General features: G+C 37.7%; 2 protein-coding genes and 1 long non-coding RNA gene across 3 annotated transcripts; all 3 read left to right on the top strand.

Annotated features, from left to right (window-relative positions):
• Positions 1-24,045: 24,045 nt before the first annotated feature.
• On the top strand, positions 24,046-25,707 carry LOC110913622. The gene is made up of 2 exons (XM_022158444.1): positions 24,046-25,084; positions 25,172-25,707. Exons 1-2 carry the CDS (start codon positions 24,046-24,048, stop codon positions 25,705-25,707), a joined length of 1,575 nt encoding a protein of 524 aa, XP_022014136.1.
• A 2,414-nt stretch (positions 25,708-28,121) lies between these two features.
• Positions 28,122-28,505, top strand: LOC110913623. Its single transcript, XM_022158445.1, has one exon. The coding sequence runs from the start codon at positions 28,122-28,124 to the stop codon at positions 28,503-28,505; it is 384 nt and encodes a 127-aa protein (XP_022014137.1).
• A 38,554-nt stretch (positions 28,506-67,059) lies between these two features.
• On the top strand, positions 67,060-69,319 carry LOC110911447. Its single transcript, XR_004881931.1, has 3 exons — positions 67,060-68,682; positions 68,751-68,912; positions 68,999-69,319. It is a non-coding gene; the product is annotated as an uncharacterized LOC110911447 (long non-coding RNA).
• Positions 69,320-72,089: the final 2,770 nt, after the last annotated feature.

The following is a 72,089-nucleotide window of genomic DNA, read 5'->3' as shown; positions in this document are numbered from 1 at the left end:
GATATAAAATCATGAAAAACACGAAAGTAACAAGTAGGCACATGTGTTTCACCCCAAAACAGTTTGAAAACAGTAAAAGAGGGGACTATGTACTCACTTGAGGATGCTTAGAAGTCTTGACTAACAACCAAGCAAAGCTAGAGGGATCACGGAAATCAAACGACACCTAATATAGGTAACTATGTTAAATAACGGACCTAACTCGGAGGATCGGATAGAATGAGGTTTCATAAACCAAGTGAGTATAGGAACTCATGTAACATGGTTTAACAAAGCCTACATACTAAATCGAAACCTAGCCTAAGTGCTTACGACCCATTACAACCCTTTTAAGTAGCTTACGCTACTTTAACGCATCGTTCGCGTAAAACGCGTTCGGACCGTCTAACTAGTCCTATGACAAGTATTATATGCCTTAACATGTCTAATAATGTTACCTAATCAATTTAGATGTCAAAATTTAGGTTACATATGTTTAAAATGAATTTATGCGTAAAAAGGGCATTTTAGTCATTTTCCTAAGGCATATAAACTACCTATCATACAACTAACTAAACGAAGTGACCATAAGGTTTAACCTCAGAAGGTTATTCCCTATACAACTATGGTCACAATAAATTCTTGGTCGGATCCTAATGATCGACCAAACAGGTCGGGTTCGAAAGTCTAAGCGGTTGTTTAGACCGCTTATCTTACGACCCTATATAAGCACTAAACTAAAAGTGACAAGTTAAACATGTTAAAACATGTTTAACGAAGTTAGAAAACAAGTTTGATATCAAAACAAAAGGTTTTGATACCTAAGAATAGTTTGGTTGCAAAATATGCATGAATACGCATTTTGACCGAAACTATGACTCGTCACTACACCTAATCAACGTGGTAATCAGTAGATATAGTTACAAGGGACTATAACCATCGTGATTACGCTCACGTTTCAAAGTTCAAACGAACTTTGTGTTAACCATAACCTGGTCAATGCAGAAAGTCAAACACAGTTTGACTTCCGTGCTTAAAAACGTATAAAAGCATGAAAGAAACTTACAAAGGGTCCAAGCTAGGAAGAACTTGATCTAAATACTCAGGTATGAAGAATAAAGCTTCAACTTAGAGCATAAAATCAGATCAAGGTGTGAGGAAAATGGAATGAGAGCTTAGGTATTTATAGATTTCGGAGAACCGTTAGGATCGTTTCTCGCATTTCGTGCCTTGATCTTGACCCTCAATGTGGGCACATGGTATTGCAATACAAGGGGACATGAAATACCATCAAACTTTAGCCCATAGATTGCAAAACTAGGGGTTAAAAACCATCAAAACATCAAAGTTGGACTAGATACAATGAATCTGGTCATTTGGGCACTTTTTGACGCTTTTAGTCCCTGTTGATCAATAATTTTATTTTTGCGCACCAAAACACCTCAAAGCCTATTTCTAAGCTATGTAAAGTATATTTAGGGCATGTTTAACTTATGATCAAGTTCCGGAACGTTCGTTACTATACAAATCGGTATAGTTTGGCAGTTTGATGCAAATTGTCCCTGCGATCGAACAAACTTGATTTCGACACACCAATCCATCCAAAACTTATTTCTAAGTCATGTAAAGGTTATTTAAGGTATGTTGAGCCTATGTCACTATCCCGGAGTGTTTGTCGCATTAAACTGGTTATATTTACGCATCAGTTCGCGTATAACCTTCCAGAAAGCGATTTAAAGCTCGAAATTGAACATGAATTGATATGTGCACATGATACACATAATTATACAAATCCCAAGTATGAAACACAATATTTCATTAATTTGGTATTTGTTTGATGGTCGCAGTGACACAGGTGTCACAGTCTCCCCTACTTTAGGAAATTTCGTCCCGAAATTTATTCGTAGGAGTCTGTCTGTGACTTTGTGTTAAATAACCATCAAAGATATGTAAGGCATGATCCTGTCATTTCCCTCAACGGACATTCTTTAGAAACGAAAAATGAACAGACATATTCATTTTCAACAGGTGCTTCATCAGAAACGGAAATGAAGGAATACTCAAAAGGATATTCATTTCCTCAACGGACATTCTTCAGAGACAAAAACGAACGGACGGAGTCATTTTAAACTGGTGCTTCATCAGAAATGGAAATGAATAGAATAATCAAAAGGATATTCGTTTCCTCAACGGACATTCTTCAGAAACGAAAATGAACGGACGGAGTCATTTTCAACAGGTGCTTCATCAGAAATGGAAATGAATAGAATTAACTCAAAAGGATATTCATTTCCCTCAACGGACATTCTTCAGAAACAAAAATGAACGGACGGACTCATTTTCAACAGGTGCTTCATCAGAAATGGAAACGAATAGAGTTAACTCTAGACACATGACAAATCTTGCTGTGGATTCTGTGCACTAAATTCCATAATTATGTATGCATCCATAATTACGTAATTTCTTGCACAGTCCGGACAGTGCATTTCATAATGTGTAGGGAAGAAAAATCAAACCTGTGATGAGTGTGACTAGACTACCATAGGGTCCTTTTAATTAGATCGACACATGATCTCTTTACATAGACCACCAAAGAGTCTTTTTTGCTATATCATCACATGACATTCCTAACTAGATTTTTTTGGATCATTCTGTTTAACTAGACCACTCAAGGGGTCTAATTATGGAATAGTACCTTATAATCCAAGGGCCTTAACTATTACGTAGAAGCCCATTAAGGATTTGAGGTAGTACCTTTGGATATCCTACTATGAATCCCTTATACGAAGATATAGAAGATTCTACGAGGATTCGGATAACGAAAAAAATTTGGATCACACAAAAACATAAAAGAGAACATATAAGCACATAATCACATAATTGTTTAACTTGACCTTTAATTTGTTATCTTTGGATACGGATATTTCAAGCACACTAGGAATCCAATCCGTGGATTTCATTTGGCACTTTAATCATTTTCAAGAATCTATCTATGAAGATAGGATGATCTTCCAAAAATTTGATTTTTGATTACAAGGAATCATAACATTCGAATTAAGGTACACAACAATTAAGGACTTATGGAAATACCCTTAGGTACCCTATCAAGGATTGGGTATTCGTCCAGAGTTGTAACTTGCGCCTTGTACTTCGTTTCCTTAGAAGAAACGGGTACTTAGGATTTTCATGGAAAACGCAAGAGATCATAAAATGGAAGAATTTTGGGAGTAGTCTGTTTTTCAAGGAATACGGTTCCTTGATTGTCGGTATTGTAGGGGATATGTTGTTTATACATGCAACCACATAAATACATTGCAATGTAAATAAAAGATTTATTTATAAACAACATTAACAACTGTTTCTTAGACCTTGATAACAAAAGAAAATAATACATAAAGCTTGATTATTTCTAAACAGCGTTGTCTTCCAATCGGTCAGATGCTCATCCCTGCGCTAGATTTGCATTAGCAAGCTTTGGGCAATCCCTTCGAAAATGGCCCATCTCGCCACAGTTGAAGCAAGAACCTGGTAGAAAACGAGCTTGAGCCGGATTGTTGCCAGCTTGATGTGGTGCGGCTACAGTTGGGCAAACTCTTGCTGTATGACCAATAAGTCCACAAATTTGGCATTTGCGGCACTTCACACTAGCATGATGATGAAGGCTACATTGGTTGCACAAGGGTGCAGTTCCGTTGTATGGCTTCCTAGCAGGGGGTTAAGCTGGTTGGTTGGGGACAGCTTGATCATTGTGAGTGACCACGGCGAAGTTCTGTGAAGCCTTTCGCTTCTTTGACTTCTTGGAGGATTCAGTCTGCTCATCCTTCGGTTTCGATTCCTCGATCGGTTTCTTGTCACCCTTTCAGAAAAGCTTACCTTTCCTGATCTGAGATTCAGTCAAGGTAGCGGATAGCTCAATGGCCTGTCTAACTGTAGTGGGATTACTACCAGTAACAATATCTTGAACTGAGTCAGGGAGGCCATCAATGTACTTTTCGATTGCCTTATCCAAAGGTGTGACCATGTTTAGGCATAACAGGCTTAACTCCTCATAACGGTCCGTGTAAGCTCGATGCTCACCGCTATCTTGCTTAAGATTGTCGAATTCCCTTTCCAATGCCCTAATCTCATGACGAGAACATAATTCCCTCATCACTAGAGCTCGAAGCTCTTCACATGTTTGAGCCAGTGCCACATCGGCACCCCTATCTCTCATCACACCATTCCACCATGTCAAAGCTCCTTTCTCAAAGATGCTGGATGCGAACTCTACCTTTCGCTTGTTCGGACACTGAACATGTTTGAAGGTGCTCTCTAGACTCTCGAACCATTGCAGAAGTGCAGTTGCTCCTTGGGACCCAGAAAACTTTGATGGCTTAGCAGAGTTGAGTGTCTTGAAGTTGCATGGGGCATTATTGTTGTTGAGGGCTTGGTTACATTGAACAATGATGTTTGGGATTGCAGCAGCCATTTGCTGCGTAATAATAGCTGCCAGTTCTTCATTAGGTATCTGATTGTCACGTCGTGGAGGCATTCTAAAAGGGGAAACAAGAGAGAAAACAAGTGAAATGGCATTGGATAAGGATGGGATGTTACAGTTACCGACCAAAAAGCATGGGTGATGGTCGATTGTTCGAACCACGAAGCAAAAAAACGACACACAAAAGCTGAATCAAAGTAAACAGGTCCCCATAATGTATCGCGAAGACATGCTCGCCTATAAGTGGACACTCACCCCAAGAGTTATGATGTGCACAAAATGCAACATATAAATTACATCAAATGTGGCATAAAACTAACCCTTTTTTAGTACTAATGTTGGAAAAAGTTTGTTTTTGTCTTTCTTTTGTATTTTCAGGATTAAATGAGCTCAAATAAACAAACGAAGCAAAAAGGCAGCTAAATCTAACATAAATACAAGAAAAGGAACAAATGTGGCATGCCAGACCTCCCGACATCATCTTCCCAAGAAAAACAAGAGAACAGAAGACTGAACATGCCCTGTGCTCAATGAGCACGGGGGCGTGCCCAAGTGTCAGCAGAAAAGATAAAGCTGTAGAAGCGTCTATCACCCACCACGGGGGCGTGCCCAGCGGAAACGGGGTCGTGGTCAATTCTAAGATTCGCAGGATCTAGGGAAATCTTGATAGTACAGATATGCTTCTGCACACGGGGTCGTGCCCAGCGGACACGGGGGCATGGTCAACTAATGCAGACAAACTGCAATTAATAAGAAAGAGAAGGAGGATGGACACGGGGCCGTGCCCAATGGACACGGGGCCGTGCCCGAGCTTCTATTCAGCCTATAAATAGGAGTGCTTGGATCACTTGCAACTCATCCCTTGGCACACCACCTCTCTCACACTTCACCCACCACCCACCACCATCACAACACCATCATCCACCACCATCATCCATTGTCTATCATAGAGTGTGTGAGTCGTCTCAGGATCCAAGATTGACCGTAAGAGTTCTTGACAATCAAAGGCCATGTTTGCCTAAGTCTCTTACATCACTTGGTGAAGACAAGTGTTTAGTGTAATACTTTTTATTTTTTATCTTTTTGCACTTTTTATTTGGTTATGTATTAATGACTTTAGTAACTAGTTTCTTATGTTGAAGGTGATACTTCCTTATCGTTTGTCCGTGGTGTCTTGGCATTATTTCTCTGTCTATATAAAATAAAAGATTTCCACCATTCATATCTCCACGGTCTATATGGAGATATGTTGGCTACCTGGTCGGGGGTTAAGGGAACGGTTTGGGAAGAGTCTTGCCATTGTTCAGTGTATAGATCCTGCAAAGGACCTGGGTCAAATTTAGTAGGACCTCCTTCAATACCCACCGGTATTGGATGGCGGGGGTCCAAACTCTTTGATCCCCTCATAAGTTAAACTACTATTAAAACTTTAACCCGGCTACTGAGGACTGTATCCCTGCTGACTCAGACTACTTAGCGAGGGTAACGCCACCTTCAAAAGAGGGGCCTACCACATTATGCATTAATAACTTAATTAATTATCTTTCAATAATCCGACCCTTTAGGATTGTATCCTTGTTGACTCAAACCACTGGGTTGAGGGTAACGTCAGCTTCAAAAGAGGGGCCTACTACAATAACTAAGATAATCTCTTAAAAAGTGCAAGAGTGCAGAAATAATCAAAGGTTACACTACACATGAGTCGGATCCAAGTGATTCATCTTGTCTATCTGTTTTTACTTTTATTTTTATTTTCAGCATTTTAGTTAGTTTTATTTTTCTAGTTTCAAACCTTTTTCTAACTTCTGATTTGATTAGACGTTGAGGATAAACCAGTACTAAAAGCTCTTGTGTCCTTGGACGACCTCGGTATCTTACCAATACTATACTACGTCCACGATGGGTGCACTTTCCCATATGTGTGTTTAGTGTTAGTAAATATCGTGTTTTATAAATTTAAAACCTGGCTAAAAAGTGTAAAAGGGCTTAAAATATACACCTAAAATATATTACACTACACGCACATCAAGTTTTTGGCGCTGTTATCGGGGACACAAGGATTTTAAGAAAGTTAGGAATCAACGGCCTAATCGTTTTTTCTAAATTTTCTGTTTTTTTAGGATTTTTCTTAATTTTTCAGCTTCTGCAGAACTCAGCACGGGCCGTGCCTGCTGAACACGCCCCGTGCCCAATCTTTGGAACTGGCAATCCTGTTTTAAGTCAGACAGTAAGCTGAACACGTGGCCGTGCCCACTCAACATGCCACGTGCCCAAGATTCAGTTACTGAAAACAGAACCGTAAGATCCTGACGGTTGGTAATCTCTGACACAAACATGAGTGATACTGATACTTTTTACTTTTGGTACCCTTATGGTACGTGGTGTCAAATATGTGGGGGCTCTCACAAAGAATTAAAATGCTATTTTCTAAATTATAAGCCCCATTATATAGACCCATTGTTTTCCTATAGCCTTAAGAGGGGCGAAAGTAAAAATAATCCCTATCTCTCCCTCGAATGCTCTCAACCGGGCTTCCTAGGAGAAATGCTTCTTGATGAACGATTCAATTAGAAGATCTAATTCTTAATTGGTTAAAAGAACTTAAGATGGATTTCATTGATTCATCTCAAGACGATACCCAAGAAGAATTGTTGGGATTGCATTCGAATAAAAACAACTTCGTTGTTCCCGATAATACCTTCGACTCTAGCGAGGACTTGGGCGATAGTCGTCCCTGTGCCGATTGTGCCGTGAAGGACTCTCCATCGACTTCGTTCGGTGCATACATAGACCTGAGCGATTCGGCATACACCTTCTTTAACGAGAGCCCGGGAAAGGGTTGGACTTGTCCACCTACATTTAGCATAGGAATCACCCTCACCGACAACCTCTTGCGTTCTCGTCTTAATCTAGAACAATTAAGGTATCTTAGGCACTTTGGGGTTATTCCATCCAGTAAGGAGCCGCCCGATCTGGATAAATTCCCTAGAAATAGGGAAAACTCCTTAAGACAGCTTCTAGACACGGGGCCGTGTCTAGGTCAACACGCCCCCGTGTCCACCAAAAGATTCCTTTCTAATTTTTATCAGAATACGGACAAAATATGTCAGGATTCTGTCTGCACACGGGGCCGTGTACAGCTGACACGGGGCCGTGTGGAGCATGCTGTCGTTTTCTATAAATGCAGCAACATTCCTGCTCATTTGGACCACTCCAAAGACAAAGATCTGCTGAAATCTTCACTCATACCATCCTAGGTATATTCTAAAGAAGGTTCTCAAAAACCATCTTATCTTTTCCACTTTTGTTCATTTCCTTCTTCTTCAATTTTCACTCAACCTCCATTAAAGCTTGAAATCTCCATGATTTCAAGCTTTATTGTAATGTTTGTAAGGTTATTATTCAAGGAATCTTGTTTAAAATGAGTTATACAACTTTGTTTTAAATTATTTATGCTTAAAAGTACCTTATAAGTTGGAAAAATAATTTAAAACTTCAAGATTCCTTGCTCTAAAAACCTACAGACAACTGAACACGGGGACGTGTCCGAGGTACTGTTCCAACTCTTTTCGGTCTGTTTTCTTAGAATGGCGAGCAGAACTAGCAGAACATCTTCATCGCAATCAAGGAACAACCGACAGAGGAGGAGGTCATCGACGGTAGAGGACTCTCTTGTAAACTATGTTTACGCTTTAAGAGAGGCTATTGATGAAATGACGGGGGTGGAAGAAGCATTGGTCGACCGTATCAATCACTTAACGGTGGGACTAGAAGGGTGTCTCCGAGAGGTCAACCTTTTGCACTAACGGTTGAACATTCTCGCCTCTCCTCCTTTGGTACCGGTCATTACCCAAAGGGCCTGGAACGTGGTGCCTGAAGTCATCATACCAGCCGAATGGTACACCATACACCCGGGACCTCCTCGTGATATACTACAAGGAGTTCTGGTTGGTGTTACTTCCCCTCCACATGATATTGAGGAGAATGAAGCCGCCTTCTTCCTCCCGACAGAGCTAGAGGAATGGTTTTAACAACATCTAGGGAACACCCCTCGGCCCGGAGTTCTACCAAGCTTTTAGATATCGGAAAAATTATTTCCCGAATTTTGGTTCTTAATGTAAAACTAGAGCTCTTTAGAATGATTTTATGCATCACTTGACCTATCTAGTTTAACTCTTATTTTTCTTTTTCTTCTTTATTTTTAATTTTCTAGGAATGTTATGTAATTCTCTCTATGACTTAAATGGAATGACGGTTTTAGTAATTTGGTGTTTGGATGATGTTGTAATGAATAAAACACACTCGGATGGTGAAGGATAACAAGGGAAACTTGCACAAGCACCCCATGCACGAAAACAGGCCATCCGACAAAAAATTTCTTCATTACAGCAAGTTCAGCATGGACCGTGCTCGCCCAACACGGCCCCGTGTTGCACAGTCTGCAAAAAATGCCCAATTCAGGTAACTGGACATGGGGCGTGCTCACTGAACATGCCCCCATGCCCAGGCTTCTGTTTCTTTTTACAAACTTTTGTTACTGGCGATCTGAACACGGGGCCGTGTCCAGATGCCCAGTAACATAAAATTTTGCTTTTTCACACCTTTTTACACATTTAATCAACCTAAAAACTTATTTTTGGGACACATTGAGGACAATGTGTAATTTAAGTGGGGGGGGGGGGATGCTAAAACCTTGAATCTTGCAAGTCCTAATTAACAAGCCTTACACAAAACTCTATTGGAACCGCTAATCACCCCAAATTTTTTCAAAAATTTTCATTTTTTTACTTGTCTAAGTTTAAGTTGGGAAATTCAAGTTCTAAAAAGGTTATATTTTGACAAATTTACAACCAATAGCGTCGTGATAAAAAGAACCAACATAAGAAAATTATGAAACAACATGACAAGTTTAGTTAAAATTTGATTACATATACTTGATCACATAAAAACCCGTTCCCACAAAAGTGAGTTTTGAGCCTTTATTGAGCATACAAATACATATCTTTAAACTAAATGCTCATTTTTCGTTTCTTGTGTGAATAGCCGCTTGGTTCGTACGACTCTAGAACTTGCCACGATGATACATTCCCGGTCCTTACCAACTTAAACCCGAGTAAGTAAATGATGGAGGCATTAGGACTAACCCTTTTTATTTCTACACCATTATTTTTCTTTTACCACCTACCCAAAATCCCCTAGTTAACCCCTTTGAGCCTAAACCTTTTCATTTCTTCACCCAAACCAAAAACCCTTTTTACCCACCAAAACCCTTTTTCATTTTAAAACCTTTGTTTTAGTAACAAAGCTCGGTTTTTCTTATGACTTAAAATATATATATATATATATATATATATATATATATATATATACTACTTTATAAAGCATATTAGAAGGATAGAATGGTCTTTTGCCACTTTACAAGTCTTTAAAGCCCAATGTACACACCTGTTAAGCACAAGTGTTGAAAACTTGTTTTCCATGTTGAAAACTTGTTTTCCACCTGGTACCCACGCGGATCATATAATGGCTACCTTGACCCGTTTTTAGTTTATGGATCCTATATAAAGTTTCATTCAATCTATCTATCCACATATTTCGTTTCATCCATCCAGACACTCACGTTTCTCTACAAACCCTAACCCTAACCTTCATTTCCTCCACCGCTCCTCCACCGCTCCTCCACAACTCCTCCATCGTTGACGACATCAGATCCGACACCAGATCCGACACAACATCGATTTCTATGGCTTCTTTCCCGGTGGCTTTACAAGATCCAACACTATCCCAAGAGATCCGACACTATTTCAGGGTAATGTTTCAGATCTTTCTTTATTGTTACCATATCTTATTTATTTTTTTTGTTATTTGAATCTTCAATGGGTAATGTTTCAGATCTTTCTTTTGGTTGTGGGTTCGTCAACGATGGTGCTTGTGGTAGATCTGTTATTTGTAGTAGATCTGTTCTTTGTAGTAGATCTGTTCTTTGTAGTAGATCTGTTCTCGGTTAACGAATTTGACTGTGGTTAACGAGGTTTAACGAGGGTTATTTGTAGTAGATCTGTTCTTTGTAGTAGATCTGTTCTTTGTAGTAGATCTGTTATTTGTAGTAGATCTGTTATTTGTAGTAGATCTGTTTTTTGTGGTAGATCTGTTCTTTGTAGTAGATCTGTTCTTTGTAGTAGATCTGTTCTTTGTAGGTAGATCTGTTCTTGATTTTTTGTTTAAATTTATAGAATTTGACTGTGGTTAACGAGGGTTTATTTTTTTGTTTAATTGTTTAAATTTTTTGTAGTAGATCTGTTCTTTGTAGTAGATCTGTTGTTTGTAGTAGATCTGTTCTTTGTAAGTAGATCTGTTCTTGATTTTTTGTTTAAATTTATAGAATTTGACTGTGGTTAACGAGGGTTTATTTTTTTTGTTTAAATTTTTTGTTTATTAACCAGGTTTATTTTTTTTGTTTAAATTTTTTGTTTATTTACTAGGGTTTATTTGACTGTGGTTTAATTTTTTTGGTTACTGGTTTGGATATTTTGTCTGTGATTATTAGGGAGTTCACTAAAAATGTTTTTTAGTTGGATAAGTCCAAACTAGGGTTACTGGTTTAGTTGTTGAAAAAATTATTTGAATGTTATTTAAATTTTTTATTAATATTTATATTTATTTGAATGTTGTCTATGAGGGACATGGTGGACCGGAGACGTCAAGATTCGTTAACGAGAATCTGTTTGCTAATCTCAAGAGTAAGTTCGGTTAAACGGTTTCAAGAATTCGATTCGATTGTGCAAGTGTGAAACTTTATAAAGTATTTGTTTATTTTGGTTCCGGATTTGCGTGTGAGGATCAAGATATGTCTGCGAATGTTATCAAGATATAGCGTAACCGGTCTGACATTCAAGAGGTAGGGTTTAAATGCACTTATAATATTAGTTCACTTGAATGTGTTTTGATGATAATTTTTAATTGGATTTCCAGGTGTATTACAGTGAAGAGACACATAAGTTTTCAGTGTCAGCAATAGAGGAAAGTGTGAAGTTAGAAGGAAGAATGACCTTTCCTCTTTGGACAGCACTTACATAGTTGATCATGTGTTTTTCTGTGAACGGTTTTATGATCCCGATAAGGGATCTCTCAAGCAGGTAGTTTCACCTGTCCATTCTATGTCCATTCTGAAAGTGTTTGAGGCTGTGATGCAAAAGCTGAGCTTGTGTTCTTAATCTGTCTGAACTGAAAGTGTCGACTCTATGATGCATAAGCTGAGCTTGTGTTCTTAATATGTCTGAACTGAAACTGTTAAGGCTATGATGCATAAGCTGAGCCTGTGAGGTTACATATGTGTTTCTTGTGCTTAAAACACTTTTACATCATGCTTTAAAGGTTGTTTAAGTTTAGTGGAAAATTACTCTTGTACATCATGCTTTAAAGCGGGGTTACATAACACAATAGACTGTGATGATGATGTATTTTGATGGTACATAGAAGATCCGAGTAGCATCTTGGCGGGGCAATATCCAGGTTGCATAGTTCTCACTATGCAACCGTGTGTTGCAGCCATGGCTTTACCCGTAGTTGTGTTCATCTCTCAATTACATGTCTGAGTCTTCCAGTTGTAAAAGTATTATCACAGATTCACAGATCTAAAAGTATTCTTCCAGATCTATCTATACTTACTACTTTATAAAGCAGATCTACTACAAATAACAGATCTACTTGTTTTCCACCTGGTACCCACGCGGATCTTGTAATGGTTAACTTGACCCGTTTTTAGTTTAATGGATCCTATATAAAGTTTCATTCAATCTATCTATCCACAATTTCGTTTCATCCATCCAGACACTCCACGTTTCTCTACAAACCCTAACCCTAACCTTCATTTCATCCACCGCTCCTCCACCGCTCCTCCACGACTCCTCCATCGTTGACGACATCAGATCCGACACCAGATCCGACACAACATCGATTTCTTTGGCTTCTTTCCCGGTGGCTTTACAAGATCCAACACTATCTCAAGAGATCCGACACTATTTCAGGGTAATGTTTCAGATCTTTCTTTATTGTCACCATATCTTATTTATTTTTTTGTTATTTGAATCTTCAATGGGTAATGTTTCAGATCTTTCTTTTGGTTGTGGGTTCGTCAACGATGGTGCTTGTGGTAGATCTGTTATTTGTAGTAGATCTGTTCTTTGTAGTAGATCTGTTCTTTGTAGTAGATCTGTTCTCGGTTAACGAATTTGACTGTGGTTAACGAGGGTTAACGAGGGTTATTTGTAGTAGATCTGTTCTTTGTAGTAGATCTGTTCTTTGTAGTAGATCTGTTCTTTGTAGTAGATCTGTTCTCGGTTAACGAATTTGACTGTGGTTAACGATTGTTAACGAGGGTTTATTTTTTTTGTTTAAATTTTTTGTAGTAGATCTGTTCTTATTTGTAGATCTGTTCTTTGTAGTAGATCTGTTCTTTGTAAGTAGATCTGTTCTTGATTTTTTGTTTAAATTTATAGAATTTGACTGTGGTTAACGAGGGTTTATTTTTTTTGTTTAAATTTTTTGTTTATTAACCAGTGTTTATTTTTTTTGTTTAAATTTTTTGTTTATTTACTAGGGTTTATTTGACTGTGGTTTAATTTTTTTGGTTACTGGTTTGGATATTTTGTCTGTGATTGTTAGGGAGTTCATTAAAAATGTTTTTTAGTTGGATAAGTCCAAAATAGGGTTACTGGTTTAGTTGTTGAAAAAATTATTTGAATGTTATTTAAATTTTTTATTAATATTTATATTTATTTGAATGTTGTCTATGAGGGACATGGTGGACCGGAGACGTCAAGATTCGTTAACGAGAATCTTTTTGCTAATCTCAAGAGTAAGTTCGGTTAAACGGTTTCAAGAATTCGATTCGATTGTGCAAGTGTGAAACTTTATAAAGTATTTGTTTATTTTGGTTCAGGATTTGCGTCTGAGGATCAAGATATGTCTGCAGAATGTTATCAAGATATAGCGTCTGTGGGCTTTTTAAAAGGTCTGTTTATCATATAAAAGTTATATGTTGTGTTGGTTAAGAAAATAAAAAGAACTGTGTTTATATGAATTAAAAAGAACTGTGTTTATATGAATTGAATTCCAAAGACTTTTTTGACAAAAGTAAACACTGTTCTTTTAGTATAGAAGTATACATAATATCTTTTAGAATATATCAACTTTTTCAGAAACCAAGTAATGTCAGGTTATTTTGTTTGACTTTTGTCCTTTTTTATTTTGTTTACTTCTTACCGTGTACTTTACATCTACAGCTGTAAAAGAACAGTGTTTACTTTTGTCTCTTGCTTGCTTCAGTGTCTATAAGTACTTCATGAAGCTCAACACTCTACAAACCCTCAACTACACTCAACTGTCTGAACTGAAAGTGTTTGAGGCTGTGATGCAAAAGCTGAGCTTGTGTTCTTAATCTGTCTGAACTGAAAGTGTCGACTCTATGATGCATAAGCTGAGCTTGTGTTCTTAATATGTCTGAACTGAAACTGTTAAGGCTATGATGCATAAGCTGAGCCTGTGAGGTTACATATGTGTTTCTTGTGCTTAAAACACTTTTACATCATGCTTTAAAGGTTGTTTAAGTTTAGTGGAAAATTACTCTTGTACATCATGCTTTAAAGCGGGGTTACATAACACAATAGACTGTGATGATGATTGTATTTTGAGGGTACATAGAAGATCCGAGTAGCATCTTGGCGGGGCAATATCCAGGTTGCATAGTTCTCACTTTGCAACCGTGTGTTGCAGCCATGGCTTTACCCGTAGTTGTGTTCACACTTTCCTCAATTACATGTCTGAGTCTTCAGGTGTTGATAGATAGATTGAATGAAACTTTATATAGGATCCATTAAACTAAAAACGGGCCAAGTTAACCATTATATGATCCGCGTGGGTACCAGGTGGAAAACAAGTTTTCAACATGGAAAACAAGTTTTCAACACTTGTGCTTAACAGGTTTGTACAATGGGCTTTAAAGACTTGTAAGTTTATCTCTTTTGAGCTTGTGTTCTTAATATGTCTGAACTGAAAGTGTTTGAGGCTATGATGCATAAGCTGAGCCTGTCAGGTTACATATTTGTTTCTTGTGCTTAAAACACGTGTACATCATGCTTTAAAGGTTGTTTAGTTTTAGTGGCAAATTACTCTTGTTGTGTACTCCGGATTTTGTGTTCTTAATCTGTCTGAACTGAAAGTGTTTGAGGCTGTGATGCGAAAGCTGAGCTTGTGTTCTTAATCTGTCTGAACTAAAAGTGTTGAGTCTATGATGCATAAGCTGACCTTGTGTTCTTAATCTGTCTGAACTAAAAGTGTTTTGAGGCTGTGATGCAAAAACTGAGCCTGTGTAGTCTATCTGAACTGAATGTGTTTGAGGCTGTGATGCAAAAACTGAGCCTGTGTAATCTATCCAACAACTCAAGCAAATGTTTTCTTTGCATTTTAGGGGGAACATGGGTGCTTCTCTCCCAGGGCATACAAAACATAGGTTATTGGCGGCAGCTCGCCATATTTAACATATAAAAAAACTTTATATGTTAAATTTGGCGGGCTTCCGCCAATGACCTGTGTCTTGTATGCCCTGTGGAGAGATCCACCCATTTTCCCCCTAAAAAACATAGAAAACATTTGCTTGAGTTGTTGGACCGAGCGAACCTTGCATAATGCGTCAAGGGAAACTATTGGTCGAGCGAGACATTTGTTCAGGTATCCTTATTTCATGATAAAATGATTATGAATAGCTGTGCATAAACTAATCGCAAGTTTGTTTGGTATATGCAGGGTAATAGGGAACAAAGGTTGAACCTGTGGTTTGACGCAACAAAGAACTTCCGATACATAATTCTAATATCTTAATAAGTCTATGTATTTTGATTAGGTGTAGCCAAATGGTGCTGGTGTACACTTTAATGATTAATGTTTATTCCATTTGTTTTTTTTGAACAAGATAGTTCTCTGTAAAGAAATGAGTGGCGCAATCTTATCTAATCAAATGCATCATCATGCTGTTGCGAGTATCAAAAGGGTTTTGGGTGTTTGGGCATTTAAATTAATTTTTTGTTGTTTTTTTTATCAATTAGATGATAGGGTATTCGTATTAGAAAGTTTTGGGTATATACATTTTCACCCCCCACCCCCCACCCCCCATAAAAACGTCAAGCTTTGCCACTGCCGAAGGCCTCACACAATTTTCTTTGTTTTTTTCTGAAGCCGGTAACCGGCCGTCACATAATAACCACCAAACGCCATCACAAAACCACCAATCGCCGTACACCGCTGTTTCTCCGCCGCTGAAGAAGGCCGCAACCGACCCTCACGTTCTGCTACACTGCCACCGTCGTCGTCGAACGCCACAACGGAAACTACATCCTCGTATAGGCCTAAACTCACCAACCTAAGTTATATGTTTCCCGCCGCATTGCGCGGGTAAACGACTAGTATATATATATATATATATATATATATATATATATATATATATATATATATATACATACGTATGATGAAGCCAAAGAAATAAACAAACAAGTTTATGAAAAACAACTTTGTTTGAAAGAAGTGCTTCATTAAAATAACAAGTTTTGAAAATAACGAGTCTTATGAAAACCGACGCTTTTTACGCTTTTCGCCCTTTTACTAACCACTAACCCAACCACCCACCTTTAGCCCAAGCCTAACCCTTCACCCCAAAAGTCCTCTTGATATTCACAAAGGTGTATAGTTAAAAAGGAGGAGGATTGATTACTTGGCAAGCCTAACCCTTCACCCCAAAAGTCCTCTTGATATTCACAAAGGTGAACTTGTATATAAAGGGAATTTTAAAAAGGCATGTTATGCCCTAATAAGTAATTTATCTTATGTAACGTTTTTAATAAACCATGATGAATAGGATTGTAAATAAACAAAAATAAAACTTAATAAAGAATCTTGGAAATCCCGACACTCTATGACAAGCCCAAAACCTTCTCTTCTACCCATTCCATTTGGGAGTGAAAAGCCACATTATAAAGAGTTTTGCTTGAGGACAAGCAAAGATTCAAGTGTGGGGGTATTTGATGTGCACAAAATGCAACATATAAATTACATCAAATGTGGCATAAAACTAACCCTTTTTTAGTACTAATGTTGGAAAAAGTGTGTTTTTGTCTTCCTTTTGTATATTCAGGATTAAATGAGCTCAAATAAACAAAAGAAGCAAAAAGGCAGCTAAATCTAACATAAATACAAGAAAAGGAACAAACGTGGCATGCCCGACCTCCCGACAGCATCTTCTCAAGCAAAACAAGAGAACAGAAGGCTGAACATGCCCCATGCTCAATGAGCACGGGGGCGTGCCCAAGTGTCAGCAGAAAAGACAAAGCTGTAGAACCTTCTATCACCCACCACGGGGGCGTGCCCAGCGGACACGGGGCCGTGGTCAACTCTAAGATTCGCAGGATCTAGGGAAATCTTGATAGTACAGATACGCTTCTGCACACGGGGTCATGCCCAGCGGACACGAGGGCGTGGTCAACTAATGCAGACAAACTGCAATTAATGAAGAAAGAGAAGGAGGATGGACACGGGGCCGTGCCCAATGGACACGGGGCCATGCCCGAGCTTCTGTTCAGCCTATAAATAGGAGTGCTTGGATCACTTGCAACTCATCCCTTGGCACACCACCCCTCTCACACTTCACCCACAACCATCACAACACCATCATCCACCACCATCAACCATTGTCCATCATAGATTGTGTGAGTCGTCTCGAGATCCAAGATTGATCGTAAGAGTTCTTGACAATCAAAGGCCATGTTTGCCTAAGTCTCTTACATCACTTGGTGAAGACAAGTGTTTAGTGTAATACTTTTATTTTTTATCTTTTCGCACTTTTTATTTGGTTATGTATTAATGACTTTAATAACTAGTTTCTTATGTTGAAGGTGATTCTTCCTTATCGTTTGTCAATGGTGTCTTGACATTATTTTACTGTCTATATAAAATAAAAGATTTTCAGCATTCATATCTCCACGGTCTATATGGAGATATGTTGGCTGCCTGGTCGGGGGTTAAGGGAATGGTTTGGTAAGAGTCTTGCCATTGTTCAGTGTATAGATCCTGCAAAGGACCAGGGTCAAACTTAGTAGGACCTCCTTCAATACCCACCGGTATTGGATGGCGGGGGTCCAAACTCTTTGATCCCCTCATAAGTTAAGCTACTATTAAAACTTTAACCCGGCTACTTAGGACTGTATCCCTGCTGACTCTGACTAATTAGCCGAGGGTAACGTCACCTTCAAAAGAGGGGCCTCCACATTATGCATTAATAACTTAATTAATTATCTTTCAATAATCCGACCCTTTAGGATTGTATCCTTGCTGACTCAAACTACTGGGTTGAGGGTAACGTCACCTTCAAAAGTGGGGCCTACTACAATAACTAAGATAATCTCTTAAAAAGTGCAAAAGTGCGGAAATAATCAAAGGTTACACTACACATGAGTCGGATCCAAGTGATTCATCTTGTCTATCTATTTTTACTTTTATTTTTATTTTCAGCATTTTAGTTAGTTTTATTTTTCTAGTTTAAAACCTTTTTCTAACTTCTGATTTGATTAGACGTTGAGGATAAACTGGTACTAAAAGCTCTTGTGTCCTTGGACGACCTCGGTATCTTACCAACACTATACTACGTCCACGATGGGTACACTTGCCCATATGTGTGTTTAATGTTAGTAAATATCGTGTTTTATAAATTTAAAACTTGGCTAAAAAGTGTAAAAGGGCTTAAAATATACACCTAAAATATATTACACTACACGCACATCAAGTTCCCAGGTAAGAGTGACTGGTCCGATACTGCGGATTTGTACGAACACTCTAGCCTTAGACAGAAAACTCAGGATACATGCACCTACCCTTCCAGATTGCACATGTTCACATTAATAAGACCCAAACATTCACGAGATTTTGAAAACTTTGAAGGTTCGAAACCTTATAATAAATCATCCTAGAACAGATGATTAGTTTTCAAAGCAGATTCGAAATTTGTGTTCTTATTGTGGTTATCACCTAAAGATAGGCGACGGTATTGTTTTATGACTAAACGCAAGTAAACTCGCGTTAGGGTCCTAGGAAGGTTATAGACTAGGTCAAAGCATTACTAATAACCTAATTCCCTATAACCATAAGCTCTGATACCAACTTTTCTGTCACACCCCGACGACGAAAAACAACAAATCGTGTCGGAAATGTCGGGGAGTGTTGTAACAGAATCATTGTTTCATAACACATGGATTGAAGTTCTGTTTTATTAAATTAAATGTATTACATTACATTGAAATTAGAAACAAAACATGAACAAATAGACTTTCATTGTTATTTAAGTCACTAAGGCCTCGTCCATTCCTATGTGAGCATGCATCAATATCATCATCAAATATCACCAACTATGGTACCTGAAACACATGTGAAAATACGTCAGCATAAAATACCAGCGAGTACATAGGATTGTATGAGAGTGTCAGATTTGTGGCTCGTTTATGTTTTGAAAATATAACCTAAACACCCTTGTAAATTGATAATATGAAAACCAAGTTTTGTAAAATGTTTATAATGTAAATTGAAATAACTAAGTCAAAACAGATTTGTTTTATAAAACCTCGATACCATGAATCTTAACTCCAAAACATTTGTTCATATAAACCCAAATTGTGAATCGTTTTTGAAATAAAACTCGAATGTTTTATATTGTTAGAAAAACCTTGTAATATAACTTTGTTTTGATAAACTTGCCCAAGTGATCTAAATAACGCAACGATATATAATGTATTAAAAGCACTTATATATAGGAAGTACTAGCGGCGTATCCACCATGCTTTTAACACATTACACCCGCCCCGTTACCTAATCACTTCCCTAACCCAACGGTTCAAACAATACCAAACGGTTAACATAATCAAACAGTTACAAACGGTTCATATAAATCAAATAGTTACAAACGGGTCACATAATCAAACAGTTACAAACGGTTCACATAAATCAAACAGTTACAATGGTTCAAAATGTAAAACAGTGTGTCCATATGCTGAGTGAACATATGCAAGCATATGATATAAAACCATGAAAAACACGAAAGTAACAATTAGGCACATGTGTTTCACCCTAAAACAGTTTGCAAACAGTAAAAGAGGGGACTATGTACTCACTTGAGGATACTTAGAAGTCTTGACTAACAACCAAGCAAAGCTAGAGGGATCACGGAAATCAAACGGCACCTAATATAGGTAACTATGTTAAATAACGGACCTAACTCGGAGGATCGGATAGAATGAGGTTTCGTAAACCAAATGAGTATAGGAACTCATGTAACATGGTTTAACAAAGCCTACATACTAAATCGAAACCTAGCCTAAGTGCTTACGACCCATTACGATCCGTTTAGGTAGCTTACGCTACTTTAACGCGTCGTTCGCATAAAACGCATTCGGACCGTCTAACTAGTCCTATGACAAGTATTATATGCCTTAACATGTCTAATAATGTTTCCTAATCAGTTTATATGTCAAAATTTAGGTTACATATGCTAAAAATGAATTTATGCGTAAAAAGGGCATTTTGGTCATTTTCCTAAGGCATATAAACTAACTATCATACAACTAACTAAACGAAGTGACCATAAGGTTTAACCTCGGAAGGTTATTCCCTATATAACTTTGGTCACAATAAATGCTTGGTCGGATCCTAATGATCGACCAAATGGGTCGGGTTTGAAAGTCTAAGCGGTTGTTTAGACCGCTTATCTTACGACCCTATATAAGCACTAAACTAAAAGTGACGAGTTAAACATGTTAAAACATGTTTAACGAAGTTAGAAAACAAGTTTGATATCAAAACAAAAGGTTTTGATACCTAAGAATAGTTTGGTTGCAAAATACGCATGAATACGCATTTTGACCGAAACTATGACTCGTCACTACACCTAATCAGCATGGTAATCAGTAGGTATAGTCACAATGGACTATAACCATCGTGATTACGCTCACGTTGCAAAGTTCAAACGAACTTTGTGTTGACCATAACCTGGTTAAAGCAGAAAGTCAAACACAGTTTGACTTTCGTGATTAAAAACGCATAAAAGCATGAAAGAAACTTACAAAGGGTCCAAGCTAGGAAGAACTTGATTTAAATACTCAGGTGTGAAGCATAAAGCTTCAACTTAGAGCATAAAATCAGATCATGGTGTGAGGAAAATGGAATGAGAGCTTGGGTATTTATAGATTTCGGAGAACTGTTAGGATCGTTTCTCGCATTTCGTGCCTTGATCTTGACCCTCCATGTGGGCACATGGTATTGCAATACAAGGGGACATGAAATACCATCAAATTTTAGCCCATAGAATGCAAAACTAGGGGTTAAAAACCATCAAAACATCAAAATTGGACTAGATACAATGAATCTGGTCATTTGGGCACTTTTTGACGCTTTTAGTCCCTGTTGATCAATAAGTTTATTTTTGCGCACCAAAACCTCTCAAACCCTATTTCTAAGCTATGTAAAGTATATTTAGGGCATGTTTAACTTATGACCAAGTTCCGGAACGTTCGTTACTATACAAATCGGTATAGTTTCGTAGTCTGACGCAAATAGTCCCTGCGATCGAACAAACTTGATTTTGACACACCAAACCATCCAAAACGTATTTCTAAGTTATGTAAAGGTTATTTAAGGTATTTTGAGCCTATGTCACTATCTCGGAGTGTTTGTCGCATTAAACTGGTTATATTTACGCATCAGTTCGTGTATAACCTTCTAGAAAGTGAATTAAAGCTCGAAATTGTTCATGAATTGATATGTGCACATGATACACATAATTATACAGATCCCAAGTATGAAACACAATATTTCATTAATTTGGTATTTGTTTGATGGTTGCGGTGACACAGGTGTCACATTTAAAGGTTCGCATGAATAAATATCAACAGCTCGCTAATGAATGATTTTAGGTGGTTAACGTGAGAACATCGCGTTAACTTTCCGAAGAATCATAATGCTAGAAATCCAGACCCGGTAACTAGCTGTCTCGAAATTGGAAAATCGATTAATACTTTTGTGACATATCTGATTGATTACGTGTTTAGGTTGTTTGTGAAACAAGATAATAGTATATTTATGTTTTAGATATAGTTATAGATAATTTAATTAAACAACCATTCACCTTTCCTTATATCTGGTAAAAATATTACAAAGATTTAGTACATTATAACGCTCGTGTTCCATGGATAGATATCTGGCTCTTACCAATACTTTGCTGCATATATGACGGGATACACTTGTCCTTTGTTGTGTGTGTTTTAATGTTAAGGTATAAGCCATTTTTATAAATATAAAACACATTTCGTTGCATGTGAAAATACTGTAAATAAATGTATGTAAACATGTACATCAAGTGTTTGGCGCCGTCGCCGGGGACACGACAAATTAAGGGAAAAATCCGAATCATTATTCTACCGGTGTACAAACTGTTAATATCTGTGAATACTTGTAAATTTTTGTATTTATTTATTTTCTTTTACTAACCTGTTAATATTTAACTTTTGACTAACTTTTCTTTTTCTGTTTTACTAACCAACTCACTGCTAACCAACTAACCTTACTAACACTCTAACTTCTTATTTTATTATTTGACTAACATTTATTTCATTTTTTTTAATTCAGTTATGTGTTCGGAATCGAACTATTTACTTTTATTTATTTCATTCCAGTATTTTTAATTCAGTATTTCATTCATTTTAATTCAGTTATTTCATTTCTGTTTACATTTATATTTATGTCTGTGTTCGCACGTCAAACCATATATTTATATTATGTTTATTTCATTTCTGCATTTACTTACGTTTATTTATTTATGTTCAGTTATTCATTTATTTATTTCTGTCCATTTATTTATTTAAATTAACCGCTTATCCATTCAATTTTTGTACTCAGTTGTTTATTTATTTACTCCACAAAAATATATAACTTTCTGATAAAATCATTAGATTTTCTGATGAGTTCCAATGAATTTATCCTATTTTCTGATGGATTCTGATAAACCCATTAGATGTTCTAAAAACAACAATTTACATTTCTAATGAATTGGACAGATTTTCTGGTAATTCTGATGGAGTTATCAGAAATTCTGATGGAACGAAAATTTTCATCAGATCTTATCAGAATTTTATCAAATATATCAAATTTTCTCATATATATATATATATACATATAGAAAACAAAGTTACCTCAGATTTCTGATGATTGTCATCAGAAATTCTGGTAAACATACAAAAAACAGTTCTCGGATGTAAATAAGTAAATAATTCAGTAAATATTTAAATAAATTTGTTTAATAACCCGTATAACCCGTATATATATGTACATTATGTATTAGTATTATTATTATTACTTATTTCCTATATTATTATGTTCTTTTTTCTGTATAATGCCTTCCTTTTATTTGCAGGCTAATGTCCACACCCCCTGCACCCGCTAACGCTGAGCTAGCCAACTAACCAGAAAATAACTTAAGAAGAAGTATGCGGCTTCGCGAAAGATCACTTGTTGTTGCACAAAGGATTGCGATCGCAATCGACGAACCAGTGATACTTTCTGACAGTGAGAGTTCAGAGGACAACACAGGAAGCATTATGGCAGAGGACGACCAGCCTTTCAATGAGATCGGCCGTCCCGACGGAGAGGGCTTGCTACCGAGCATCGCCCGACCTACGATAGCAGCACCGAGTTTTGAAATTAAATCTAGTATTATTAACAAGTTGCAAAATTCTGTGCAGTTTGATGGGAAGGATCATGAAGATCCAGGTCGACACATCGCATCATTTCTCGAGGTGTGCTCGACATTTAAAATTAGAGACGTTTCTGAAGACGTAATTCGTTTGCGACTCTTTCCATTTTCTTTACGAGACAAAGCCCGATCTTGGCTTTTGTCACTTCCAGCAGGTTCCATCACGACTTCGAACGAGATGGCCGATCTTTTTATGCAAAAATATTTCCTGCCGGAAAAGACAGCGAAGCTTAAGAATCGTATTATGACGTTCAAACAGGATGAAGGTGAATCTCTACACGCAGCTTGGGAGAGGTTCAAAGATCTTCTGATTGATGTTCCACATCACGGGTTATCCAAAAGACAACTTGTGTTGAACTTCTACCAAGGACTCAATTACGACTCACAAGAACGTTTAGATGTATATGCAGGAGGCGATCTTGGAACAAAAACACCCAATGAAGCCTATGCAATTATAGAGAAAGCTACCTTGAAGTCGAGTTCTCGTCACGGTGGAGTGCGAAATAAAGCATCATCTATTCCTGGAGTTCATCAAGTGGATACATATATGGCTCTAGCAGCACATATTGGAGCTTTGGCGGCAAGATTTGATCAAGCTTAGAACGTTTCGCAGGTACAATCATCATGTGAGCTGTGTGGAGTATCACACGAGCCAGGTACATGTGAGCAGGGTGTTATGTTTACAGGCCACGAAGAGGTGGACTATTTGGGTAATCAAATTAGGCCTCAGAATAACCCCTATTGCAAGATGTATAATCCGGGTTGGAGAAATCACCCAAACTTTGGGTGGAAAGCTAATTCCAATAACCAAAACCCACTCGGATATGCTCAACGCGCTCCCGCACCGCAACAGTCCCAGGGGCAATCCTTTCAGCCCCAGGGACAATCTTTTCAGCCATCAGGACAAACCTTTCAACCACGTTACAATAATTTAGGTTCAGGAAGCACTTCCCAGCCACAAACATCTCACAACAACTCGAAACTAGAGGAGATGATGGTGCAGCTGTTAAACAACTCCAACAATGCCAACCAAATAACTGAGAAACAATACCAACAGCATGAGGAGCGTTTCATGGCACAAGAAGGGGAAATGCGGAGCCAGAAGGCTTCAATACAAACCATTGAGAATCAAGTCGGCCAATTGGCCAAGATGTTGTCTGAAAGACCACAAGGTAGTCTTCCAGGTAACACAGAACCAAATCTAAGAGGGCACGTTAATGCAGTAATGACGAGGAGTGGTAAAACCATGGGACCTGACAAATCGGACTCACCACCGATCAGTGATATGGTCCAAACTGACGCTTCAGATGAGGTGCAGGCTAGGCGAGTCCCAGCAAGTACAACACAGTTCCAGGAGCCAGTTAAAGACTTCATTCCTCATGTCCCATATCCGAGCAGACTGAAGAAGCAGAAGAACGATGAACAACATGGTATGTTTTTAGAGATGTTTAAACAATTACATATAAACATACCATTTGTTGAGGCATTGGCTCAAATGCCTAAATACGCCAGATTCTTAAAAGACATCCTCACAAACAAGCAGAAGCTCGAAAGCTTGTCTTGTGTGTTGATGAATGAAAACTGTTCAGCCCTTCTCCAAAACTGTCTACCTGAAAAGATGGGAGATCCGGGCAGTTTTACTCTTACCTGTCTCATTGGCAGCATGTCGGTCAGTCACGCATTAGCCGATTTAGGAGCTAGCATAAACCTTATGTCGTATAAGGTCTTTGCTAAATTAGATCTGGGTGAACCTTCACCCACTAGAATGAGCATTCGACTTGCAGATCGTTCAATCAAGTATCCGCGTGGATTCGTTGAAAACATGCTTGTTAAAATTGATAAATTTGTTTTTCCCGTGGATTTTGTTATTTTAGACATGGACGAAGATTCAAAAGTGCCATTAATACTTGGACGACCATTCCTCAATACTGCGAGGACGATTGTTGATGTGGTAACTAGCCAAATCACACTCCGAGTAAATTACGAGCACGTGAATTTCGATATTAAAAGATCAATGCAACATCCGCAAAGTCACGATGACATGCTTTACTATGTCGACATTGTCGATACTTGTGTAAGCTCTCATTTCCAAGGCACTATTGAAGAAATTGATACGGACACACATTTGTTGTGTGAGAACCAAAATGGCATTTTGCAGGAGGGCCACGAAACTGAGCAGCCGGTTTACCAAATCGGTGAAGATGGTTCTCAAAGTCCAGATCAATTTATGGAGATTGACCGTGAAGTTGAAGAAAAGTCCAAACCATCGGTTGAAGATCCACCGTCATTAGAGTTAAAAGAACTAACACCGCATCACGAGTATGCATTTCTAGACGAGGAGTGTCGCATGCCACTCATCATTTCAGCATCTTTAGTAAAGAAGAAAAGAGACATCTTCTCGAAGTTCTAACGCTCCACAAGAAAGCCATGGCGTGGAAGATTATGGATATCAAAGGCATTAATCCTTCTTTTTGTACTCATAAGATTCTAATGGAAGGCGATTACAAGCCTAATGCGCAGCATCAAAGGCGTTTGAATCCTAATATGCAAGACGTGGTGAAGAAAGAAGTAATTAAGTTGTTAGATGCAGGCCTGATTTATCCTATATCTGATTCTGTTTGGGTAAGTCTAGTGCAAGTAGTATCCAAGAAAGGTGGTATTACTGTAGTTCCAAACGATAGGAATGAACTTATTCCTACCGAACCGTCACCGGATGGCGAGTTTGCATCGATTATCGTAAACTCAATGATGCCACCCGTAAGGGCCACTTCCCGCTTCCATTCATCGACCAGATGTTGGAACGTTTGTCGGGGAAGTCATTTTTCTGTTTTCTGGATGGGTTCTCTGGATACTTTCAAATTCCTATCGCTCATGAGGACCAAGAAAAGACTACTTTCACATGTCCTTTCGGCACATTCGCCTACCGGCGCATGCCTTTTGGGCTGTGTAATGCACCAACCACATTTCAGCGCTGCATGGTAGCCATTTTCCATGACATGATTGAAGACTCCATGGAAGTATTCAGGGATGATTTTTCTGTGTTCGGGAGTTCTCTCGATCAGTGTCTTGGAAATCTGAAAGAATGTTAATGAGATGTGAGGAAACTAATCTTGTGCTTAACTGGGAGAAATGCCACTTCATGGTGAAAGAAGGGGTAGTTCTTGGCCACAAAATCTCTGAAGCCGGGTTGGAAGTCGATCCAGCAAAAGTGGATATAATTTCTAAACTTCCTCCCCCAACCTCCGTCAGAGCGATTACAAGTTTCCTAGGTCATGCAGGGTTCTACAGGCGATTCATAAAAGACTTATCAAAAATCGCAAGGCCTATGACCCGTTTATTAGAAAAAGATGTTCCATTTGTGTTTTCAGACGAGTGCATGAACGCATTCAAGCAGCTTAAACAAAGGCTTATCGAAGCCCCTATTTTAGTTGCATCAGATTGGGCATTGTCATTTGAGATAATGTGCGACGCCAGTGATTACGCAATAGGAGCAGTCTTAGGACAACAAAGGGAGAAGCATTTTCATCCTATTTACTATGCCAGCAAAACTCTACATGATGCTCAGGAGAATTATACGACTATAGAGAAAGAGCTTTTGGCAGTAGTTTATGCTTTCGACAAATTCAGGTCGTACCTTGTGTTGTCCAAAAAAATTGTGTATACGGATCATGTAGCAATCAAATACCTTTTTAGCAAACAGGACGCAAAACCGCGTCTCATCAGATGGATCTTGTTATTACAAGAATTTGAAATTGAGATCCAAGACAAAAAGGGAGCTTTGAATGTTGCAGCCGATCATCTCTCGAGACTTGAGCATGGTAAGTCAGAAAATTCGATGGAGGAGCCAATAAATGACAATTTCCCCCACGAATTCCTTTTGAATATTGAAATGAATGACGAGTCATCATGGTTCGCCGACTTTGAAAAACTACCTCGCATGTGGAATCCTTATCAAAGGATTGTCATATCAGCAAAAGAGAAAGTTCTTTGCAGATCTGAAGTACTATATTTGGGACGAACCATACTTGTTTAGAATCGGAGCCGATCAGATGATCCGAAGATGTATATTTGGAGAAGAGGCAGCTCGTATTCTGTGTCACTGTCACGAAGGGCCGACCAGAGGTCATCATGGAGCAAACTACACTGCAAAGAAAGTGTTAGACTCTGGGTTTTACTGGCCCACAATCTTTCACGATACGCATGAATGGGTTAGAGCGTGTGATGCTTGCCAGAGGGCAATGAATATCTCCGCGCGCAATGAAATGCCTCAGCATCCAATGCAAGTCTGTGAAGTCTTTGATATATGGGGTATCTCCGCGCGCAATGAAATGCCTCAGCATCCATTTCCAGCCTCATGAGGTAACAAATATATCCTAGTTGCTGTAGACTACGCATCAAAATGGGCCGAAGCTTAGGCTTTGCCTACAAACGATGCTAGGGTAGTCGTGAGGTTCTTAAAAAGTTTATTCGCCCGATTTGGTGCTCCAAAAGCTTTGATCAGTGACCGTGGAACGCATTTATTGTAATGCACAATTAAAACGAGCCTTGTCCTGTTATGGGGTTCATCACAGATTGGCTACGCCATATCACTCTAAAACCAGCGGGCAAGTGGAAGTCACGAATCGGGGTTTGAAAAGAATCCTTGAGCGGTCCATTAATAATAACCGCAAGGATTGGTTAGACAAGCTAGATACCGCTCTGTGGGCTTTTAGAACAGCATTCAAGACACCTATTGGGACCACACCCTTTAGGTTGGTTTACGGAAAAGCTTGTCATCTACCTGAGCTAGAACATAGAGCATTTTGGGCTTTGAAAACGACAAATATGGATTTACGAAGTGGAGGTGAAGCCCATTTTCTGCAAATCCACGAGCTCGAGGAGCTAAGAAACCATGCCTACGAAAGTTCTAGCAAATACAAGGAACGAGTCAAGACATTTCATGACAAGAGGTTGAGAGATCATAAAGATCTCCGTATAAGGGATCTTGTCTTGTTATATAACTCAAGACTGCGTTTATTCCCCGGGAAGCTAAAATCCCGATGGATGGGTCCATACACAGTTAAGGAGATATTTACGTACAGGGCCGTAACTATCGAGGATCTAAACGGGGTAAATTTCATAGTCAACGGTCATCATCTAAAACTCTACATCAACGGACCGGTTGACCCGGTGGAGGAAATTCTCAAACTCCACGTCTCGCACGCTTAAAACAAGTGGGGGGAGAATGAGTCTAGCTATCGACTCGCTGACAAATTTAGAGAGCGTGTTTTCACACGCTAAGGGTAATTTTGTATATATTAGTTTGTCATATTTATTTCTAAGTTCGTTAATTTTTCGGTTTTAAACGTAGGTGCATACGATCTTGGTCCATAATTTTTGGAATTTTGAAGTTAATTAATTGTCAAAATATATGAAATAGTGCAAAAATGGAAAAAGTAGGTGAAAATTCGGAGTTAAAAGCTTACTGTGAAAAATAACACAAAAAGGGCCAGGTACCGCACGGTCGTGCCAAATCGGCACGGTCATGCAATCCTTAGTCAAAACAGACCACTAACTCGTGCATCGGATGGTCATTGGACCGCACTACCGTGCGACCGCTGCACAACCATGCAACCCGATGACACAAGTCAAACCAGGAAAGCGATCCGGAACGGCACGACCGTGCACCTCGAAAACCGCACAGTAAAAACTGGGGTATTTAAACGAATCTGCAGTAAAAACATATCATTTTTACGAAACCCTAGTCGCCGCACGGGAGTTCCAGGTCGCCTTCACCCACAAATCATCTAATTTTTGCCTAGTTTTCGCTTCAATCATCTTCCAAGGTATGTTTCCTAATTGTTTTGCAGATTAAACTTGTTTCTGACGTAGATATGATGTTTTAACCAAGAAATTTTGGGGTTTTCTTCATAAATGTCAAATAAACCCTTGTTCTTGACTGATTAGTGTTAAATCGGTAGTTCTGGTACTTGATTCAAAGTCTATTCACTAATTACAAGTTAAATCTTGAAAGATACAAGTTAAAATCAGTGAAATACACTGTTTTCTAGTAAAAAATTGTTGTCGCACGGTCAAGCCCTTGAAACGGCATGACAGTGCCGGTCGAAAATCAAGTACAGATCATCGAATGAAAGTTGCGATGCCAAGTCGCACGGCAGTGCCGATTTGGCACGGTAGTGCGACATGAGTTTCTAGAAACAACCTATTTACCGATCACGGAATGGCACGGTAGTGCCACCAGCCGCACGACCGTGCGACTGCTGATACGACAACAGGACGTTGTAAACAGCCTGTTCCGGTGGCAGCAATGAAATTTTTATATTTTTCCCTTATTTTGTTATATTCCTGTGTGCAGATGAATCACAGATTCCTCCAGTTCAACGAGAACAAAGCGAAAGAACATCCCTGTATTGCAAGATTACAAGCCTTATGGAATAGACAGGGACAAATCAGTGAACCGAGAAGGATCAACTGGGAGACTTTGACAACCCTAAACCAAGAAGAAAGGCAATCCGACATGATGTCACATCCGATGTCAAGGTTGTTCAACATTGCACGACACGTTATCTTGAGCTAACATTGGAATTCTTCGCTTCATACACTTATGAAAAACCAAGAAGTGAAAATCCGGACTTTAAAAACAGGGAGACAATACAGTTCAGGTTGGGAAGAAAGTGGCATAAGTGGACAGCTGCTAGACTTGGAAGAAGATTGGGCATATACTGAGCTGAAGATATAAATTCAGAACTTTTCACCAATATCTACAAGTTTGATAATAATCAGCAACGAGCTAACTTCTGGGCACAAGTGGCAGTTGAACCACCTTATGAAGCTAGAAAAGCTAAAGCTTCACGACTACGAGACTCGATTCTGAGGGTCATTCATCAGGTCATGAGTCACACCATCTGTGGGCGCATAGACAGTTCAGGAAACTGTCCCACTCTGGATCTTCTTTTCTTATATTCCTTAGTGACTGGAGTGCATGGCAACCTCACAGTTAGAATGGCTGAATTCTTTGTGAACAGCGCAGGGAGAACTACAAGCTGTTGGATCGTCGTTGACCCTGAATGAGTCGATCAGAAGAGTCGTTTTCCAATTCAAAGGCGGAATCAGTGAATTAGACACTCAAACTAAATACAATGCTTCACTTTATTGATTTTAGCAATGTTTACAACCTGGAAGCAATTCGGCAGCACTTTGTTACAAGTTCCGAGCCGTTACAAATGAAACAACCATGCACCTATTTATAGAATTCTGGAACCACTTATACGTACATGTCACAAAAGCGGTCCAGGTAAGTTGTGTGGATCGCTTTTATGGACAATGTCCATATAAGCGGTCCAACATGCTATTTAACCACTTCTCGTTTCTCGAACCTCGTGCACTGGTTATTCTAACCTATCCTATCCTATAACATGATACAAGACGAAGTCAATAGACGTAATGCACCAACAGACCCCCCCCTCGGATATTGACGAAGTCTTTAGTGAACATTCTCTGTTATGCCACCTCTTCAGTCTTGATCATCTTTGCCAACTTGTTCAGATTGCAACCATATAAGAATCCTTCAATCTTTCTCTTTGATCATCTTTACAACTTCATCATCAGTAGGCTCCCCCTCTCGTCAAGCTTCCGTGCTTTTAGAGATCATCACCTTGCTTTTCAGTTACAAGCTCTTCTTCACTTACAACTTATCTTCAGACTTCCCCTTAGACTCAGCTCTTCGGGATCGTAATCTGAATCTTTCCTGTAATTCTCAAACATTCATAAGTAACAATATTTTCAAATTCATTAAACATGTTCTCTAATACACTCCCCCTGTCAACAAACTTAACAGATATGGCAATATAAAGAATCCAATTTTCTCACACATTATCATTCAAGTTCAAATTAATGACCTTGAAAATATCACAAATGTTTTTGAAGATTTTCCAAGAAATTTCAAGTTTCAAATTAATGAACTCGTTTTGTTTTCAAAAACACAATCAGCATACTAAGATTTTGAAACTCAGCAACTCAGATATCGGTTTATCGAAAATAATGCAGAAATCAAAATCTTTTTGCGTTTTCTGAAAATATAAAGTTGTAAAGAAATATGTACAAACAAATTTACAGACAATATTTTTGTTTAAGTATGCGTCAGAGGATCATATCAGTTTTTGACAAGTCACAAGTACCATTGAGCTTAGTTACACATTAAGAATTAAACAATTCACTTAGATTGTCAATATACTGATCCACTTAAATTTTCATACAAATTTCAACTAATTCAGGATACGATTTAGATGTTTTAAAATTTAAACTCATTCATGTGTCCCACCTCTTGAATATACTCCCGTATCCAGAATCCCAATATTCAGTCTTACAGGTAAGAATACTACAATGATGTCTGTACATAAATTAGGGTATGCGAGAACTGAGGGATCTCAGGTCAGAACTTCCGTTCAGCAGAGAGATATCAGCTTCGACTTTGCAGTGTGTTCCCTTTAGAGAATCTTTTTAGCTACAACAACTGATTATCAATTTTATTGTCTAATCAGCTAAGGGCTTTATGCTATATTTCAAGCATTTTGGAATAAAGTATTAGCCAAGGACTAGGTCAGAACTACCGTTCAGCAGAAGTCCCGGAATAATACCCCAGACATCATAGAGTATAAACACCTCGTATATCAGAATACGAGACCTTTCAAACGAGATTTCAGGGGTTACCTATATATCCAAGTAGTGTTCCCCACAAAATAAGCAAGTTTTGAATTTAGGTTTATATCCCGAAAAAGCTTACTAAATGTATAAAAACCTATCGACATATCATCAGTGAGACTGTTTAATGCTATTTAATCATTACACTTCTTTAGCATACTGCAACTGTCTACTGATGTACTATCATTTCCTCTTTTTACGCAAAACTCAAATTTTTGATTTTATCATGTTTTTGGCTTTTTCAAATTTTCTAATGTTTTTGGATTTTCAAACAATATATCTCCCCCTAAAATGCAAAACCATTAAAGAAATTTGACAAACCGATACTGATAGCTTTGTCTCGCCATCCATTTTCTGCATCTCATGCTCTGTTTTGCAGAAAATATAACGTACCCCCATGATTTACAACCCATTGATTTTGACCATTAGAAAACCGTTCTTCAACTTGTGAGTAATCAAGTTTGTTCCGCCGTGAGGGTTTCGGCATAGTCCATCACCACTTATTCTAAGTAAACAATCATCAATCATCTCAAACATCAAGCAAACAAACACATAACCAACAAACATACAACAATCATCAAAACCAACACAAATTCATACAAAACAACAAACAAACTCCCTGTCTGACCAAAACCAGGGATCTTCAATCTCTTTCCATGCAACACTCTCACAATCTTCATCAGCATTTAACACCTGCACATTCAAACTTTATCAAATACACAAACAATTTGTCAACAACAAATTTCAAACAATAAAGATAGATGCCGATTCATGCTTCGCGATTCAGGAAGCTCCGGCAATTCCAACCACTTAATCAAACATGGTGTCCACCCAGGCCTCAGGAGCCTTAGGTGTAACCTTGATTCTAGCAACCTGAATTTTAAAATTTTCAGCCTTGAGCGGAGGAAAATTTGCATCATAGGCAACCAAAACTGAATCCTCAGACGTTTTCACCTCAGAAGTTGAACCTTTCGTTTCAGCTTTTGGTTTCCAAATTTGTGTTTGTTTTTCAGATTTCTTTTCAGCATTCTCAGTTTTTATCTCATCGACACGTTTCTTAACCGACCATTTTTGACCTTCTGGAGCACCTCTTTTATAAAAATTTGTTTCTTTCTGAACCTGTTGCTTTTGAACAACATTTTTAGGTTTCCAGATTTTTCGAGGTTCTGTCACAACAACTATCGGTCTCCAAATCTGTGTTGTAGTCGATCTGGATGTATGAGAATTCCAGGTCTGTCTTGAATCGAACCTGTCCGATTTTGGTTTCCAAATTTGATTTGATGCAAACTTGTTTGTAGTGTACCTCCAAGTTTGTCTCGAATCAAATCTGGTTGACCTTGGTTTCTCATTACCAGATTTCTGTTTTTGAACATCAACAGACTTTGGAATTTGACATTTCCGTGCAACGTGTCCAATTTGATCACATTTAAAACAAACTTTCTTTGACACATCTTTTGGCTGTTGTTGTTTCTTTTTCATGGCCTCAAACTCTGCATTAGATTGTGTTCCAAGTTTGAGTTTTTCTTCTTCAGTGAAACTTTTTCCTTGAACAAAATTCATTTTTGTCTAAAAATTTGACCTTTCAGTTCTGTTTCGATTATGTTTCTTCCTATACCCCAAACCAGACTTCATGTTTTTCTTCTTAAAACCAGGTTTGTTATAAGACCCTTTGAAACTTTTACCAGCAAACTTCGACATTTCAGACTTCTCAATTTCAACCATCTTGAAAACTTTGTCAATTTTCTCTGAAATCACATTCTGAATCGGGAAAACCACATCCAAGAATAGTTTGTCCGATCCAATCATGGTATAGACCAATCCTTTTGAATCATCATTCAAATTTTTCTCAGATTTTGTATCTTTCAGATATCCATCATAAAGATTTCCTTCATCTTCATCTTGTGATTCAGACTTACCTTTTGTAGACTCATCTTTCAAAACACTATCAACCACCTTACTCACCACCTCTGAATCATCAGCATCATCAGATTTGGTGTAAGTAACATCGATACTGTCAGGTAATTGGTCAGCTATGTTCAAACCCTTTGCCACCTTTTCCTCATCATAAAAAGTATAATTGTCTCTCAATGGTGGTGGTACCTGATGATATTCTGAACCAATACCCTTTTTACAATGATTAGTATCTTTGTTATCAGGTGTGATATTGAAAATACGTTCGAGAATGTACGAAGAGTCATGATAACTTTGAAGTTTTGTAACGATCTTTTCTTTTTCAGCCAAGACTTGTTTAAGATTAGCAATTTCATCAATACGCTTGTTCAATTCAATTTGCTTTTCTTTAAACTGGCGTTCATACAAATCTTTAGTAACTAAAGTTTCAGACAAACGTTGATCAAAACTCTTGACTTGGCTCTTCAAAGTATCATAAGCTTCTTGTACTCTCTGACTTGATCGTTTTAAAGAATCATATTGCTTTTGTAAGTCTAAAAATCTAGATTCTTTTTCAATGCAATCAACACATTTTGTAGAACATTTTTCTTTCAAAACCATATTTTCTTTTTCAAGATTTTCACATTTTTGTGTTAATTTCTCAACTCTTGATTTCAAATTTTGTTCCGATTCAATTCTTTCTTTACATTTTTCTTTTAAAGCATTTTCAAGTTTATGCATTTCAGCAACTTTTGTTTTTAATCTATCTTCTTTTTCAGTACAGTTTTTGCATTGTTCAATGCAATTCCTGCACTTGTTTTCTTTATCCACAATCACTTCATCATTTAATGAGTCAGAAAATTTTCTTACCTCAGTGATTGACGACACATCGGCTGCCTCTGTCTTCTGTATCTTTTCAATTTTCTCTTCAGCATCAATCTTTACCACAGCCTTGACTTCTTCAATCATTTTCTTCAAATCTTCTTCTTTTCTCCTCTTCATCTCTACCACCTTCGGTAGGCTTGCCTCAAAAATCTCTTTCAATTCTTTCATGAATTCTACCAAATAATTTTTGTCAAAGAGCCTTTTTGTGTTGTAAACGCCTTCACTTGGAAACGCATTAGTTACCGCATCAAAATCAACTTTTGCTGGATCAACCACCGGATTACCATACGGATCCAAATAACATTCCAACTCTTCACTCCACCTCTCAGCTCTCTGTGCTTCTTGAAACGGAGCATACAACTTGCCAATCTCCCATCTTGCTCTGTCTCTTCTCCACCATCTATCATGCTCTTCTTTTGCCATGTTTTTAGATTCGTGAATTACCTGAAATTCAATGACTGGAAGCAAACAAGCAAATTTAATCAGTTCAAACAATATCAAGTAAATTGAAATACACTAACACTCGATGTCGTGTAATAATCTTGACACTTGAACGAAATCAGATCGATCGTATGAGCGAACACAAGTTTTGGCTAATGAGCAAAACGAATCAGAACCACAAAAGCGATCCTGATTTTACAAATTGACAGAAAAGCGGTCCAATATATGTCTGAATACGCGGTCCAAACAACAATGTACTTTCAAGCGGTTCAGCAATGTGATCGTTCGAGCGAGTCAAGAATGTCTGAATAAGCGATCCAATGTATGGTCGTTCGAGCGGGCCAGGTAAACCAATTACAAATTTTGAGCGATTCACAATTGTTTTATGAGCGGTCCAAAAATGTAATACGAGCGGTTCATAAACGCGGACCAGACTAAAAGATGTACAAATAAGCGGTCCTAATTTGTTCAGATGAGCGGTTCAAACACGTTTTTGGAGCGGTCCAGACTTCAAATGTTCCTAAAAGCGGTCCAAACTATGTCCGAAAACACGAACCTACATTCGAAGGCTGTTTTATCCATTTTTAGTTCGAGTTTTAGTCTTAAAGTTTCAAGGGTTTGTTATTGTCCAATAATACACGTCCTGTGAAAAATTCGTCCGATTTTAACCGTGAAAACTCGTCTAAATCGAAAAAGAAGGTGTAGAAGACAGAAAACGGATCAAATTTGAGCTGAACTCTTCCTCCTGAGCTCTGATACCACTTGTTGGATCGTCGTTGACCCTGAATGAGTCGATCAGAAGAGTCGTTTTCCAATTCAAAGGCGGAATCAGTGAATTAGACACTCAAACTAAATACAATGCTTCACTTTATTGATTTTAGCAATGTTTACAACCTGGAAGCAATTCGGCAGCACTTCGTTACAAGTTCCGAGCCGTTACAAATGAAACAACCATGCACCTATTTATAGAATTCTGGAACCACTTATACGTACATGTCACAAAAGCGGTCCAGGTAAGTTGTGTGGATCGCTTTTATGGACAATGTCCATATAAGCGGTCCAACATGCTATTTAACCACTTCTCGTTTCTCGAACCTCGTGCACTGGTTATTCTAACCTATCCTATCCTATAACATGATACAAGACGAAGTCAATAGACGTAATGCACCAACACAAGCAGTGAAATCCATGGTGGTGAATATGTGACTCAATTGGCATACAACTTGGGTATTATGACAGATGATGTAGTCAACGGTCTCACAATAGTTCACACGGGAGGAGATGTGGATATGAGGTCTTTGAGAGCGATGGGGCTGGTAGTAGATACAGATAATGGCCCGCGACTGAGGGGTCTAAATGGGGAAATATGGGATCCGCTACCGCTACCACCACAGGGCGAAGACGTCAACATGGAGGAGCATCAGGTACTTGAGCCACCACCACACGAGCAGCCACATCATGAGGAGCACCAGCACCAGCATCGGTATCAACACCAACAAAACTGGCCTCTAGGTATACCTTCCTACCCTGAGTTATACCAACAGTTCCAGCATATGCAGGTCTCTCAAGACACTATGAGAGCCGAGCAGGAGGCTATGCGAGCAACTCAAGACGCTATGAGAGCCGACCAGTCAGCTATGCGGGCAGTTCAACACACCATGCGGGAGGAAATGTATGCAGTTTTTCCTACGTCTTCGGAGGGCTACAAAGCGTATATCCTAGCCACTTCAGCAACCCTCCACAGTTTCCGTTTGGAGACACAGGTAACTATGGGGCGGGTTCATCTGGAACACACCACCATGATGATGATGAGGAATAGGAGAAGGTAGGGCGAAGAAGTTAAGAAACTAATGTTTATGTTATTTATATTCAGTACTTTGTTTGGGATATTTTTTACTTTATGTCTATTTTAAGTATTTAAGTAGTATGTTTGCTTTGTTTGAATAACGGATTTGGTTGAATTATCTAACATTTTGATCAATGGTAATGTTGGCTATTTTAGCGAGTGACATAATTGGCAGATTTATAAACAAATGCACACAGAGTTGAGAAGACTTCAAATCAAAGTCTACTCAAACAAGTCAACTACAACTCTGAGGGAGTACCTCTTACCCTTTTCACATTATTAGTTTAGCTCTTCATAATTGCTTAACTAATATGTATTTCACATTGGGGACAATGTGAAGTTCAAGTGTGGGGAGGGGTTTAAAAGGTCTTAAACTTTGTTTGTCCTTCATTGTTCTCATTTCATTATATATTTTTGAAAAATAAAACAAAAATGGTCAATTTGTGTTCTTTAGAAAGCATCAAATTTGATAAAAATCGACAAGCCAAATTAATTTTTGAAAAAGATAACTAAAAAAGCGTCATAAAACAAAACAAAAGACTTGCATGTTTATCTTTATATTTAGGGAAATTGGATTTTAACACCTCAAACTTTGAAGAATTGGCCGATAACACCCGGAACTAACACTTTGATCTGTGACACCCCAAACTTTTAATTTTGTTTGTCATTTCACCACTCAGTTAAAAAATGAGTAACTGAGTTAGTCTTCCATCCTAGTTGGCATCCTACGTGGACTATTTTTGACAATATTAAATCCTACATGGCATTTATGACGTGGCACAAGACAAGATCCCTTAATATCAAAGACTACCAGTGACACAGAAACAATTTCACACATCCTCATTCAACTTTTCAGATCTGTAACTTCCAAATCAAACATTAAAATTCAAATCGAGAATTGTTAGGGTTCTACTCACAACAATGGGGATCAGATTCATATTAATGGTGAACAAGCAAGGTCAAACTCGTCTACATCTCTCTCTACCCCTCTACACCACCACCGTCAAACATCAAAAAACCGACACCACCAAGAGTATAAACAGAGGATTATTACCGACAATCTGTTGGAAAGTTGTTGCATATGTATATCTGTGAAAGATCTATCCACCACCACCAAGAACCGACACCTTCAACCATCAAGCACCACCGCCCCTTTCTCTACATCTCTTTATACCCCTTTACACCACCACCGTCAACCATCAAAAACCACTCCATCAACTACCACCGCCCCCCACTGCCCCACCTTCCACAATCGGAATAGACCCACTAACCACCATCATCTCCAGCGAACAACAACGAAACCCTAAATCACAAATACGTCAATATAGAAACAGAAACAAAACATGAAACCCTAAACCATTATCTCCGACCACCATTATATTCGGTTTTGGGTTCTTCGAAATGGAAACGAGCAGTGGGTTTTTTTTTCCGATTTGCAGATCTGTTTGTGGGTTTTATTTAGGTTAATTTAGGTTAATCGGTGGTTGTGTGTAATGTTAAACCGATGAAGATGATGATGATTCGATTTTGTATGGTGAACCGTTGAAGATGATGATGAACCGTTAAAGATGATGATGATTTGATTTTTGGGTGAAGATGAAGAACGATGAAGATGATGATGATTTGATTTTTTATATTGAGCAGGGTTTTTTTATTTGGGAGATTACCTATACATATGTATATATTAATTACAGTAATTAAAATATACACATAAGTCTCCAAATAATCCACCTCATCTTGCCATTTGCTTCTTATAACATGTGTTTGCTACGTCATGGGTGCCATGTAGGATTAATGATGCCAACTAGGATGGAAGACTAATTCAGTTACTCATTTTTTAACTGAGTGGTGAAATGACAAACAAAATTAAAAGTTTGGGGTGTCACAGATCAAAGTGTTAGTTGCGGGTGTTATCGGCCAATTCTTCAAAGTTTGAGGTGTTAAAATCCAATTGCCCTTATATTTATACCCCTTCTTTCCATTTACGTGAGCATATTTTTGAGCCTTTAAAGCTTTCTTGTCAAATGCTTCTTTGTTTTTGCGGAAAAATGAGTGAGCCGGATGTTTTATGTAATTTAGAACTTGTCATTTGTATACTTTTCAAAATCATGAATATGTGAAATTACATAGAAATGATAGAGGCAATTAGGATAACCCCTTTGTCAGCCTTTTTCTTTGTTTATATCCCGCACCCAACACTATCCATTAGTTCGCCATGTTGAGCCTATTTTTCGTATTTTTCTTAACTTTACCCAAATATTAAACCTACTTACCCAAATATAAAGCTTTTCATATTTACCCTTATTTTCGTTAAAAATTTGGCCATAAGCTTTCTAGTTAGATATAAGTCTCACTTCAGTACACAATGTTATAAAAAAAACCATTTTGTCAAAAACTCTCTAAGGAAATTAAGGAAAGACTATCAAGAAAGAAAAATAGAGAGTTGATGTATAAATAGAATAAACTCTGAAGACCTGCACAAGTAGCTTAGCAACATGTTCAGAATTCTAGAAAATAAAGTACCAAGTTTTTGGCCAAAGTTTTAACCTTTCTTGCTACTTTCAAATATCCATTCCATACCCTTAACCTTAGCCTATCATTACAACCCGTCAAAGACCTCTTAATTTATGCTTTTTACATATTAATTGGTGGAGATTAGATCTTTTGACAAGCTTATGATATTTCATGACTCATTAACTAGGCATCGAGTGTTTTACATACAAAAAGGCCCAGGTACCGCACGGTCGTACCAAATCGGCACGGTCATGCAATCCTTAGTCAAAACAGACCACTAACTCGTGCATCGGATGGTCATCGGACCGCACTACCGTGCGACCGCTGCACTGCCATGCAACCCGATGACACAAGTCAAACCAGGAAAGCGATCCGGAATGGCACGACCGTTGTGACAACTCGTACTTTAGACTTATCTTGTAACGTTACGTGCTTATGTGAAAGTTTACTATTTAATGATTTTATGAAATGTTATGTGCTTTATGTGTTACGTGTATGTATGTTAAGCACACAACCCGAACCGCACAACACTTCACAATTAATCGCACAAGCCCTTTGGGCTGTATAGCTTGCAATCGGACTTAAAGGGCAGCCCAAGTAAGGGCCGGCCTATTGCCCTTACACGTACAAACACACACATGAGGGGATTTCACCTCATTTGTTACAAAATACCTCACACACACAAAACCCTAGCTTCTCTTCCTTCTCTCTAGAACTCGACGGCACAAGATCATCCTCTTGTTCGGATCACACTCTCTACTCGTAATCGGTTAGTGTGTTTATGTTTGAATTCATGATTAACGATATGATTCATATGTGAAATTGCTCATGTTCATCGGCTTGTTCTTAATGTTGTATACCGAATGATTTTAATTGATTTGTATGGTTATTATGATTGATTATGTTATTGGATTAATTGCATCATGATTGGGATGGAAAATATGAAATCGGCTGGGATGTATTGTCATAATCGGATGTAGGTTGGTGATCGAGATCCATGTTAGTATGTTTATGTATTGTTAAGATGTTGTTCATGCTATGATTATACTAGGGTTCATACGAATTCATGATTTATTTGCTTAGTTTGATCGATATTTGGTTAAGATGAAACCGGATTGATGTTAATTGGTAATTATGATTTGATATGGAAACCGATTATATGGATTGATTGACATGAAATAGGAAACTTGTTGCATGTTGTAACCAATTAAACATGAAATCCGGAACTTAGTTACAGTCGCACAAGATCAGTCACACAAACTGATCTAGTCGCACAAACCTTCTCATCGCACATGTTGGTCCACTCGCACAAGATCCCCTGGATCGTACAAGCCACGCAACAAGTTGGGCCGAGCATGTATGTTGGGCTGGGCTAATACGGACCGCACAAGGCATGACCAATCGCACAAGTGCATTGCACAAACGTTTAATACACATGGTACTGCTTAGCTTTTGTATGATCGCACAACGCCCGGTGGATCGCACAAGTAGTGCTGATCGCACAAGGGGTTGGGCCACACACTTTTATGAAATTATGTTATTTGACCGAGCAAGCCCAAGGCCCACTCGCATAAGGCCGGTTTATGTTGTCTGGGCCGGATGGTTATTGGGCTGGACTTGATCGCACAAGGTTAACCAGGTCGCACAAGGTTAACTGGGCCGCACTAGTCAATTCTATTTTGTTTGTTTGGGCTGAGAGTCTTATGTGAACTTCTTTACTGTTGGGCCGATGACATGGGCTGGGTATTAGAGTTGATCGCACAAGATGTTAATGTGTTATTTGGGCCGTAATGTGTTAAGCTGATTTCTTGTATGTTGGGCCGGGGGATTTGTTGGGCTTGGACATTGAATCGCACAAGATGGTTGGGCTCGCACAAGCTCAATGGCCCAACCATCCGACTCGCACAAGTTGAGAATGTTATGTTATGATTTCTACGTGGTTTGCCATGATCAATACATGTTAGTAACGTGTTAACTTGTATGAAACATACGTGCATTATTTAAGTCAAAACCTGACTCGTATGGTAACCCTGTTAGGACGAGGTTGACCACTTTAGTTCAAGAACCTTTTATTGTGTATCTGCCGAGCAAACCAAGGTGAGTTCACACAGCCAAGGCATGGGATTCCCGGGTTGGGAATTGGGTTGGAATGTTTGATATGGAATGATTACTCGTACTTACGCAATCACTAGACTATAGACCATCGTCCTCAGGATAGTCAGGACACTTACGTAAAACCTACGTAAACTAGTATCTACCATTGTCTCCCGGGTCGGGAGGACACTTACGTAAATCCTACGTAACCTAATACCCACTACTGTCTTCCGGGTCGGAAGGACACTTACGTAAATCCTACGTAAACCCCACGCGTACCACTGTCCTCGGGGAAGGGCACTCACGTAAATCCTACGTGACCTTGTACGTATTCCTGTTCTCGGATTAAGAAGAACACATGGTTGCAAATAGTCTAGTAAGTACCATAATGGGAAGCCCTCATTATAAAGGATAAACGTGAGAATCCCTCACCAGTAGTATATACTTGTATGGGAAGCCCCCCACTAGATGAACATACGCATTATTAATACGAACTTACTTTCCGTGAACTCGCTCAACTAGTTGTTGATTATTCGTTGCATGCCTTGCAGGACCTTAGGTACTTATGGAGCTTGCACAAGGAGGAGTAGGTCGTTGTGGACAAATGGATCGTGACTACTTATGTCATTTCATACATTAATACTTATGATTGGGTTTTTACATTAATACTTCCGCTATACTTAACTATGTTGGTTTTTATAAACACCTTTCGTATTGATGGATAACTTTTGCTATATATATTTACATGTTCAATATGATTGGTGGCTTGATCCTGGTCAGTCACGCTCCCAAGCGGTGATACTCCGCAGGTGGATTTTGGGGGTGTGACAACCGTGCACCTCGAAAACCGCACAGTAAAAACTGGGGTATTTAAACGAATCTGCAGTAAAAACATATCATTTTTACGAAACCCTAGTCGCCGCACAGGAGTTCCAGGTCGCCTACACCCACAAATCATCTAATTTTTGCCTAGTTTTCGCTTCAATCATCTTCCAAGGTATGTTTCCTACTTGTTTTGTAGATTAAACTTAGTTTCTGACGTAGATCTGATGTTTGAACCAAGAAATTTTGGGGTTTTCTTCATAAATGTCAAATAAACCCTTGTTCTTGACTGATTAGTGTTAAATCGGTAGTTCTGGTACTTGATTCAAAGTTTATTCACTGATTACAAGTTAAATCTTGAAAGATACAAGTTAAAATCAGTGAAATACACTATTTTCTAGTAAAAAATTGTTGTCGCACGGTCAAGCCCTTGAAACGGCATGACAGTGCCAGTCGAAAATCAAGTACAGATCATCGAATAAAAGTTGCGACGCCGAGTCGCACGGCAGTGCCGATTTGGCATGGTAGTGCGACACGAGTTTCTAGAAACATCCTATTTACCGATCATGGAATGGCACGGTAGTGCCACCAGCCGCACGACCGTGCGACTGCTGATACGACAACAGGACGTTGTAAACAGCCTGTTCCGGTGGCAGCAATGAAATTTTTATATTTTTCCCTTATTTTGTTATATTCCTGTGTGCAGATGAATCACAGATTCCTCCAGTTCAATGAGAACAAAGCGAAAGAACATCCCTGTATTGCAAGATTACAAGCCTTATGGAATAGACAGGGACAAATCAGTGAACCGAGAAGGATCAACTAGGAGACTTTGACAACCCTAAACCAAGAAGAAAGGCAATCCGACATGATGTCACATCCGATGTCAAGGTTGTTCAACATTGCACGACCCGTTATCTTGAGCTAACATTGGAATTCTTCGCTTCATACACTTATGAAAAACCAAGAAGTGAAAATCCGGACTTTAAAAACAGGGAGACAATACAGTTCAGGTTGGGAAGAAAGTGGCATAAGTGGACAGTTGCTAGACTTGCAAGAAGATTGGGCATATACTGAGCTGAAGATATAAATTCAGAACTTTTCACCAATATCTACAAGTTTGATAATAATCAGCAACGAGCTAACTTCTGGGCACAAGTGGCAGTTGAACCACCTTATGAAGCTAGAAAAGCTAAAGCTTCACGACTACGAGACTCGATTCTGAGGGTCATTCATCAGGTCATGAGTCACACCATCTGTGGGCGCATAGACAGTTCAGGAAACTGTCCCACTCTGGATCTTCTTTTCTTATATTCCTTAGTGACTGGAGTGCATGGCAACCTCACAGTTAGAATGGCTGAATTCTTTGTGAACAGCGCAGGGAGAACTACAAGCAGTGAAATCCACGGTGGTGAATATGTGACTCAATTGGCATACAACTTGGGTATTATGACAGATGATGTAGTCAACGGTCTCACAATAGTTCACACGGGAGGAGATGTGGATATGAGGTCTTTGAGAGCGATGGGGCTGGTAGTAGATACAGATAATGGCCCGCGACTGAGGGGTCTAAATGGGGAAATATGGGATCCGCTACCGCTACCACCACAGGGTGAAGACATCAACATGGAGGAGCATCAGGTACTTGAGCCACCACCACACGAGCAGCCACATCATGAGGAGCACCAGCACCAGCACCAGCATCGGTATCAACACCAACAAAACTGGCCTCCAGGTATACCTTCCTACCCTGAGTTGTACCAACAGTTCCAGCATATGCAGGTCTCTCAAGACACTATGAGAGTCGAGCAGGAAGCTATGCGAGCAACTCAAGACGCTATGAGAGCCGACCAGTTAGCTATGCGGGCATCTCAACACACCATGCGGGAGGAAATGTATGCAGGTTTTTCCTACGTCTTCGGAGGGCTACAAAGCGTATATCCTAGCCACTTCAGCAACCCTCCACAGTTTCCGTTTGGAGACACAGGTAACTATGGGGCGGGTTCATCTGGAACACACCACCATGATGATGATGAGGAATAGGAGAAGGTAGGGCGAAGCAGTTAAGAAACTAATGTTTATGTTATTTATATTCAGTACTTTGTTTGGGATATTTTTTACTTTATGTCTATTTTAAGTATTTAAGTAGTATGTTTGCTTTGTTTGAATAACGGATTTGGTTGAATTATCTAACATTTTGATCAATCGTAATGTTGGCTATTTTAGCGAGTGACATAATTGGCAGATTTATAAACAAATGCACACAGAGTTGAGAAGACTTCAAATCAAAGTCTACTCAAACAAGTCAACTACAACTCTGAGGGAGTACCTCTTACCCTTTTCACATTATTAGTTTAGCTCTTCATAATTGCTTAACTAATATGTATTTCACGTTGGGGACAATGTGAAGTTCAAGTGTGGGGAGGGGTTTAAAAGGTCTTAAACTTTGTTTGTCCTTCATTGTTCTCATTTCATTATATATTTTCGAAAAATAAAACAAAAATGGTCAATTTGTGTTCTTTAGAAAGCATCAAATTTGATAAAAATCGACAAGCCCAATTAATTTTTGAAAAAGATAACTAAAAAAGCGTCATAAAACAAAACGAAAGACTTGCATGTTTATCTTTATATTTAGGGCAATTGGATTTTAACACCTCAAACTTTGAAGAATTGGCCGATAACACCCGCAACTAACACTTTGATCTGTGACACCCCAAACTTTTAATTTTGTTTGTCATTTCACCACTCAGTTAAAAAATGAGTAACTGAGTTAGTCTTCCATCCTAGTTGGCATCCTACGTGGACTATTTTTGACAATATTAAATCCTACATGGCATTTATGACGTGGCACAAGACAAGATCCCTTAATATCAAAGACTACCAGTGACACAGAAACAATTTCACACATCCTCATTCAACTTTTCAGATCTGTAACTTCCAAATCAAACATTAAAATTCAAATCGAGAATTGTTAGGGTTCTACTCACAACAATGGGGATCAGATTCATATTAATGGTGAACAAGCAAGGTCAAACTCGTCTACATCTCTCTCTACCCCTCTACACCACCACCGTCAACCATCAAAAAACCGACACCACCAAGAGTATAAACAGAGGATTATTACCGACAATCTGTTGGAAAGTTGTTGCATCTGTATATCTGTGAAAGATCTATCCACCACCACCAAGAACCGACACCTTAAACCATCAAGCACCACCGCCCCTTTCTCTACATCTCTCTCTACCCCTCTACACCACCACCGTCAACCATCAAAAACCACTCCATCAACTACCACCGCCCACCACTGCCCCACCTTCCACCATCGGAATAGACCCACTAACCACCATCATCTCCAGCGAACAACAACGAAACCCTAAATCACAAATACGTCAATATAGAAACAGAAACAAAACATGAAACCCTAAACCATTATCTTCGACCACCATTATATTCGGTTTTGGGTTCTTCGAAACGGAAACGAGCAGTGGGTTTTTTTTTTCGATTTGCAGATCTGTTTGTGGGTTTTATTTAGGTTAATTTAGGTTAATCGGTGGTTGTGTGTAATGTTAAACCGATGAAGATGATGATGATTCGATTTTGTATGGTGAACCGTTGAAGATGATGATGAAGCGTTAAAGATGATGATGATTTGATTTTTGGGTGAAGATGAAGAACGATGAAGATGATGATGATTTGATTTTTTATATTGAGCAGGGTTTTTTATTTGGGAGATTACCTATACATATGTATATATTAATTACAGTAATTAAAATATACACATAAGTCTCCAAATAATCCACCTCATCTTGCCATTTGCTTCTTATAACATGTGTTTGCCACGTCATGGGTGCCATGTAGGATTAATGATGCCAACTAGGATGGAAGACTAATTCAGTTACTCATTTTTTAACTGAGTGGTGAAATGACAAACAAAATTAAAAGTTTGGGGTGTCACAGATCAAAGTGTTAGTTGCGGGTGTTATCGGCCAATTCTTCAAAGTTTTAGGTGTTAAAATCCAATTGCCCTTATATTTATACCCCTTCTTTCCATTTACGTGAGCATATTTTTGAGCCTTTAAAGCTTTCTTGTCAAATGCTTCTTTGTTTTTGCGGAAAAATGAGTGAGCCGGATGTTTTATGTAATTTAGAACTTGTCATTTGTATACTTTTCAAAATCATGAATATGTGAAATTACATAGAAATGATAGAGGCAATTAGGATAACCCCTTTGTCAGCCTTTTTCTTTGTTTATATCCCGCACCCAACACTATCCATTAGTTCGCCATGTTGAGCCTATTTTTCGTATTTTTCTTAACTTTACCCAAATATTAAACCTACTTACCCAAATATAAAGCTTTTCATATTTACCCTTATTTTCGTTAAAAATTTGGCCATAAGCTTTCTAGTTAGATATAAGTCTCACTTCAGTACACAATGTTATAAAAAAAAACCGTTTTGTCAAAAACTCTCTAAGGAAATTAAGGAAAGACTATCAAGAAAGAAAAATAGAGAGTTGATGTATAAATAGAATAAACTCTGAAGACCTGCACAAGTAGCTTAGCAACATGTTCAGAATTCTAGAAAATAAAGTACCAAGTTTTTGGCCAAAGTTTTAACCTTTCTTGCTACTTTCAAATATCCATTCCATACCCTTAACCTTAGCCTATCATTACAACCCGTCAAAGACCTCTTGATTTATGCTTTTTACAAATTAATTGGTGGAGATTAGATCTTTTGACAAGCTTATGATATTTCATGACTCATTAACTAGGCGTCGAGTGTTTTACATACACATTATATGTATGATTCAGAAATTAACCGAGTGTGTGTGAACATTGTGAGGAATATAAGGATTCGCATGCTAAGTCATTTCGAAAGTTAAATCATTGCTTTATAATTATCCTTTCATACATTTAACAAAGCTTGTTTGTTTTAAATCTTTGATGATGACTTTTAGAAAAACAATTTGACCACCAAACAAATTAGTAAACCTTGTAAAAATTCAGATTTGATTCCGTATTTTATTTAAAGTTTGCTTGAGGACAAGCAAAGTTCAAGTGTGGGGATGTTTAATATACGTTAAATTATACATGTTTTTATACCCCAAAACACTTCCGTTTTAAGCGTTTTTGACCGAAAACATGACGTTTAGGTACCAAATTTGGTACTTTTTTATTTTCAGGTCTTAAACAGAGCATAAAGGAAAATTCTGATGAAAACGGACAAATTTTGATGCATTTCTGATGAAAATGGCAAAATTCCGATGAACTGCCAGGTATGGCACGACCATGCCATCCATCAGCACGACCGTGCCATCCATCGGCACGACCGTGCCGATCCTCCGATCTCGGAAGCACTGCCAGTGCAAGGGCTGGTGCCAACTTTTTCTCGGACCGCACTACCATGCTAATCGAGGCATGACCGTGCCAAGGCTTGACCAGGGTTTCTGACCAACATTTCTGATGACGCGGCACTACCGGGCCACCAGCGGCACTACCGTGCCGATCGGATGACCCAGCAACTTGTCCACTAGTCCACTTGGCTGACTCGGGATCGAAGAAACTGACGTCACCCGACAACACCTGTCGCACGACCGTGCCGATCTGGAAATCTCCTATAAATAGCAGCATTCGCTACTGGTTCAAGTGTTGGGTTTTTCTCCATGTTTCTGGGCTATTTATGGGTTCCGAAACAGTCCTGATCAGACCACTTTGAAGCTTCAAGACCGAATGGAAGCATAACCGATCCAACCAATCAATTCCTTGCTTGTTTATGGTTCGATTCCTTGTTCTTGAACATGTATTCTGATCATTTTGCAAGTTATGAGCTGTTGTTAGTTTATGTTTAATGTAGTTTATGTAATAATAGTTATAAACTTGTTTCTTGAATATTCGTTATATTGTAATCTTATTTGTATGAAGCGTTAGTACTTTTTCATGTTTGAATCTTCATGATTATATAACGAATGTTTCATTGATGTTGAGTTCCTAATTATGTTTGATTATCTTGGATAATGAATCTGTGGTTAGTGGGATGGTAACTATTTCTTGATTAATTACTTGTTTGTAGACTTTGTTTACACCATGAAACCAGACCAGGGTATTTGTTTTATACAAGATATATCTTATTGTGATTAGGAATACTTTCTTTCATGTAAGGTTCTAATGAATTATATGGTGTTGATTACCTGTTCTTGAATGCGGTTTACGATCCTTGTTTAGTAGTTTTGGTCTGAAATTGCTGACCTGGTAGATTTGTGTTTAAGACATGTAAAGGTGAAATTGTTTGTTATATGATCTACATAATTGCTTATCCTCGTGGCTGTATTGTGACCATTAGTATTGCTTTCTTTGATAAGTGAGGTGTTAGTACAATAATGTCTGTAGCTTCCGTCAGCATGTAGTTATGTTTTGTATGTTTATGAATAGTTTATGTTTGTATGTATTGTATAGCAAGTCAGGATATGGCGCGTTTTTGTTAAGTGCTGAGTTGTGTTGACTATGCCACCCGATCGGCTAGCCCAGCCGATCGCACAGCCCAACCGATCGAACATGCTGTTCGATCGGTCAGCAATGTCAGCCGATCGGCTAGCCCAGCCGATCGACCAGCACTCATTCTATCCTGACCGTGCCTATAAATAGTTGTTCGATCAGCTCATTTGTAACTTTTTGATACTTTCACTCTCTGGCAAACTCATGTACGTCTGAACTTTCTAAGGAGCTTGTACACTTTCATATTCAATCAATGGAAGATCAGACAGTAATTCAGAGTTGAATTTGTTCTCGTATATCTGTTGTGTGATTCAATGAATTCCGCGCATTAATCATATCCGATTCAACTAAGTTTCTGAAGTAGAGATCCTATCTGAGGGACCAACAAGTGGTATCAGAGCATCAGGGAGCTGAATCGAGATCTACGAAGACGAATTCACCAGAATTTGAGCTGTGTTTGTTGATTCGAAGACAAATTTCACCGAAGATTTGTCGTTTCTGCAATTCGACTCAAATTTCACCGAAAATTTGACAGATTCTTCTACTTTCTACGCAGATCTAGCTTTATTTTTCATTTTGTCACCTTAAAATCGGAAAAACTTAAAATTGAGAGTGATTTTACGGTTAAAATTTGATAAACCTGCTATAGATCGATTCGCAATCATCAGAAGTATAATCCTTCAAATTTTCATAACAAAATTCGTCAAAAAACTTATTCAAATTCATCAAAAACTATGAAAAACTGTTCTTGTTTGCTGATGTCAGCCGTTCGGATGACCTAGTTGTTCTTAGACTTGCTGACATCATCAACTTGTTCGTATAACCGTTCGGAAAATTTGAGTTAGATTGCATTCAGAGAGTGTTGCTGACATCATCTGTGTTAGCCGATCGAACAAGTTAATCGATCGGACAGCATTGTTGATATTTGATATCTTTTGCTGACGTCATATTGCTAGCCGATCGGACAAGCTGACCGATTGGACAGTAATTGATTGCTGTTATATCCAATCTAACAGGTCGTTCGATCGAACAAGCCGATCGATCGAACAAGCTAACCGATTGAATGTATACCGTTCGATCGAACAAGTCATTTGATCCAAGTGCCTTTGTGTTACATCTTTGAAAATCACAAAAAAAATTTCTAAGTGTTTGATAAATTGTTTCAGGTACTTAAAAATGGATGAATTCATGAATCCTTTTAGTGACATGTATGCATTCGATGGAAACTCTGGAGATGATACTTCAAACCGAACGAATGAAAATTCTCCTAGCACGAAGAAAACTTTATCTGATGCCTTAAGTGTGGAAAGCGCGTATGGTACATATAATAAACCACCAAAGTTGATGGCGATCGAAGAGTATAACAGGTGGGCCAAAAGATTTGATGAATGGTTAAAGGCTTTCGCATACCCGAGCTGGAAAAGTTTAAAGAACGGCTTCAACAATGGAAGAGTAGATTGTGAAAATTTGACAGAAAGTGAAGATATAGAAAATTTTGTGGCTGAGCAGAAGTGCATAGCATTGATACATCAGTCAGTGAGAGAAGACATAATCTCATTGATTGAATACACTAACGCAAAAGATCTTTGGGAAAAATCAAAAACTAAATGTGTTGGTACTGTTGAAATAGTAAAGAACAAAAAGAAGTTGTTGAGAAAAGAGTTTGATTTGTTCGGATGTTTGAAAAACGAGTCTGTTTCTAAAATTATTGAACGTTTTGGGCATCTAAAGCTGGAGTTGGCAAGACATGGAGTCATATATTCTCAAGAAGAGCTAGTTGACAAGTTGTTTGAGTCTTTGCCAGATGATATGGACTGGCAATACTTTGCATTGATGATCAAGAATACAATCAAGTCAGAAGAGCTAACGGTTGATTTGCTGATTGAAAGACTAGAGAGTCATGAGCTGGAGATAAAGAAAACAAATAAAGTCAATCACTCTTTATATCAGTAAAATGTGGAACTGTATTATCCAAAGAGCATGATTCAAAAAATCGTCTCCCAAAACAGCCTTCACAACAGAAAGTTCACAACCAACGAATCAAGAAAGCTTAAACAGTGGTTTTCATGGAGGAATGTCATCCAATGCTTCAAGCCAAGGATCATCTTCTAGTACTTCAAGTCAACAGCATTCAGCACCAAAGAATGTATTTCAATGCAATATCGCTGTGGATTTGAAAAATGGTCAAAATTTCTGTGAGGAGTCAGCAAAGCAACAGATGGTGTTCTTAGCCTATGTGCTAGAATCTTATGAGAGTCTTGTGGCTGGGAAGATAGGCAACACCAACCTTACAAAAGAAGACTATGATCAAATCGATCCGGAGGAAATGGAATTGATCGATATAAGGTGGTGTATGGCCAGTGCTGTAAGAAGAGCTCAACGTTTCATGGAGATAACTGGAAGGAAGTCTATTGGTGGACCTTCTACCAAGTTGGGTTTTGACAAATCAAAGGTGACATGTTTCAAATGTAAATAGAAAGGTCACTTTAAACGCGAGTGTAGAAACGATTATGCTGACGATTCTGCTAATCCGTTCCGAGAAGATTACTACAAGAAAGCAATCTATTATCAGAATAAATCAGAACCTCCCAGGATGAAGCAGATTCAAGACAAAGAGAAGTCTAGAGCTCTTGCAGTCATTCATAACGATGAAGGATATGACTGGAGTGAGCTATTGCTCGAAGAAAGACATTGATTGCTTATTTCTTAACAAGATCGTTTATGAGAAGAGAGACAAAGCTCAAGCAATGCAGTATCAATCAATTGTGGATGTTTGCTTCGCTCAAGACATCAATTCTGGTAGATATTGGAAGAGCAAATGGAGAGACATAGAAATTGATGAGTTCTTGAAGAGATACAAACGCAGTCAAAGATCTAAAGAGATAGCAAAGAGAGCTGCTGAGTTGGGTAGACGAAGAATGGGGTTTGTGCCACCAACAGATCAGACGCCAATTGAATCTGAAGAAAACAAAGTTCCAAAATGGGATCGAAAGCGTGATGGTGATCCAGAGTACAGAAAATGGTGGATGACTGCAGGAAGACACAAGAGACGAAAGATGTTAGAAGAAAGAGAAGAAAAGAGGAGGTAAAAGGCCAAAGAGCGAAGGAGGAACAGGAAGAACTGAAGGCTATGCTGGAAGGAACTACAGCTACATCCGAGGGGGAGTCTGTTAGTACAATAACGTCTGTAGCTTCCATCAACATGTAGTCATGTTTTGTATGTTTGTGAATAGTTTATGTTTGTGTGTATTGTATAGCAAGTCAGGATATGGCGCGTTTTTGTTAAGTGCGACTTGTGTTGACTATGCCAGCCGATCGGCTAGCCCAGCCGATCGGGCAGCCCAACCGATCGAACAGGGTGTTTGATCGGTCAGCAATGTCAGCCGATCGGCTAGCCCAGCCGATCGGCCAGCACTCACTCTATCCTGACTGTGCCTATAAATAGCTGTTCGATCAGCTCATTTGTAACTTTTTGATACTTTCACTCTCTGGCAAACTCATGTCCGTTTGAACTTTCTAAGGAGCTTGTACACTTTCATATTCAATCAATGGAAGATCAGACAGTAATTCAGAGTTGAATTTGTTCTCGTATATCTGTTGTGTGATTCAATGAATTCTGCGCATTAATCATATCCGATTCAACTAAGTTTCCGATGTACAGATCCTATCTGAGGGACCAACATGAGGTTTGGAATCCAGACCCGGTAAATAACCTATCTTTAAAGGTTCGCATGAATAAATATCAATAGCTCTCTAATGAATGATTTTAGGTGGTTAACGTGTGACCATCGCGATAACTTTCTGAAGAATCATAATGCTAGAAATCCAGACCCGGTAACTAGCTGTCTCGAAATTGGAAAATTGATTAAGTACTTTTGTGACATATCTGATAGATAACATGTTTAGGTTGTTTGTGAAACAAGATAATATCATATTTATGTTTTAGATATAGTTTTAGATAATTTAATTAAACAACCATTCACCTTTCCTTATATCTGGTAAATCAATAACAAAGATTTAGTACATTATAACGCCTGTGTTCCATGGATCGATATCTGGCTCTTACCAATACTTTGCTGCATATATGACGGGATACACTTGTCCTTTGTTGTGTGTGTTTTAATGTTAAGGTATAAACCATTTTTATAAATATAAAACACATTTCGTTGCATGTGAAAATACTGTAAATAAATGTATGTAAACATGTACGTCAGTTACACTGTTCCATTGAACTGCTACTACTTTAAGAGGAAAAGAGTAAACTGTTGGGTTTCACAGAATTGCTGGTTGTGATCAATTCTAGAAATCTAGAACTTCTGCCTTGACTTGTTGACTAGTCTTTGAAACTTCAGTCTTCGACTTTGGTTGACTTTGACTGATGACTTGTTGACCAGTATTTCGAGGATCGTCACTTGTTCTCTATCTTCTTTGGAGGCAGTAGTTTGATGCAACCGGAAGTGGGGTATGTAACACTTCGGGTTTTCCTGCACATTCCTTTTTATGACTGTAACTATGGGATTTAATAAACGGGAATTTATTTGATAATAAATGGATTGATTATATGGTAGTTATGTGATAATGTGTAATATAATTATTTTAGTTAATATATGCAAGTGTGTATATATGTAAGTGAAGTCGAGACCCCTCTGTTCCGACTTGAGACCCCATGGTTTCGAGTCCGGGTTGCCTTGGTTCCGACACCCCTCCTTCCTAGGCTAATGGGTCATGTTTGCATAATATAATTATTTTAGTTATAGGGATGAATCCAGATCTGTGCTTGATTGGTTACGGGGATATAGGGGTTTAGATTTCGTGGAATGACTATTGTGATAAAGACTACCAAATGATGATTTTGCTAAAAAGTCAGTGTTCTAATAAAATAGTGTTAGAAGATATTATGTTAGATCTATTTTGGTGAATGATGAAAGAACTGTTTGAATGTTCTAAGAATATTTAAAATTTGGTGCCTTTGATCTGATTTAGGACTTGTACGGAATAAAATAAGTGTTAATCGATTTTGATTGGTTTATGACGTTCCGGCTCAGATTTTGAGTCGAAACCTGTATGACTGCGACTCGAGATCATTCTAATCACAACTCAAAACGAGACATCATACATCAAAGGACTCGAGATCAGCTTGGTTGTGAGTCGAAACCTGTCCGGTTCCGACTCAAGGCCTGACTCGAAACCTTCGTTTCGACTAATGACTTAGCGACTCGAGATCTCCCGGTTGCGACTCGAGATCCTTTTAGACTCGAGATCTCTTGATTTCGACTCTACACCTCACGGTTTCAACTGATTGCTTCATATCTGGTCCACTCGCAACCCACACTTATTACCACTTAGCTTAGTGGGCTATTGGTTAATTGGGCCCGCACAGTTTATGTGGGGTGATTTAATTATTGGGCCGCACACTTAAGTGACATGATTTGGGGCAATATGTGTTACTGTTACTATTAATTTTCAATCATGTGACCCGTATGTGTGCTTTCATGAAACGTGGATTTATGTGTTACATGTTAATACGTGTATACGTGATACTACTTGCATACAAAACCTTACCAATATTGGTAACCATGCTAGGACGTGGTTGACCAACTACTAAAACAAGTAAATTACCTGCCGAGCAAACCGAGGTGAGTTCACAACTTGTTCTAAAAGCATGTGTTCCCGGTGGTTTGGAAAACAGAACAAAAAATACCATCTCCTTGTGTGGGATACAAACAACTCTATCTCCTTGTGTGGGATACAAACTACACTATCTCCTTGTGTGGGATATGGGTAAAACTATCTCCTTGTGTGGGATACGGGTACATTATCCCCTTGTGTGGGACGCTCAGTTAATTACTATTTATTTTAGATGCAACAAGTGTACTGAACGAAACTCTATCACGAAAGTCCCTACTTATGATACCGATTAGTCGCGGGTGCATGGCAAACGGGTTACTAGTTGATAACGCTATTTAGGTCTCACCAACCTCACACCGTTCCTGGAGAGGATCGGTCGTGAACAAATAGACTCAGGCAAAATCGTCAATGATGATAGACATTGACAAAACGGGGCAAACAAACATAAGGTCGTAGAGTATTCGGTATAACGCAGTTTAGTAGCTTACATATGGGGTAGCTCCCCATGGCATGATATAAATGAGTAAATTAACTACTTGAACAAGTTTTATGGAATTAAAACTGGACAACTCGTGAACTCGCCAACTTTATGTTGATACCCTACTCCATGCTTTGCAGGTACACAGTGACTTAGGAGCTTGCAGCATGGGGAAGTGTATTGCTCGCCTTAACCCGTGTTGGGTTCTTTTAATAATTATGAACTGTGATCTTATGTTTGAACCATTTTTTACTTATGCTTCCGCTGTTCTCTTAAAAACACAGTTTTGAACTTAAAAACTTTGGACTTAAACTTTAATTGTCACTAATCATATTGGTTTGTTGAAACTATTTTACTTTTATTACAATTGTTCAATATAATTGATGGCTGGATCCTGGTCAGTCACACGCCTCGCGGTCGTACTCCGCATGTGGAATTTGAGGGTGTGACAGGGCAGCTGCTTTGGGAAGCTTTCAAGGGGAGAAAAACGGCTGGACTTGGAGATTGTATCTTGAACTTATTTAAGCAAGGATGATGGATCCTTTGGGTTTTGACTTTCATCATCAGCAGATCATATAACCCAACACCTTTATTCTTTTAAACGACTTTTGTGATGGTCGTGGATGATGAAAACACAATCCCGAACCTTCCTTGTGGGAACCCGCAAGCAAAACAAGTGAGAAATTTGTTTTATCTCTCTAGCTGCATTCCAAACTCAAACTGAAATTGGTGGAATAATGAGAATGGAGACTACTAATTAGGACCCTTTCCTTTTTAGGGTTTGGGTGAAAGTTACAACCACCCCACCAACGTTGGCTTTCATTCCATGGCCTAAAATAATAAAGTCCAATGCATTTATTAGTGCCTTTCAGGGTGTTACAAGTTGGGTGATGACTTAACTGAAAAGTAAGCTGTGGCACACCTTGACTAATTTAGCAGTAGCCATCAATAAAGGAAATAAGGGAAGGAAGTATGAAGGTTGGAGAATAAAAGCAACTATGCAAGCATCTTAAACATCTTTCCCTAAATTATCTATCGAAATGAAGCAAGCAGGCAACCACGTCAAAGGATACAGTTGGAACTAATCTGAATCAGATACAAGCAATCAGTTGATCAGATAGTTTAAGCAGTCAACAAGTAAACAAAGATCAACAACATATTGATTAACATTAGCAAGTGATTAGAATCCATAACAACATCTAAATCATCGCAAAAGGTCTCGAGTTCTTAAGAATCTGGAAGAAGAACGAGTTGTTTTGTGTTAATGTTCACGGCAGTAAGAACCGAACAACAAGAAGTATAGGTTGGTTGTGTAGCAGTCATGAGGAAGAAGAAAAAACCAGGCATGCTTGTTTTTTTAAACGCAAGGCATCAAGTTTAATCACATGACAACATGTTTTGGTTCGTTTTGAATCCATGTGTTAGTAAAGAAACTATGTGCTCAACAAGTAGCAAGAAAATCTGACTAGTTGAACTATTAGTTAGATCAACAAGTAGGTCTATAACAAGAAAAATTGATCAACAAGTGGGTTAGTTAGACCAGTAAGTAGGCTTGTAACAAGAAAACCTAAATAACAAGTGGGTCAGAAGCAAGAAATTCTTGTTAACAAGTAGAGTAAAACTGATTAGCAAGTTGGTCAGTAAAAAGTTTAGTAAGTTAAGTAAGAAAATCGGTTAGCAAGTTCCCGATCCAAGTTATATAAAGAGTAAGAAACTCATTTTTTGAGTTAAAGCAAAAAAGAATACTCAAGAATTCAAGCAAGAACAACAAGTCAACAAGAAAGTTAGCAAGTCAACAACGAGAAAAGTAAGAAAACAAGCAGAAGCAAGAAACAAAAGAAAAATGAGCATGAAACATGAACCATCAAGAGTTGTGTGGTTTAATCGGGGAAAAGAGCAAGGAAAACACAATTGGCTTAGGATTAAGGGGGAATGATTTTTTTTATCCTGAAATGGTTCGGTTTCAAAAGAATTGTAAGTTGAAGGGGTAATTTGAAACACTTTAATTGATTAGTATTTAATTAATAGTTTTAATCTTTAGAATTATCTAATCTGATTTATTTAATACAGATAATATTTAGAGATAGTGATGTGAGTTAGTATCATATAACTAAGAGAAGAATTTGAGTAAGATTACTATGATTTATTTTAGTATAAATAGATGGGTTAAGTGTCTTTGTATGTGTCAAGTTTTTATAAATCACGTTTTTTTGTTGTGGGTCTGATTTCCAATATTAACTTCCCAAAGGAACTATATGTGTGACACATGTGCTCCGTAAACACACACAATGTAGGAAACTAACATTTATCAAAGAAACAATGTGTTTTGGTCGCAAAAATTTGTTTATTTTGGTTTTACAATTTCATATTTTGATTCTAGTTCATTTTCAAACTTTAAATCGCTTTCTAGAAAGTTAAACGCGAACTGATACGTAAACGTACCCAGTTTAATGCGGCAAACACTCCGGAACAGTGACATAGGCTTAACGTACCTTAAATAACTTTTATATAACTTAGAAATAAGTTTTGAAAGCTTTGGTGTGTGAAAAACAAGTTTATGCACACTTAGGGACTATTTGCGTCAAACTGCGAAAGTCTGCTGATTCACATAGTATTGCACATTCCGGAACTTGATCATAATTAAACATGCCCTAAATATCCTTTACATATCTTAGAAATAGGCTTTGAAGTGTTTAGTGCGCAAAAAAATAAACTTATTTGATCAATAGGGACAAAAAGCGTCAAAATGTGCATAAGTTTGCATTTTCGTGCATATCTTACGTTCTGAATATATCCGGACTTCCAAAAATTTATGTAATCATTAAAATATTTTATTTTAGTGATTTACATGATAAATTTCCATTCGTCGCGTAATTTGGATCGTTTTTGCGTTCGTTACGAATTCCGTCGTAATTAACCGAATAAGGCAACCGTACGGCCAAACGAACCGACATCCGTGATGTCTTTGAGCATATTTTAAGTTCCCTATACTTTAACATCATTTTAGAGCCTTGAAATGAGGTTAACAGAGTTTAAAAGTGCCAAAAAAATCAAGTTTTATAAGTGCAGGGACCATTTTTGAAATTTCTGGCAGATACATTGAACTTGGTCCATTTTTGAGGCACCCATGGTATTTCAAAACAATGTGCCACACATGGATGGTTTTGATCCTTGTTTTGCAATACCAGTTGATGGTTTTAAGTATTCCCATGGTTTTGAAAACCATGTGCCCACATGTAAGGTCTAGATTAAGGCACGGTTTACGAGGAACGATCCTAACGGTTCTTGTTTTCCTATAAATACCCCCACCCATTTTCATTTCATTTCACACCAAGATCTAATTTTATATCCTAAGTTGAAGCTCTATGCTTCATACCTGGATATTTAAATCAAGATCCTCCATTCTTGGACCTTTTGTAAGTCCTCTTTCATTCTTTTATGCGTTTTTAGCGTGAAAGTCAAACCTTGTTTGACTTTCTACATTGACCAGTTTTTGGTCAACACGAAGTTCGTTTGAACTTCATAACGTGAGCGTAATCACGATGGTTATAGTCCCTAGTAACTATACCTACTGATTACCACGTTATTTAGGCATAGTGACGAGTCGTAGTTTCGGCCAAAATGCGTATTCTTGCGTATTTTGTAATCAAACTACTTTTAGGTATCAAAACCGTTTCTTTTGATATCAAACCTGTTTTCAAACTTTTTTAAACATGTTCTAACTTGTTTAGCTCGTCACTTTAGGTTTAGTGCTTATATAGAGTCGTAAGTCAAGCGGTCTAAACAACCATTTAGACTTTCGAACCCGACCCGTTTGGTCGATCATTAGGATCTGACCAAACATATAATGTGACCATAGTTGTATAGGGAATAACCTTCCGAGGTTATACCATATGGTCACTTCGTTTAGTTAGTTGTATGATAGGTAGTTTATATGCCTTAGGAAAATAACCAAAATACCCTTTTTCGTATAATTTCATTTTAAGCATATGTAACACATATTTTGACATCTAAACTTCTTATATAACATAATCAGATATGCTAAGGCATATAATACTTGTCATAGGACTAGTTAGGCATCTCGAACGCGCGTTTGCGCGAACGATGCGTTAAAGTGGCGTAAGCTACCTTAACGGATCGTAATGGGTCGTAAGCACTTAGGATAGGTTTCATTTTATAATGCATGCTTTGTTAAACCATATCACTTGAGTTCCAACACTCATTTGGTTTACAAGACCTCATTCTACCCGATCTTCCGATTTAGGTGTCAATTCTCTAACATAGTGTCTGTTACCCTAGGAATCGCTTCAACACTTGAACTCTTGGTCTTTTGAGCTTTGTTATACCTTTGAACCGGGACTATACGCAACCCCAGGAAAGTACATAGTTCCCCTCTTTTACTGTTTTCAAATGTTTTGGGGTGATTCATATGTGCAATCGATTTGTTTTCAAAATGTATGGCATACATGTGTTCACTAAGTGCTTTTATGTGTATTATTCCGATTATGCAAACGTTATGTTTTATCCTTAAGTGATCTACCTATCTTCATAGTTAGATTCATGTAGGATATTTGAAGTACAGACTTAGATCTTCCTATCTTCATAGTGATATTTTTAAGAAGTACATTGGATCCATTGTGTACTTTAATGCATGTTAGATAATTCAATATGATAAGAACCCAGGATCCCTGTAGTATCTATCTATCTTCATAGTTAGACTTATATGGGATGTTTAAAGTACTGATATTGAAGTCCTTGATTGGATTCATTGTGTGCTTTAATACGTGTTTACAAGTTGGTACAAGTTGGTTGGTTTATGTGTTATGTGGTAGTTGTGATTTAAATAACGAAACGGGTATAATAAAATAAGATCATGGTGGATACGCTGCTGGTACTTCCTATATATAAGTGTTCTTACTTTATTATTCTTGTAACGTTATCTGGATCACTTTAGGATTTTGTATAATTGTTTCAATGTTCATTATCAAAATCTTTGTAGAATCTCCCATATTTTTATGTGTTAGATTCTTAGAAAGATATCTGAAGTATTATCATGATTCATTGATTTGATTTAAGTAATACATATATATGTTTTGATTTATTTCAAAACAGTTATTATTAATCCTTGATTGGATTCCTAATAACACATTCTCAAATTTTTATGATAGTTTAATCGGGATTTCAATATAAAACATAAAATTTACTTAGTAAATATCATAATGCCATATACAAACCTATTTTGTCACAAGTTTTCACAGTTAAGATTATAATACCAAATGTTTTTGCCATTTATTTGGCCAATAAAACCTATGTATTCAATGGCATTTTTATGCTGACTATTTTCGCATATGTTTCAGGATTTTCGACTGTTCAAGCATGCAACGCATAGGACTACATACGGGCCTTAGACTTCTAAAACAAAAGAACAATTACATGTATTCTTTGTTTATAAAACAATGTTAATGATCATGAAACAATTTAGTACCAGTAGTTGTGAGCAATTTGTAACGTGACTCCCTGATATTTCCGCCGCGTGTTGTTATATTACGCGATTGAGGTGTTACAGATTGGTATCAGAGCACTGGTTATAGGGAATTAGGTTATTAGCATGCCTTGAACCTAGTCTATAACCTTCCTATGACCCAAACATGAGTAGACTTAGGAGCTCTTTCCTAATCCTCATCCTTATTCATGCCACAACTACTCTATGATTTACGAATCATCTAACCTTAGATGATTTATCCTGAACCTTAGGCTTTATGCCTTGGGGTATTCCTGAAAATGTTTTCTCAAAATATTTCCATTAAAATATTTTCCTAATTGTTTTCTTAAATTTTTTTCTCAAAATGTTTTCATCAAAATATTTTTCTTTTCAAAATGTTTTCGTCAAAATATTTCACAACATGTTTTATCTCAAACGATTTGTATCAAAGGATTTCTCAAATGCTTTCTTCAAACGTTTTTCGTCGAAATCTTGGGTTTTAATAATGTGAACACATGCAATTTGGAAGGGTGGATGCCTGTACCCCGAGTTTTCTGTATAAGGCTGGAGTGTTCGTACAAATCCGCATTTTCGGACCAGTCACTCTTACCTGGGAACTCTTAGGGTAAATGTCCACTTATAGGCTAAAGCATGTCTTCGTGAAGCATTATAAAAACCTATCCATCTTGACCCTACCGATCAATTTCTAAGTGACCTTTGTAACCTTACTCATTCATGTTACCCTCGGTAATGTGTTTGCTCTTATGACACTAGAAGTATCCTTGTTTTCCCAATACCATTTCATCATATTACCGTCGGTGATATGTTTGATTCAATGCAGTTGAAATGAATCTCATTTCATTTCACGACTCTACGAGATCCTATTTTATTTTAAGATACTACCCTTGTCTTTTAAAATTTCAAATTTTTACCATTTGGATGAGAATTTTCAAAATTCTACACAAGGTTTCTTTATTTTAAAACTTTAATTTAAAAACATTTTTGTGCTAAAAGCAATAAATATTTTTTACAGGTAAAGAATTTTATAATACAAACCATTAACCCGGTTTGTATTCTCTCATCCAAAAGTATTACAAAAGTTTATTTTCAAGAAAACTCTTGTTTCAAAACAATAATGTTACAAGGTCATAATAATTGGATAACTCTAACTTTTGGTTTTCTCTATAACCGTATTTACAAAATGCCTCCTCGACAAGATACGCAACCTTAAACCAATGAAGAAATCGCAGCCCTTGTCGCTCAGCAAATGGCTGCAGTGCTTCCAGGCGTAGTAACCCAGATTCACCAGATATACAACAACAATGCCCAGTGTAATTTCAAGACCTTTAATTCAGCCAAACCGCTAAAATTTTCTGGGTCTGAAGGAGCAACCACACTCTTACAATGGTTCGAAAGTATAGAAAGCACATTCTGCCATGTTCAGTGTCCCAATGAGCGAAAAGTAGACTTCGCTTCGAGTGTCTTTCAAAGGAGAGCACTCACTTGGTGGAATGGTATTATGAGGGACCGAGGTGCCGAGGTAGTAATAGAACTGACGTGGGAAGAATTTAAAGATCTTATGAAGAAGGAATTCTGCCCACGAAGTGAAATAAGGGCACTGGAAAATGAGTTCTATTATTTGAAACAGGATAGTGGGGAAAATCGTGCCTACAACTGACCGATTTGAACAGTTAAGCCTACTTTGCCCCCTATGTTCACACCTTTGGATCGGGCCATTGAGAAATACATCGATGGTTTACCTTACCCTGTCCAAGACATCGTCACTAGCAGCCAACCTGCGACGCTCAGGGATGCTAAGGGATTAGCTGCTATCTTGACTGACTCGCAGGTTAGAAAAGGTAAGTTATTTCGACAAGGAGACAAGAGACAAGACACCGAATCAGTTAACAAGAATTCAAGAAAATCAAAGGCCGAACCTTCTAAAAGTTCTAAGAAGCGCAAGGCGTCAAAGAATTTTGCAATTCCTGCACCTGCTCCACTGAACTCAATACCCTTTAAGGGATTTTATCATGGGAAGCAACCTTGGTGCAATCATTGCAATTATCATCATGCATCAAATTCCCCTTGTCGCCAGTGTACACTTTGTGGTTTGATTGGACATCTAGCTGTGACCTGTCGTATCCAGAATCAAGCAGCCCCGACTCAGACTCGCCCAAAAGCATGTTTCAATTGTGGTGACTTAAATCATTTCAAGTGAAACTGCCCCAAGCTTGCCAATGCTAATGGACGAGCATTCAACATCAATGAGGCTCAAGCTAATGATCAAGCGCCTATGATCATTTGAACCTCTAGTTTTCCTGTTTATTTTTTTCAAGATCAATGTACATATTCTAAACAATGTTTGTAATGACAATATAAATTTCAAGAAGTTTATCTTTATCTCTGTTATTCTATTTTCAATTTCAAATATTAATGTGATTGCACTATGTGTGATTCAAATTTCATGATTATTTTGAGGATTCCGTTTTTTAGGAACTAAATCTTATAATTTAGTATAATGTGATTGCACTCTGGTGCATTCATACAAATTTGGTAACACGGTCAATACATGATAATATTGTTTTATGATCATAGCATTATACACATGATTTGTTTATCTAATATGTATAGCACATGATTGTAAATCCAATTTGCTTCATATGTTGATATTAGTACATACTTAGTAAATATTTTTACATTACATTTCATGCTATGTATGTCCATTTAGTGCATACTTAGTACATTATTTTACATTACATTTCATGCTATGTATGTCCATTTAGTGCATACTTAGTACATTATTTTACATTACATTTCATGCTATGTATGTCCATTTAGTGCATACTTAGTACATTATTTTACATTACATTTCTTGCTATGTATGTCCATTTAGTGCATACTTAGTACATTATTTTACATTACATTTCATGCTATGTATGTCCATTTAGTGCATACTTAGTACATTATTTTACATTACATCCTATGCTATGTATGTCCATTTAGTGCATACCTAGTACATTGTTTTACATTGCGTTTCTGTTACACATGTTCATGTAGCATATGGACACATTGTTTTACATTACTACCTTGTATGTTCACTTAGCATACCTAGCGCATGATTTGAAAATAATTTTTCCTCGATATGCTTACATTATGATGATAATGTATGATTAGTATATGTTGCATTCTACCTGTTTGGTTAATATGAAACATATATCTTTGTACTAGAATAAAATACATACTGCTAAATTTGTCGTAGGCAAAATAAGTAGTGTTATCATTGCTAGTATGAAATACAATTCAATTTGACAGATGTTATGTTGTGACAATGTTTATTTGGTTTAGTTGATAGTTCGACCTTATTAATTGTTTACCCTTGCTTAACAAGAGGAGCTATGTGGACCATGTGACGAAACAAGTAATTATGGGTGCACACTTAATTATGAGTTTCGACGCATGAGAATCATAGTAAGCCTTGTTATGTATGGTGGCATAAAATCTAGAATGATTAAGGTAACGGGAGGAGTATGATGCGATAAGAACATGGTGGATATGCCGATGGTACTTCATATATATAAGTGTTCTTATTGTGTTATTCTTCAGAATGTTGCTGAAATCATTTGGTGATTTTATGTTATCTTGGACCATTATATGAATATGTGTTTGTTTGTTATTTGAGTGGTTATTTCCAATAGATATAAGCAAGTACATTCATTAACTCAAATCGAGCCGACCGGGAGTATGATATGGTGTTAAAGGTGACGATCTTGATGCCATAGGTATGTTGACCCGTCTCCTATGCATGAGACGCTTATGGTGCATTGGATGTACCTCGTGGGACTTTAGAAACCGTGTACGTGAAGGGCTTGAATGTACACCACCTTTGTTTGCTAGGAATTACACTAGGAGCTTAGTATAACATAGTGCCTTACTTAAATGATTTTTGAACTCTAGTCGACTGTCACAAGTTTCAAAGAAGTGAATACCTTGAGACGCTTTGAATACCCCAAATCATAATTTGAATTCCTTAAAATTTCCAAATGATGCTCCGCATCTTTGGGATCTAGCAATCTGCTTATCCATCAGTTGTTTCAATTCCACTCTACGGTCTCCTATAAATAAATTTCGGGACGAAATTTCCTGAAGTAGGGGAGACTGTGACACCTGTGCTCCGTAACCACACACAATGTAGGACACTGTCATTTATCAAAGAAACAATGTGTTTTGGTCTCAAAAATTTGTTTATTTTGGTTTTACAATTTCACATTTTGATTCTAGTTCATTTTCAAACTTTAAATCGCTTTCTAGAAAGTTAAACGCGAACTGATACGTAAACGTACCCAGTTTAATGCGGAAAACACTCCGGAACAGTGACATAGGCTTAAAATACCTTAAATAACTTTTATGTAACTTAGAAATACGTTTTGAAAGCTTTGGTGTGTCAAAAACAAGTTTATGCACACTCAGGGACTATTTGCGTCAAACTGCGAAAGTCTGCTGATTCACATAGCACATTCCGGAACTTGATCATAATTAAACATGCGCTAAATATCCTTTACATAGCTTAGAAATAGGCTTTGAGGTGTTTAGTGCGAAAAAATAAACTTATTTGATCAATAGGGACAAAAAGCGTCAAAAAGTGCAAAAGTTTGCATTTTCGCGCATATCTTACGTTCTGAATATATCCGGACTTCCAAAAATATATGTAATCATTAAAATATTTTATTTTAGTGATTGGCATGATAAAATTCCATTCGTCGCGTAATTTGGATCGTTTTTGCGTTCGTTACGACTTCCGTCGTAATTAACCGAATAACGCAACCATACGGCCAAACGAACGGACATCCGTGATGTCTTTGAGCATATTTTAAGTTCCCTATACTTTAACATCATTTTAGAGCCTTGAAATGAGGTTAATGGAGCTTAAAAGTGCCAAAAAAAATCAAATTTTACAAGTGGAGGGACCATTTTTGAAATTTCTAACATGTTTAGCTCGTCACTTTAGGTTTAGTGCTTATATAGAGTCGTAAGTCAAGCGGTCTAAACAACCGCTTAGACTTTCGAACACGACCCGTTTGGTCGATCATTAGGATCCGACCAAATATATATGACCATAGTTGTATAGGGAATAACCTTCCGAGGTTATACCTTATGGTCACTTCGTTTAGTTAGTTGTATGATAGGTAGTTTATATGCCTTAGGAAAATGACCAAAATACCCTTTTTCATATAATTTCATTTTAAGCATATGTAACACATATTTTGACATCTAAACTGATTATATAACATAATCAGATATGTTAAGGCATATAATACTTGTCCTAGGACTAGTTAGGCATCTCGAACGCGCGTTTGCGCGAACGATGCGTTAAAGTGGCGTAAGCTACCTTAACGGATCGTAATAGGTCGTAAGCACTTAGGATAGGTTTCGTTTTAGAACGTAGGCTTTGTTAAACCATATCACTTGAGTTCCAACACTCATTTGGTTTACAAGACCTCATTCTACCCGATCTTCCGATTTAGGTGTCAATTCCCTAACATAGTGTCTGTTACCCTAGGAATCGCTTCAACACACTACAACAAAAATGGCTTTTTAGGACCTTTTCTGTGGGACGCTTGTAAAAGAGGGTCCTAAAAAACCATTTAATAGGACTAATGAACTTTTGGGGTCCTTTTATAATATACTATACTAAATCGGTGTCCTAAAAAACTATTGATGGATGATTTTTTGGGGTCCTATTATCATATAATTTAATAGGACACTTAAAATGTAGATCCTAATAAAGTGCTTTATAAGACATTTAATTGTTAGTGTCCCATTATGTGGTTCTCTATTAGGACACTTGATCATCTGAGGTCCTATTATAACATAACTTAATTGGACATGTTGTACTTTAAGTCATAAATGTTTAGTGTTATAGGACCCTTTCTAGTCGAAGTCATATTAGAACCTAACTTAATAGGACACTTGACACTTGGTCTTATAACTTTAAACTTTATAGGATGCTTAATCATTGTGGTGTTATTATAATACACCGTAATAGGACACTTGATATTTGAGTCATAAAACATTAGTTTTATAGGACGCTTATTCACTAGAGTAGTGGTGGTGGCCGGCGGCGGTGGTGTTGGTGCTGGTGGTGGTGGTGGTGGTGAGAGGTGGTGGTGGTGGCCAGCGGTGGTGGTGGTGAGTGGTGGTGGTGGCCGGTGAGTGGTGGTGGTGGTGAGCGGTGGTGGCCAATGAGTGGTGGTGGTGGCTGGTGGTGGTGGTGAGTAATGGTGGTGGCCGGTGAGTGGTGGTGGTGGTGCTGGTGAGAGGTGGTGATGAGAGGTGAATGGTGGTGGTGGTGGTGGTCGATGAGTGGAGGTGACTGGTGGCCGGTGAGTGGTACTAATACCGTACCAAATCGGTACCAATACCGAAAGTAAAATTAATTAGAAATTTTGATCTCCCTTAAAAGTTTTGGAATTTCCCTCCTATACGCAATTTTTTCCTCAATTCAAGTTCCATCAAAACTTTACACCATAGATTTATTATTCTGAGATTCTATAATCCAAACCCTAACCATGCCCTTCCCAATTTCCATCGAACCCTTCTCAAACCTCAATCTCACCCAACGAGACAAGCCATCACCGTCATTTCATCACGCCCTATTCTCGTTTCCTGTTCTCTTTGGTCGGAGTTGCTGCAAGCGATTGAGATCCGTTGTGAACCACCACACATCTTATCACCTCTAATGGCAGCATTGTTCACCAGCTTATAGAACATATATGTAGAAATTGGCAAACTTTTTTGTTTTGTTTATTGATTGGTGATGTTTTGAGATTGAAATTAGAATTTATTAGAGTTTGTGAGATCTTTTATAATCTTATGTATAGTGATTATGATTGTTTGGTTAGTTGACTATTGGTTGGCTGTGGGCAAATCGAATTGAAAGGGACCCCAAATTTGAAAAGAATTTGTAACCTAAAATTCACTTTCGGTGTGCCACTTTCCTTTACTTTTCAATTTTGCTCTTCGATTCCATTCCATTCCCAATTAACACATTCTTGTTGTTAATGGATCCGAAAAACAAAGAGCTAGTGTATTCTAGTCGCTATTCATCTGGGAATGGGTTGGTACAGAATGGGTCGGTGGGTTATTTTACAAAGTGGTTCTATGGAGGTTGTTGTTGATAGTTCTTTGTGTATGGTTGGTGATGATGGATTTTGGGTTCTTGGTAAAAGGAACCGGCCATTTGAGGCTGTTACGGGTCAAAAGCTACCTGGTGGGTCTGATGTGATTTTTGTGGGTCAATAAATTGCTGGTAATAATCAACAGAAAAACTAGCAGAACTAGTGCTTTTGACAGACTGATGGGGGTGTAATAGTTCGTTGCCTAATCGTGCTACATCTGGACAGAATGGTAGTGGTATTAATCCTAACTATTGTGACGGGGAATCGTATATTTATCAGAAGCAATTGCTACTAATCCTGGGCAACAAAGTATTAATCTACACACACGTAATGTTAATTTAAAAAATCCAGCTATGGTTAGTGACATATAATTATGCACTTTACGCCCTAAGAAATACTAGGTTGTTAATTATGCAAGGGTTTGTTATTTAGTTTGCTATATTGATTAAGTTTGTTTAAGTGATTATATGTCATCCAGTTGCCAAAAAAGAGTAACAGAATGCTTCTCACTTCGCAAGGTCGTGTTTAACTCATGGACTCACAGTAATAACAAACATGTTTGTTATACACATAAACTACACTATCTGCATTGTATTATATATCTTGATTCTTAACTTGCAGATCTTATTGATAGAGTTTAAGAACTTTCCTTTGTTGTTTGCAGAAACCCTTAATGCAATTCAAGAGTTAACTTAAGCAAGTAAGTATTTGGTTAACTTGTATTTCTTTGACATTGTTATCGTACAATAGTTCTTTATATTTAATCACCGATGTTTGTATACTCACTTGATATGAAATCTGTTACTTGCATCGGTCTATATATATGACAATATCACAGGATACCTATGAACATGTTGTTGTTCTTAGTGTAGAGATAGAAGATTAAGATGCATTTGAGAGATATTTCTTTCAGCTGAAGAAATACTTTACAGATGTTAGGTAATATTCCTTTTACTTAACATTCATCTTTTTTTTTATAAATTTTATGTTTTTTTTAGTTGGGACAGTGATTTTCTCTCACATTCCCCACCGGAGTACCCAAATTTTGGTCTCACATCTTTTGAGCAATCACACATGGAAGGTGCTTATAATCATGCATTGAATGCTAGACAAATGGTACCCCATAAAACTAATGTTTATATCATGGATCTTTTGGCAAGGACGCTTAAGTAAGAATTCTTTAATCTTAAATAGTAAATGAAATCGTGAATCGTTGTCATATTTCTTAATGCAAGGATGAAATTGTTCGGTGTAGTGAGAAGACTTATAGCTCTCTATGGGTTGAAGATGCTTGACAAATGCTATTGGTCTCTTCAGACGACCAAAACCTTTTTGAATACATCAAATAGGTACAAATTCAAACCTCGTATTTATTATTTATAACTTGACACTAGAGGTGCAAACGAGCCGAGTAGCTCGACTGAAAAAGAAAGCTCGAACGAGCCAGGCTTAAACACGCCAAGCCCGAGCCTAGGAATCGCTTAAACACTTGAACTCTTGGTCTTTTGAGCTTTGTTATACCTTTGAACCGGGACTATACGCAACCCCAGGCGAGTACATAGTTCCCCTCTTTTACTGTTTTAAAATGTTTTGGTGTGATTCATATGTGCAATCGATTTGTTTTCAAAATGTATGGCATACATGTGTTCACTAAGTGCTTTTATGTGTATTATTCCGATTATGCAAATGTTATGTTTTATCCTTAAGTGATCTACCTATCTTCATAGTTAGATTCATGTAGGATATTTGAAGTACAGACTTAGATCTTCCTATCTTCATAGTGAGATTTTTAAGAAGTACATTGGATCCATTGTCTACTTTAATGCATGTTAGATAATTCAATATGATAAGAACCCAGGATCCCTGTAGTATCTATCTATCTTCATAGTTAGACTTATATGGGATGTTTAAAGTACTGATATTGAAGTCCTTGATTGGATTCATTGTGTGCTTTAATACGTGTTTACAAGTTGGTACAAGTTGGTTGGTTTATGTGTTATGTGGTAGTTGTGATTTAACTAACGAAACAGGTATAATAAAATAAGATCATGGTGGATACGCCGCTGGTACTTCCTATATATAAGTGTTCTTACTTTATTATTCTTGTAACGTTATCTGGATCACTTTAGGATTTTGTATACAATTGTTTCAATGTTCATTATCAAAATCTTTGTAGAATCTCCCATATTTTTATGTGTTAGATTCTTAGAAAGATATCTAAAGTATTATCATGATTCATTGATTTGATTTAAGGAATACTTATATATGTTTTAATTTATTTCAAAACAGTTATTATTAATCCTTGATTGGATTCCTAATAACACATTCTCAAATTTTTATGATAGTTTAATCGGGATTTCAATATAAAACATAAAATTTACTTAGTAAATATCATAATGCCATATGTCACAAGTTTCACAATTAAGATTATAATACCAAATGTTTTTGCCATTTATTTGGCCAATAAAACCTATGTATTCGCCGGCATTTTTATGCTGACTGTTTTCGCATATGTTTCAGGATTTTCGACTGTTCAAGCATGCAACGCATAGGACTGCATACGGGCCTTAGACTTCTAAAACAAAGGAACAATTACATGTATTCTTTGTTTGTAAAACAATGTTAATGATCATGAAACAACTTAGTACCAGTAGTTGTGAGCAATTTGTAACGTGACTCCCCGATATTTCCGCAGCGTGTTGTTATATTACGCGATTGGGGTGTTACAATATGTTTAGGAATAATATTCCGCAACAAAAAATAAATTTGATCTAATTACCTTTAAATAGGTGTAAATCATTTGATAATGTGTTGTTCTAAAAGTTTTACACTTTTATTTTGCTACATTGGTACATTCTTTAAAAGCGTTCGAATATCTTCATATGCCGTAACAAGGCAACAAAACTTTGAGACAATGGTCTCCAAAAAGTACCAATTTTGACAAGGGATATTGGTTGCTCCACATTGAAACCAAAAGCCAATCCAACCCAGCCATGATGTGAGTTAATTAACATGTTTTTCAGTAGGTCAAGGGCAGCATCGCGAAGCGTAAATAGTTTGCAATGCACATGCTTAAATGGGTGCGTTAAAAACATTTTTAAAATGTCAAATTTTACAAGTTGAATGCTGATGAGCTAAATATGGTCTTTAGGAACTACCTAGTTTAAACCTAACCTAGACACTCAAAGTTCTAAATTTATAAACTAAGATTCTCTAAACCTAGACCACATAAATGATAAGTATACCGGTCAATGCAGTACAACCTAAGAAGTCCGAGTATTGGACACTAGTGTTGCGCTAAATTGACTATGACTTGACTAAGACTTAAATGGTATTTTATGGGGTTTACTAAAATAACAGGTAATGTAACTAAAACTTAACAACTAAGGAATCTGAACTATTTTAAAATTCTCAGGAGGAAGGAACACGATCTAGGTTTGGAATTCTATTTGTGAATCATGGTTTTCTATCGGTAATGGTAACTAAGATGGAACCCAGATCTATGATACTAAACTAATAGGAAATTCTAAAGGATCTTCGTCCCTTCTCAAGGTGTCACTTAAAAGCTGTTAAACTCATCGGTTAGTCGAATAGCTTCATAGTGAATCCAACAGTACTAAAGTACACAAAAGACGGTCTATCTCACAGTGCGACAATCTCAATGCACCCTAAAGTGTAAAGGGGTAATCTAAGAACAATTCATCAGACTTAAGTAGGCAACTGTCATAAGATAATTAAGGAAGACCCGCTGACACGCAATCAACACCTAAACCATCTAGTGAATTAAAGACAAATTGAACTAATCTTCACCTCATAGCTTTTGGACTAGGTAGAACACTTAAGACCTCTAAATCCACAATCACAATTCCTACACACACAGACACACAGCAGGCGACCTAACTAGCATTCATACATGATAGAGCAACAAGAAAACACAAGTGGAACTATGAAAATGTATAAATTAGTAATTAGCATGCATAAACATCTGAATTCATGAATAAGATACTTTACTAAAGCATTAAACCATAAATTCGTTACAAAAACCATTCAAAAACCAATCATCAACAAATATTCATCTCAAAAACTAGGTAGTGACAATGTTTAGCCAAGAATCAACAACCAAAACAATAACAAGTTCATCAACATAAAGCAAACATGTCCCAACGTATCAAAAACAAAAAAGATAAATAACGAGCCAATTGTTTTTTAGAGTGAAAGTCATGAACCCACCATGTCAGAATCGACCCCAGCACCTTCTTTCCACCTGAAATCACCTATGGAACCTCTAAAATTAGCCTGGGATAAGTTCTCTTTGTATTAGGGTTAATGGGGTGCTTAAATAGGGT

Source organism: Helianthus annuus, chromosome 15, assembly GCF_002127325.2.
Source record: "Helianthus annuus cultivar XRQ/B chromosome 15, HanXRQr2.0-SUNRISE, whole genome shotgun sequence".
Classification (NCBI taxonomy): Eukaryota; Viridiplantae; Streptophyta; class Magnoliopsida; order Asterales; family Asteraceae; genus Helianthus; species Helianthus annuus.
This window is presented reverse-complemented; position numbering and strand designations above follow the sequence as displayed.

Coding starts and splice junctions, on each gene's coding strand:
- LOC110913623 (XM_022158445.1), top strand. CDS start 28,122: ATGGATTTACGAAGTGGAGGTGAAGCCCATTTTCTGCAAATCCACGAG.
- LOC110913622 (XM_022158444.1), top strand. CDS start 24,046: ATGTATAATCCGGGTTGGAGAAATCACCCAAACTTTGGGTGGAAAGCT. Junction 25,085..25,171: donor GAGCATTCGACTTGCAGATC/GTTCAATCAAGT, acceptor TTGTTATTTTAG/ACATGGACGAAGATTCAAAA.